This window comes from Lygodium microphyllum, chromosome 27 (assembly GCF_053477565.2).
Source record: "Lygodium microphyllum isolate KBCC chromosome 27, Lygodium_microphyllum_v1.1.10, whole genome shotgun sequence".
Lineage (NCBI taxonomy): Eukaryota > Viridiplantae > Streptophyta > Polypodiopsida > Schizaeales > Lygodiaceae > Lygodium > Lygodium microphyllum.
This window is the reverse complement of record NC_141161.1, coordinates 5,244,088-5,316,176: the sequence shown is the minus strand read 5'-3', so window position 1 is coordinate 5,316,176 and position 72,089 is coordinate 5,244,088. Positions and strand designations below refer to the sequence as shown.

General features: G+C 40.7%; 1 pseudogene; it reads left to right on the top strand.

Annotated features, from left to right (window-relative positions):
- Positions 1 to 34,773: 34,773 nt before the first annotated feature.
- On the top strand, positions 34,774 to 52,438 carry LOC148012029 (glutamate receptor 2.5-like; annotated as a pseudogene).
- The last annotated feature ends 19,651 nt before the right edge of the window (positions 52,439 to 72,089 follow it).

Genomic DNA, 72,089 nt, shown 5'->3' with positions numbered 1-72,089 from the left:
AGATGACAAGATCCAGCATGTGAAGAGAGAGAAGAGAGAGACAAACAGACAGAGAAAGCAAAGAAGATTGAGAGAGAGAAGAAGAACTCACTTTCTTTGCTTGTTCCAACGGGTGGCGGCTAGGTTGCAAGCTCCTTGTCCCCCTTCTCCCTTCCCTTGGTAAGTTGCTTCAATCTTCTTCTCTTCCTTGCTGTTTGGCTCTTGTTCTTTACTCTTTGGCTCTTCTTTCCTCCTATCCTCTTTTTACTCTTATTTCCCTTGCCTCATTATCTTCATGAAGTGATAGATAGACACGAGTAGTGATGTCGAGCTCGAACTGTAGAAAACGCGCAAAAAACGCAGGAAAGCACAAGTTTGAAAAGAAAGCCACAACTTTTTTTAAATTTTTCTATACTTGTGTGGCACGTCTGTAAGCGCGTGTAATTGCGCGTGTATATGCACAGATAATGCCTATTACACGCGCTTACGGATGCGCTGTCGTGTTGCTGCGCATCCGAGTCGTATACACCTCCATTTCTTTTGTTGTGCATTTGTGTTAGCATTTTAATAATTCGCATCCAATGTATATATTCCCTTAATGCATGCGCCTAATCTAGACGTTCATTCTGGTGATGACTTTTATGACTATGTTGAAGCCACTAACCAGGCTGCCCATATTTAAAATCTTCTTGGAGATTTTTGTGAACATGATGAATATTTTGCTGCTTGGGGCGATGCTGATCTCATTGAGAATATTCTTCAAATTCCTGATCATGTTGCTACTTCTGCTGATGCAATTATTACCCACCCACCTGATTCTGCTGGAAACAGAGATCATAATACTCAACAGAATGAGGTAACGTTCAGTCATGTAATTCCTGCCATCAACACTAATATTTCAAGCATGCCTCAAAAGGCTGCAGAAGCAGTCATTCCTGCAGCAATAAAAGAGGTTGGTCCTCTTACACAAGAAAATTCAAAAGGGTCAATCCCCTCTTCCTCTTTGGAAACTTTAAAGGGTCCATTTCCCTCTCAAAGATAGCAAAATCACAAAGTGCTAGCCTATTCTGGGGAGATAGGGGGATATTTTTGAAAAAGGAAGAATGGCGGGCTGTGTGGCGGACGAGAGGACCAAAGGGCCAGACTAATGCGGGAGCTTGAGATGGCGAAAGGAGAGGGGGCAATGCTAAAGGGGGGAAGAGAGCTCTAAATCTGGTATCGGATGTTGAAGCCTTGGGCAGGAGGGAGGCGGGAGGAACAGAGTGCTGGAGTATTATGGGAAAAACGATGAAAAAGGACGATGAAAAAGGAGAGAATTGGGAGCTTTTGAGGACATCGAAGGTGGAGAAGAAGCTCAAGACTGTCATCGATTTACTGCCAGAGTGCGCTTGCCTTAGCCTCTTCACCGACATCATCGCTCTCTTGTCCCTGAAACAACAAATCGGAGTTGCCTGGTCTCCCTCGGCATCGAGAAGCCCGGCCTCTTCATCATGGACTACGACCTTCCCAGGAAGGCAGCCAGGTTCCAATTCATGAATTCAGCTAAGATTTATGTTCAGGTGCTACTTTCGAGCCTTCTTACGATTTTCAATCAGAAGCTTGGAGCTTTGCTGCATCACAGAAGATTGCAAGAGAGAATACAGTGAAAACAACGTATGAGACATCGAAGAGTACGCTGGGGTTGGAGTGGACACGAGAATCTAAAGAGTCTGGTTCTTTCAAGATTCACTGGCTCTGGTTCATCAATTGCTTCTACTTCTGGCTTGTTCTTCGCCATCGCCAGTCAGCTGATCCTGTCCTCAGAACATATAATGCGATCAGGAATTGGTTTCTTAATCTACACATCAGTGCTCCTTGTCTGGGCTTTGACCTTTGCTATTGGGGGGGGGGGGGCAACAAATGTTTGGCTCTGTTTGGAAGAATCTCGCAGTCTATGAACTTGCAAACAGTTTTGATCTCCTGGGTTCTTAATGAATTTTTTTTCGGTGGTAATGATTGGTCCTGATGCATGTTTAGCTGAACAATTATACCTTCGTCACCCTCTTCAAAGGCTGAACTGCCCACTGTCAATTGTGGAATAACTTAAAGAAGTGGCTGCCTCTTAGATGCTTAGTGCATTTTCTGAAGTCTGCAGGACCCTGGATGGCAAACCATAGAATGAAACATATATAAGTGAATGCTCATCAGATGGATCAACCTAGCATCATTAGCTTGCGATATTAAAAGGCTGGGCAGAAGAAGCCTTTCTTTCACGTAGGACTGCAACTCTTTGGCCATTGTAGGCTGTTATGTTCTTGCACATTTACAGCAAGAAAGATGAGATATGGTAGCTGCTCGTGATAAACAAGAGTAGGAGAATATAAAAGATAGAGAGGGGTTCACTCGTGAAGGTCCTGTGGGAGATAGAATGCTTCAGAAGAATCATTATAGAGATGTTCTTTTGGAGTTTCTGAAATTCTCTGCTGATCTAGCAACTGCCAAGTTACGAAATGAACATGCTGATGTGAAGAGTGTTTCCCTTCCTACTGCAACTGTCAACATACACCTGAATGTAAACAGTTTATGAGATACTTCAGATTATTCTGAACATGAACTTCTTGTAACTCATTTGACAAGCTATATAGTGAACTTTGACATCAAACATTTGAGTTCTTCTTGTTAGTCTCTTCCATTGCTGTATCTTGAACCCCGTGTTCTGCAGCCCATGCGTGAACTCTACGACATTTCTGGTGAACCCGACGTGAAAGTGCTGCGTCATCAGCAAGATGGGAGACTCGCAAGAAGAGATGACAGATGATAATGTTATGAAGAACCTGTTTCAGTCATTTACCATGTATATGCAGCAGCAAGCTCATGCAAAACGTGACAGTGATGCTATGGATGCTTTGAAAGCTGTCCAACAGGAGATGAAGCAGTTTAATGGCCAGCAAGTGTCAACTTACCTGCATTTGTATGAAGAAAAGATGAAGTTTTTTGGGGTTTCTCAAGATGTTTGGAGCCGCTACTTCTTGCGGATCGTGGTTCGAGCTCTTGAAGGTCGAATTGCAGAAATTCAAGAAGCACATACAGGTTGGGCTAAATTTAAAAAGGCATTAAAAGATGAATATTTCCTGGAGGATACAGGTCTTATGAATCGCAGGAATTTTTTAGCATGGGTTTCTATGCCTAATAAGGGACTTTCTGTTACCGCTCTTCTGCGAGAGTTTGAAAGTCGTTATGATCAGTTGGATGGGACTGAACAGCAAGCTTTGGAGATGCAGAAAGTGGAGTTATTTTTGCAAGCTGCAGATGCTGATTTACAGGAAAAGTTGGATGATCTTTTGGAAGATCAAGCTACTGATTCAGGTTTAAAGACTGAGTGGAGACATGTCATTGATGCTGTGAATGCTCTTATCAAGAAGCAGCGCAGGAGAGTCAGATTGCATCGAAACACAGGATCAGTTCCTGAAAAATCCTTGGAGACTTCTTCTTCTACCCCTGCTACTTCTTTGCCTAAGCCTACTCCTCCTGTTATGAATCCACCAGTTCCTGCTGCTCCAGTGCCCTTATCTGTAGATGATGTTATTAAAGGCTTGGCGGATTTGACAATTGAAGCAGTCAAAGATGAAGTTGGTAAGTTAAAGGAGCAACTTATGTCAGTACCTGCTGTAGCACCTGCCCCAGTGACTGCTTTTCTAGCTGGTCAAAGGAAAGGGCGACGATGTATTTGGTGTGATAGTACAGAGCACCAACACTACAGAGATTGTGAAGCTTTTCAGGAAGCACGAAAGAAGAATGTAGTGTTCTGGGGACAAGATGGGAAGATATGGCTGACAGAGACTGGCACTCCTCTTGACACGAACTTTGGTAAGGGAGGTATGAAGAAGCTTGTTGATGATATGGCTGCGCGATCAGCTTATGTGAGTGTTAGAGGAGATGCTTCAGCTTTTGGAGTCCAGCTTGAGCAGAAATCTGATGGAGACTCTGCTTTATGGTCTTCTGCCTTGGAGATAGCGAGAAGAGGGAAAGTTCAAACTTCTACTATGACTTGTGTGGGCTCTAGCATCCGAGGAGAAACAGGATGGGATTCTCCTGTTGACAGGTATTCTATTTTTGCTTATATGGCTAAAACGCAGGGTTTAGATGCCATGGTTGAGGAAAAGAGAAGAAGAGATGAGGAGGGTCCTAGCTCCTCCAAAAAGTCTAGAGGGGGTGACTTTGTTTCACCACCTGTTACAGCTCCACCTATGCCAAATTCTCCAGTTCAAACAGGTTCTGATCAACCAATGGGAGACAAGCAGAAAGAAAAGAGGCAACCAAGAAAAGAGCCAGGATTCAAGCTCTTGTCAGACCTTGATATGCAAAACGGATATGAGTAAGATTTTTCATGAAAGAATTTTGAATAGTGAAGTCACTTTTACTGTTGGAGAGGCTCTTGGGATTGCTAGAAGAGAAATACAGGATCAGATGCAGGATCTTTTGCGGAGGAAACGGCATGCGATGGAAGGACCTGCTTTACAGGGATTGTGGCATGGAACTCTTGGGGAAGAGCATGATGATGCAGTGATGGTGGAGAATGCTTCTGTTAATCCGCAATTGGAGAAAATAGTGCAGCCTATGCAGTATGAAGATGATGAGACCCCTATTCTTATTCCTCGCAGCCATTTTTCACGAAGTCATTGGACTAGAGCAACCACTGAGACAGTGGTAAGGATTGAAGAGAAACAAATTCCCTTGATTGCTTTAGTTGATCATGGTTCTGAGATTAATCTTATTGCTCGAGGTGTTTATGAGAGTGGCAAGTGGCCTATGGATGCAGAGCATGGCTGGCGCATGAGAGCCGCCAATAATACTTCTGGTGATATGTATGCTGCTTGTCCGAGTATCAGAATTTCTATTGGTAATGTTGAAGAGGATTATCATTGCTTTGTTCAGGATTCATGCTCTTATCCGATTATTCTTGGACAGCCTTTTATTACAGAAGCAAGAATGGAAACAAAAGTGATGGATGATGGGTCAGCTTATGCGCGGATACGCAGTAAAGATGGTATGCGAGCTGTTCAGTTTATGACTGTTGGGGTAAATCATCCGAGGAACAGGGACTCCTTGCGTGAGGCACCACTACCTGCGAAGGAGTTGGATTTTCATTAGGTACCGCTGTCTTGCGAGACGCCAGTGGTACGGAGCGGAGAAAAGAGGAGATCTCGCCTCCTGGCAGCCAGTCTTTCTCCAATAACTTTGTTGGGTTTACTTCAGATAGTTCAATAAGTTATCAGAAAATTTCAGATTTGCCTAAAGCTGCCAGGCAGTACATTGGTTGTAAGGAGAAAGAGTTGAAGAATGCAGGTATCTTGCAAGCAGAAGAGCATGTGGATGGATTGTATGAAGGGATGTCTTATGCAGATACATTGTTTGAGATGAGAGCAATGCTGAAAACTGATGTATGCAAGGGTTCAAAGATCATACCTGTGCAAACCTTGGATATGTTTCAGGAAATTTCTGGTTTTATGCTGCAAACAGAGTTAGAGGCTGAGAAAACTCAGCAAACTGAATTTATGGTTGATCTTGATCAGCTAATAGAATTGCAGAGGGCTGAATTCATTCAGCCAACAGAGTTGAATGCAGAAAAATTTCTGCATACAGAGTTTCAGGACGCATCTATGCAGTCCATAGAGCCGAGGGCTGAATTCATTCAGCCAACAGAGTTGAATGCAGAAAAATTTCTGCATAAAGAGTTTCAGGCTGCACCCATGCAGTCCATAGAGCTAAAGGCTGAAATTTTTCAGCCAACAAAGTTGAAAGATGCTGAAAATTTGCAGAAATTGCAGCAAAGGAAAGAGTGCTTGAATGATGCCAAGGTTGACACAAAATATAAAACAGTTGATAAGAAGGTTAAGCCGGTTGCAGGCCCGCTTCCTTCTGATAGTGATGAACAGATTGAAAAAGCTATGAAGCAGCCTATGTTGAGGGAACCTGCAAATATTGGACATAAGTTTACAGCTGAAACTCTTGCAGAATTGAAGATTGGAAATGAGGATTTTTTGCTTCCAGTGGAAAAAGAATGTTTTAGAGAGATGCTTGGACGTCATGGTAAGGCATTTGCTTTCTTTCCACATGAAATTGGCTGCATTAGTCCTGAATTGGTTGCACCTATGGTCATCTTCACTGTTCCTCATGTACCATGGAATATACGTCCTATACCTGTGCCTAAAGCACACTTGCCAAAGCTGATAGAGTTGCTAAATGAAAAGATTAAAATGGGGATTTTGGAACCCTCTTTTGCACCTTATTCTAACAGGTGGTTTACTGTACCAAAGAAGAATGGTACTTTGAGATTTATTCAGGATATGCAGCCCGTGAACAAAGTGACAATCAGGAATGTGGGTACAGGTCCAGTTGTGGATGAATTTGCTGAGGCTTTTGCAGGACGAGCCATCTATTCTCTAGGAGACTTGTATTCAGGTTATGATCAGTTTCAGCTTGCCTTGGAAAGCAGGGATATTACTACTATGCGGACACCTATTGGTCTTGTGAGGATGTGTACCTTGCCTCAAGGTGCTACAAACTCAGTTGCTCATATGATGAATGCTATGCATAGAGTTCTTCGAGACTATATTCCGCAGTATACCATGCCTTTTCTAGATGATGTGCCTATTAAGGGTTGTGCAGAAGAAGAAAAGAATGAAAGTCTTGATTTGCGTGGATGTAGACAGTTTGTGGCTGATCACTTGAATGCTTGTGAACAAATATTGACACGATTAGAGGAGGTAAATTTCACACTTTCAGGGCTGAAATCTGTCTTTGCTGTTAATGAAGTCATCATAGTTGGGCATATGGTTGAATATTATGGCAGAAAGCCTTCTCCTGCAAAGGTGGATGCCATAAATAGGATTGCAGAGTATTGCTCGACTACTTCAGAGGTGCGGAGATTTGTGGGAGCTTGTGTATTTTACATGATTTGGATTTCTCATTTTGCTCATATTGCAGATGTTCTCTATCAGCTGCTTCGAAAGGGGCAGAAATTTCATTGGGATGAGAAGCATTCAAAAGCCATGCGTAAGCTCAAGAAGCTGTTGCAATCAGCTCCTACTCTACGCAAGGCAGATTATCAATGTGGACGGCCGATCATGTTGACAGTTGATACTAGCCCTATTGGCATAGGTTGGGCTGTGGAACAGGATGATGCTGATGGAAATAGGTATGCAATCCGCTTTGGAGCTAAAGTTCTTAATGAGCGACAAAGGAGATATCCGCAGATTAAAAGAGAATTGTGGGGAGTAGTCACTGCACTGAAGTGTGACAAAGGATATTTTATTGGAGCTTCAGTTATTGTGGAAACAGATTGTTTGCCTTTGCTTGGCATGATTACTAGTTGCTCGACTCCAAATATAGCGATGCTTCGGTGGATTGCCTATATTAAATCATTGAATCCAGAATTTCGACACATAGCAGGGAAAGATAATCCAGTTGCTGACATGCTTTCTAGAGCGAGATATGAGGATGAGGAGTCAATGCTTGCAGAAGATGATGAGACAGAGTTTGCTGCTTCTGTCCTTATTCATGATTGTCATGTATCTACTGTTGAAGCCTTTATTGAAGAACTTTATGTTGATGAATGGCTGCAAATTGGACAATATCTAAGTTCATTGACTCGAAGAGCTGATTGGACAGATGATGAATTCAAGAAAATCAGAAGGAAGGCTTATGGGTATTTCTTGAAAGATGTTTTTCTTTGGAAGCATCCAAGAAAGAGAGGAGGCTTGCCCTTGAGAGTAGTTTGTGATGTAGCGATGCAAATACAGATTATGCGAGAGTTTCATGAGAGCTCATGGGCTGGACATAGAGGTGTGTGGGCTACCTATGAGAAAATCAAAGAAAGATACTGGTGGAAAGGGATGTATAAAGATGTTTCTCATTTTGTGGAAACTTGCAGGGACTGCCAGCTTTACTCTTTAGTGCGACATCGTGATGAGCTGCATCCGACTTATCCACTATGTATGCATTACAAGTGGGTGGTAGACTTGGTTACTTTGCCAGTGGGACTTTGGCAGATGAGATATCTTGTCTTGGCTAGGGAGGATCTTACAAACTATGTTGAAGGGAGACCGTTGCGGACGAAGACCACCACTACGGTATGTAAATTCTTGTTGGAAGAAATATTTTGCAGGTATGGATGTATAGGCAAGATTACAGCTGATCGTGGAGAGCTAGATGCTGATGAAGCTAGAGAATTCTTCTCACGGCTTGGGATTAAATTGGCTCTTACTACTGCCTATAATCCAGAGGGAAATGGCAAAAGTGAAAGAGGACATCCGCCAATAGTTAAAGCATTGGCAAAAGCTTGTAGAGGTCGGATTGGAGATTGGCCGAGATTACTACCTTTTGCATTGTGGGCTGATCGCTCTACACATAGTGTGACTACTGGATACATGCCTGCGGAGTTGATGTATGGGCAAAAACCTGTCATGCCTACTGAAATTTGTGCTCTCACTTGGAGTGTTCTTCCGTGGCATGAGAATTTATCAAGGGAAGAGCTGTTAGCCCTTCGGATTCGTCAACTAGAGAGAAGGACAGAAGATGTGCAGCTAGCCGTTGACCGTTTGAAGGCAGCCCGTCTCAGAAATAAGGACAGGTTTGATTTAAGGCATCGCTTGAGGCCTAGAGCCATAAAAGAAGGAGATTGGGTTCTAGTCTATGACAGTAGTCTAGAAAATCAGCATAGTAGCATGAGAAAAATGGTTCAAAGATGGTTTGGACCGTATGAAGTGAAAAAGGTTTTTGACAATGGTACTTATGAGCTGGCTGAGTTAGATGGAACAACATTGAGGGTGCCTATTGCTGGAAAACGAGTCAAGATTTTCAAGAGAAGAGAAGATGAAGAATATGCACTTGAAGCATTGACAGAAGAAGAGCAGATAGGAGAAAGACAAGCTGATGAGACAGAAGACATAGATGATGAAGCCGATGGAGAAACAGGTCTACTAGAATCAGAAGATGGACTTGACCTGTTTGTGGACTTGAATGATCCTGGATAGTTGGCACATCCGGAGGATGCGCAGGTTTAGAGGGGGTGGATGTCGTGTTGCTGCGCATCCGAGTCGTATACACCTCCATTTCTTTTGTTGTGCATTTGTGTTAGCATTTTAATAATTCGCATCCAATGTATATATTCCCTTAATGCATGCGCCTAATCTAGACGTTCATTCTGGTGATGACTTTTATGACTATGTTGAAGCCACTGACCAGGCTGCCCATATTTAAAATCTTCTTGGAGATTTTTGTGAACATGATGAATATTTTGCTGCTTGGGGCGATGCTGATCTCATTGAGAATATTCTTCAAATTCCTGATCATGTTGCTACTTCTGCTGATGCAATTATTACCCACCCACCTGATTCTGCTGGAAATAGAGATCATAATACTCAACAGAATGAGGTAACGTTCAGTCATGTAATTCCTGCCATCAACACTAATATTTCAAGCATGCCTCAAAAGGCTGCAGAAGCAGTCATTCCTGCAGCAATAAAAGAGGTTGGTCCTCTTACACAAGAAAATTCAAAAGGGTCAATCCCCTCTTCCTCTTTGGAAACTTTAAAGGGTCCATTTCCCTCTCAAAGATAGCAAAATCACAAAGTGCTAGCCTATTCTGGGGAGATAGGGGGATATTTTTGAAAAAGGAAGAATGGCGGGCTGTGTGGCGGACGAGAGGACCAAAGGGCCAGACTAATGCGGGAGCTTGAGATGGCGAAAGGAGAGGGGGCAATGCTAAAGGGGGGAAGAGAGCTCTAAATCTGGTATCGGATGTTGAAGCCTTGGGCAGGAGGGAGGCGGGAGGAACAGAGTGCTGGAGTATTATGGGAAAAACGATGAAAAAGGACAATGAAAAAGGAGAGAATTGGGAGCTTTTGAGGACATCGAAGGTGGAGAAGAAGCTCAAGACTGTCATCGATTTACTGCCAGAGTGCGCTTGCCTTAGCCTCTTCACCGACATCATCGCTCTCTTGTCCCTGAAACAACAAATCGGAGTTGCCTGGTCTCCCTCGGCATCGAGAAGCCCGGCCTCTTCATCATGGACTACGACCTTCCCAGGAAGGCAGCCAGGTTCCAATTCATGAATTCAGCTAAGATTTATGTTCAGGTGCTACTTTCGAGCCTTCTTACGATTTTCAATCAGAAGCTTGGAGCTTTGCTGCATCACAGAAGATTGCAAGAGAGAATACAGTGAAAACAACGTATGAGACATCGAAGAGTACGCTGGGGTTGGAGTGGACACGAGAATCTAAAGAGTCTGGTTCTTTCAAGATTCACTGGCTCTGGTTCATCAATTGCTTCTACTTCTGGCTTGTTCTTCGCCATCGCCAGTCAGCTGATCCTGCCCTCAGAACATATAAAATGCGATCAGGAATTGGTTTCTTAATCTACACATCAGTGCTCCTTGTCTGGGCTTTGACCTTTGCTATTGGGGGGGGGGGCAACAAATGTTTGGCTCTGTTTGGAAGAATCTCGCAGTCTATGAACTTGCAGACAGTTTTGATCTCCTGGGTTCTTAATGAATTTTTTTTCGGTGGTAATGATTGGTCCTGATGCATGTTTAGCTGAACAATTATACCTTCGTCACCCTCTTCAAAGGCTGAACTGCCCACTGTCAATTGTGGAATAACTTAAAGAAGTGGCTGCCTCTTAGATGCTTAGTGCATTTTCTGAAGTCTGCAGGACCCTGGATGGCAAACCATAGAATGAAACATATATAAGTGAATGCTCATCAGATGGATCAACCTAGCATCATTAGCTTGCGATATTAAAAGGCTGGGCAGAAGAAGCCTTTCTTTCACGTAGGACTGCAACTCTTTGGCCATTGTAGGCTGTTATGTTCTTGCACATTTACAGCAAGAAAGATGAGATATGGTAGCTGCTCGTGATAAACAAGAGTAGGAGAATATAAAAGATAGAGAGGGGTTCACTCGTGAAGGTCCTGTGGGAGATAGAATGCTTCAGAAGAATCATTATAGAGATGTTCTTTTGGAGTTTCTGAAATTCTCTGCTGATCTAGCAACTGCCAAGTTACGAAATGAACATGCTGATGTGAAGAGTGTTTCCCTTCCTACTGCAACTGTCAACATACACCTGAATGTAAACAGTTTATGAGATACTTCAGATTATTCTGAACATGAACTTCTTGTAACTCATTTGACAAGCTATATAGTGAACTTTGACATCAAACATTTGAGTTCTTCTTGTTAGTCTCTTCCATTGCTGTATCTTGAACCCCGTGTTCTGCAGCCCATGCGTGAACTCTACGACAGCGCATAAAACAATTTAGGGAATCAATGCATGCATTTAGGGAATCAATTGACCTATGTGGTGACATATATAACAAAGCTTGAGGATAAGAGATAACACATTGGCAAGTCAATTGGCACATATGTAGTGACTTACTAGACCATCCCACTTACAATTGCATGCAAGTATCAATAGGTGGATAAAGCACGAATGGTTTTTAGCTAGAGAGAGATAATGCAATGAAGGTGTATACGAAAGAGATAGAGAAAGGCATATTATCCATCAATCCATCAAAGATATGTACATGAAGTGACTTGATATAGTAATTAGAGTATCGTCATTTTTAGGATGCTCCATTGACTTCTGTAAGTTCCTATAACCTTGAAGTAGAATATAGCCAACCACACTGTCCATGGAAGGAAAACTTGGCCTCATCAAATTAACCAATTTAATTTACTTATACATTTCATAGATAAGAGATTTGTAGTTGGCTTGTTGGTATTGCAAAGTATCCTTACAATGATCTATTTTAGTCACCAACAAGTGGACACACTGGCTAAAGATGATGAAAAGAGGACATGTGCACATTGGCTACATGTGGTCCACCTTATCTAAAATTATATGTGAGCTATAAGTGCACCTTGACATGATTGGAATAGCTTGCACATGCACAAGCCAACTGATTTACATCAATCTACTCAATATCACTACAAGATACAGACCTTATAGTGACGTTTAAAGCGACGAAAATACAAACAACAAAATTTGCCCCCGTCGTCGCAAAAAGTGTCGTTATTGACGACGCCATAGAATCGTCGCTATATGCGTCTGCGACGCATATAGCGACGCATATAGCGACAGTTACAGGAAATTTGCGACGCTCATAGCGACGCCAATAGCGACGCGTGCAGTAAAATTTGCGACGCAAATAGCGACGGTAACAGAGAAATTTTTTTTTTGGTGGCAGGGCAGCAAGCTGCCCTGCCACATATAGCACTGTGTGCTGTATGAGAGCCATACAAAATAGTTTCTGCACTGTTGCATACAAAGCGTTTGCAAACAAAAAGAATGTATACTGAAATCATAAAACTGATACATGAAATAAATACATGATATCGCATAAAATGCGATTGGTACAATCATGAAACGATATCACTAATACATAGAAAATGTCTACATAGATCAGGCGACTAAAAAATAAAGGTGTGTAAGCTCTAAGGATCCAAGGGCGAGCTACAAATCCTCGTCCCCCGAAAGCTCGTCCCGCTGCAAAGGAGCATCAAACGGATTCTGCAGAAAAAGAAACAACATATCAATCCACCATACAATAATGCATTCAAATATCTCATGGTAACTACGGACAAGAAAGATGAGTGACTTACAGGGCCGCCGCGTCTATACAATCGGTCGATCAATGCCCTGAAACCGTACCTCTCTGCATATCGAGTCTCAAGGCCTTGCGGATCGCGATTTGTAACGGAGTGCTACAAAGAAAACAAAATGCTAATTGTTAGAAACATGATTGTCAGTACAAAGAATATCTCAAAAAAACAAATAAGCAAAACAAAAGAGAAACTTACAAAGTCCTCCAAATATGTCCTGTGGCCGCCACTCCCAAGATGATGTACTGATCCGGCCTCGATTCGTGCCCTCGTCGCCTCCCGCTGCTAACTCCAACGTCCTGGCGAATTTGTAGCCTCCTCCCTCAGTCGGCGCCAGTCGTTTGCATCTAACCACTCGGGCTTTGGAGCCCCACTCTTGATTGCCTTGCGTGCGTCGGATCGTCTATGTGACATGTATGCACGCATGCAATCCATCATCCAGCCCGTAGAGAATCTATCCACTGCGGCTGGCACAGGGAACTCCTCGTGCAAGGATGCTACTATGTAGTCCTTGCTCCCCTCCGGTATGTTCCTCCAATGATCCAGGACGTTGTGCCGAAAAACTTGTTGGCACAACTCCCTCATACGAGCCATCACCCTCCTCCCCTCATCATTCATGATGATGGCTCCTGACCTGCCATCCACTAGGTATCCATAACCCCTAGGAGTATGCCTAAGATGGGCCCTCTCCCATCTCCGTCCATGCTCCTGGGCATATCCAGGAGACCCCTGCACATCCGGTGTACTGACGGGGGTACCCTCTCCCGGAGTGCCACTCAAAGGGGTGACACCAAAGGGGGTGCCACCAAAAGGAGTGCCACCAAAAGGTGTGCCATCTGCCGACGGCTGCGCAAAAGCCGGAGTAACTGGAGTGGACGTCCCCACAGGTGTGACAAATCCTGGAGGTGACGCAGCTCCAGCTGAACGACGAGACGGAGACACCACGTCCGTGTCTCCATAGCAGCACCCTCCCTGATCCTCCTGCAGTCGCAGTCCCTCCCTCTGGCCCAAGTCACGAGCGTCGAGATCGTCTGCTCAAAGCTGAAGCATCTGATCGCGCTGAAGCTGATCTAGCTGAAGCTGATCTAGCAGAGCGCCCTGAAGAAGAATGAGACAGCTCCTGATCTGCCATCTCTCTGAATCTCGCGAGCTGATCTGGAGACATGCGTGCCATCATGTCCTGAAACTCCTCGTCGCTCATCCCTCGACTCATCCTGAAAATGTCGATACCTGCACAGATAAAAAAAGATGTTAGAATAATCAATTTAAACTATACAAAGCACATTAATATAAATCATTTTTGAAAAATCCCTCTTAAAATACGTATCTTATCTACCTTTATGGAAGATCTAAATAACGAATTGAGTAATAAAATTCTCCAAGAATGAAGTATTCTATGGTCCCATGTTAATCTCCTGACACAACTCTGCATACACTGGAAGGTCGATAGACATGTCACCACAAAAGAACGAGTCTGCCTCGTTCTCAAAATATTCTACGACTTCTGTATTTCCATCATTGTTAGCCGATGCGTGCTCCAAGCTTGCGGTGGCCTCCACCCCTTGTAATATCGATCCCTCTATTTGCATATTTTCTTCATCTATGCCTGGAACATCGCTTTGATCATATACTCTCGCACCTCGAGGAGTTGAAGGTATAACATACCACCATCGAGGTTGTCGGGGGTTTGGATAGAAGATTACCTGTTCACAAACACTTACAAAGCGACTTCAAACCATTGTGACATAAACCATGTCATATTACAATTAGCAAGCAAATGACTATTTGTACCTGTTCACAATGGGCCGGCAACACAAAGGTGTCGCGCAAATCCATCCATTTTTTTTCGGAATCTATTTCGAGAAATCCAGATGGACCTCGTCGAACTGTTGCTCCAGCTCCTCCAAGTACCACTTTGAACCACTGCACATCGAATAGTATCATGGAGAAGCTACGGTAATCCACTGTAATAATACTTTGCAAGTTTCCAAAATACTCCATCTCATCCACAACTGTGTTCGGATCTGTTGCTCGTCGCCGGCTCTCTTGCTCAAACCTTGCCATGACACCACAGTCCATTGTGGAGCGCATTTGGTCAATACGCTCCACCCGAAAATGCCGTCCGCGTGACCACGCTGCACTATATATTTTGTACTGCACATTGAAACACTCAAATTAGATGTAGCAAGCAAATTTAGATACGACACATTCTAAACCCCTCATTACCTTTGGACTACATCTCCTCGAGAACTCCCACTCCTCCATTGAGACCTCTGTCCCTTTGCTGGATGCTGCGGTCAAGGCTCCATGCAACCATCGTGTTGACATAAACCGCGGCATCTCCTCCATGCCTTCGGGATATCGAATTGGTCGGTGACGCATACTGCGTCGGAATTCAGCTCGCGCTTCCTCTCGATCTTGCCTTACAATCTGGTACTTGGCGAGCCACGTCTCCATGGATGCATGGTGCAACATACAAAAGCAATTCACCTTCTCTTCCATTGAGGCATCCATTCTTTTTTCTACCCCATTTCCAACCACCACATCTCCAATCAGCCTATCATCGTCCTTCAGCATCCATAGCATTTCATTGTCTGGTTCCACCGTTGGTAGCCATTGTGAGATATGCACTAACGCCTCTGACACCAACCAACCTTCCGCCATGCTACCTTCCGGACGAGCTCGTTGTCGCACAAAGCCTTTCAGGGTTTTCATGAAGCGCTCCAAGAAGAACATCCATCGTGTATGGACAGGTCCAGCAATCTCCACTTCGTCCACAAGATGCACAAGAAGGTGAACTTGTATCGTGAGCATGCTAGTGGGCAGGTATTTCTCAAAGAGACAGACCGTCTCAACTGCTCCCCGCCTTGCGGATTCAATAGAGGACGTCTTAATATCTTTCTGTGAGATCCATTGCACCAAAGTCGACAACTTGTAAATGGCCCCGCGAATTTCTAGAGTTAGGCATCCCGCGATCGCGATCGGTAGGACAAACTGCCACAAATGAGAAAGCATTGAGAATCATGGTCACTTTTCAAATTTCAAAATATCCATGCTAATTAAAATCCATTCTGTTCACAAACCTGACATATCTTATGCCAATCATGGGATTTTAGCCCAGACATCTGGTCATCTTTAGAAAATGCGGACCTGAGAGAACGCATCATACCCGTCGGAGTGCGGATAGACTTGATTACTTGCTTCACAATGCGCTCTTCTTTGGTAGACAAAACCCAGGGAGCGCGAGGAAGCTGCACTCCCCCTTCAGCACTCGACTGCGGCCAAAGCGCCTCCATCTTACCTACCTCCTTTAAATCCATTCGTGACCCTATAGTGTCTCTCTTTCCCGTGATGTGGTCCCATAGCAAGCTGCCCACATTTTTGAAAATATGCATGGGATCCAATAAGTGGTTGACCTGTAAGTGGGTCCAATATGGCAACTCGTAGAAAACTGAGAACCATCGCATTCCATTTGGATGTGATTCCGGGTTTACCATTTTCAGCTTGTACCAGCTTGCAGCGTTCATACGTGCTGGAGCTCATCCAAGAAAACCTTCCCTGAGTTCATGATCCTCCGGCAAGAAAGCGGCGTGTCCTTGATATACCATCTTCTTCATGGTTCGTGACCTTCGGGAGTCACACAATGGACATGCATGATAACCTGAGATAACGAGACCTGCAAGGCGATCCACGACTTAGTGAATACTTGATTGAATGAAATAAAATATAGATATTACCAGCGAGAACAAAGGTCTGCTCACCTGAGCACTCTCCCAATCCCGGAAAGTCATGCATCGTCCACATGAGAATGGCTCGAATGTTGGCTGACCGCCGACCATCTCGCCTGCTCATATCTTGCCCCGTGACCCCCTCCTCCCACAAAATCTTAAGCTCATTGACTAATGGACGAAGATACACGTCCATATTTTTTACTTTGTAGCGGCCCGGGACGAGCAAGCTAAGGATGAGATGTCCTTTCTTCGTAGAAAGCCATGGAGGAATGTTGTAGTTGACAAGCACTATACGCCACGCACTGTAAGAAGTCGAGCGCAGACCGAATGGGTTCACACCATCCATGGCGTGACCGAGCCGAAGATTCCTTGGCTCTCGCGCAAAGCCTGGGAAGGTAGAGTCAATGTGGCTCCATGCGCGCGAATCTGCTGATATTCGTTGAACTCCATCCGTGGACCTATTCTGCACATGCCACGTTGTCAAGCTTGCCATGGCAGACGTGCGAAACATGTGGTTTATGCGGGGGATGAGCGGAAAGTGTCTGAGAACTTTTTGAGGGATGGTCTGCCCTTGCAAGTCCTGTCGATACCTGTGAGCACCACACTTTGGACATGTCTCCATAGTCTCGTATTCATCTCGAAACAATATGCAGTCGTTGATACATGCATGGATGTTATTGTAGTCCATGCCAAGCTTCCGTAAAACATGTCGTGCATCATCATGAGATTCAGGCATGGTGTTTGCAGGTGGCAATATATGATATTTCAATAACTTGAAAAAAAGCATAAAACACCTTGAAAAAACACAAAAGTTTGCAATAATACTGTTTTTAAAAAAAACAATGGTTTATGTGCAAGGTACTTGAATAACTCAGTCACACTCGTATCGCTCCAACCGTATTTTGCTTGCACACTTAAGAGTGCAAGCAATGTCTTCAACCGAGATACTCGGCACCCATCATATAATGGTATGGATGCTTCCTATCTAAGCGGGTCAGATGTCTCAACATCCATGGGAATCAATGCATCGATCATTGCCTCCATCTCAGGCTCCAAGATTGTAGGCAAGTCGGGAGGGTTGTCTATCTCCTCTGGCATTGATGGTATAGATGGGCCTTGTGAGTGGTCGATTGGCTCCTGCAATCCATCCATCGCACGTCCACGAACTCTTCTAATTGGCCGCAAAGGGTGCACTCCCCCTTGGGTCGAGACATTACGCCCCTGGATACAAAATTTGCCAACAAGACCCAATCTTTTTGTGTATGGTTTTCAATTAGCTTGAGAGTACAATGCATGAAAAATGCTAACTTCAAATTACCATTTCCTGAAAATCCGCAATCGCCTGATCAATGATCTCAGATTGAAACTCGCCAAATCGTCGTACGTGTTCTATAGACAATCGGCGTTTTCGTCTAATTGCCAACTTGCATTGAGAGCAAGGACATGGGACACGCTGATTAAGATACGTCTCGCGGTCTTGAACAATAAGACCTTCTTCGTTTGCCATCTTATCTACATTACAGCAAACGAGGCTTAAATGGATAGCTTTATGGAGATGTAGGAGATGTACGTCAAGTTGCAAGTTGACCATAAACCTTGCATTGTATATAGTAGTCGAGAGATTTTCCGATGTTATAACTCGGCCTTGTATCATGCTCAACGATTTGTTTGTCCCGGTAGATAATTATTTGTTATATCTCGGCTTTGAGTATAAGTAATCCATTTTAAAATCAATGCGCACCATCTATGAAATTTTATAACTATAGTAATAAAATTTATTTCAATCAATTCTACTCATAGTCATAAGACCTGAGAGAAATTATCCTATACTCAATTTAAGGGTTTCTTCTTCTATAACAATAATTTTGGGTTCATTTTGATGAAGTACGTGGCCCATGGCAAAGCACATTGCATACCATTATCAATAAGTCTATTATCTTAAATTTCCTTCCCCTCCCTCTCCCTCTCTTTCTCTCCCTCTCCCTCTCTTTCTCTCTTTCTCTCACCCTCTCCCTCTCCCTCTCGTTCTCTTTCTCTCCCTCTCTCATTTCCTTCCCCTCCCTCTCCCTCTCCCTCTCCCTCTCTTTCTCTTTTTCTCCCTCTCCCTCTCTATCTCTCTTTTCCTTCCCCTCCCTCTCCCTTACCCTCTCCCTCTCTTTCTCTCTTTCTCTCACCCTCTCCCTCTCCCTCTCGTTCTCTTTCTCTCCCTCTCTCATTTCCTTCCCCTCCCTCTCCCTCTCCCTCTCCCTCTCCCTCTCTTTCTCTTTTTCTCCCTCTCCCTCTCTATCTCTCTTTTCCTTCCCCTCCCTCTCCCTCTCGTTCTCTTTCTCTCCCTCTCTCATTTCCTTCCCCTCCCTCTCCCTCTCCCTCTCCCTCTCTTTCTCTTTCTCTTTTTCTCCCTCTCCCTCTCTATCTCTCTTTCTCTCTCATTTCCTAAACAAGCAAAAAATAAAGTGATTTAAACATCCTCCAAGCAAAAGGGAGAGGGAGAGATACAATGCACTCTCCCTCTCTTTCTCTTTCTATCCCTCTCTCATTTCCTTCCCCTTCCTCTCCCTCTCGCTCTCTTTCTCTCTCATTTCCTCTCCTAAACAAGTAAAAAATAAAGTGATTCAAACATTAAACAAGCAAAAGGGAGAGGGAGAGAGAGAATCCACTCTCCCCCTCCTCCCTCTCTTTCTCTTTCTCTCCCTCTCTTATTTCCTTCCCCTCCCTCTCCCTCTCCCTCTATTTCTCTTTCTCTTTCTCTTTCTCTTTCTTTCCCTCTCCCTCTCCCTCTCCCTCTCCCTCTCTTTCTCTCTTACTCTCTCGTTTCCTCTCTTCAACAAGCAAAAAAGAAAGTAATTTAAACATTAAACAAGCAAAAGGGAGAGAGAGAGAGAGAATGCACTCTCCCTCTCTTTCTCTCCCTCTCCCTCTCCCTCTCTTTCTCCCTCTCTTTCTCTCCCTCTCTCTCCCTCTCCCTCTCCTTCTCTTTCATTTCCTCTCCTAAACAAGCAAAAGAGAATGATTTAAACCTTCAACAAACAAAAGAAAGAGAGAGGGAGACTCACCAATGAGATATGGCGAGCGTGGGCGGCTTCTCTTTGCAACGAGGGCTCCTCCTCTCCTTCGCGAACAACGGCGGTGGCGGCGGCGGCGGCGGTGGCAGCGAGTCTCTTCCTCTTCTTCTCTCACAAAGCCTTCGCTCTCTCCCTCGCTCTCACTCTCAAAAGGCGAAGAAAAGAAAATGAAAACGGCGCTCTGGTTTCGGCCGCGCTTTTTTTCCCTGCGGCGTCGCTATTTGCGTCGCATTAGCGACGCCAGTTGCGACGCCAATAGCGACGCCGCTATCCGTCATCGCTAATCGGCGTCGCTACTAGCTCAAATCCTTGTAGTGTATGCTATGAATTGGCATGCATGGCTAGGTTAAGTGCACAACAAATGAGACATGTGAGTGTATTGATCAGTTCTCTCTCTCTCTCTCTCTATATATATATATATATATATATATATATATGTATATATATATATTGCAAATGTACAAGTCAACCTTTGATCTATATATACATCCAATCATCATGCCCTATCCAATCACATTTGTATAGGGCATGATTGGATGTATATAGGGCATGAAATCACATATATATAATTAGCTTTGAATGATTGGATGTATATTTGTAATACTCAGAAAGAAGTAAAGTTGGTAATGTATATCATGTCCTATGCATGTATATGCCCTATACATGTATATCATGTCCTAGCTTATGATCCAGGTGCAATTATGTCGTATATACATCCAATCATGCCCTATTCAAACAAATACTAACTGTTAAGAGGTTTGGTCATATTCAGGGACTTTATGAGAAATAAAAAATATGTGCATTTATTTTTGCGTCTATAAGCACGTTAAACAATGCAGATATATAGATGCGTTTTTAATACTAGTGTGAATAGACGCACTGATACACACGCTTATAAACGCGCCCGCTTTTTCGCGTGTACAGTGCGCGTCTATAGGGCTCCTGTACATCATTTTTCTTCCCATTAGATGCATATTCTTTGTCTTTACCTTTAGGAAGCAGCCTATATATCAGGTCCTGTCTATGTATATAGCCATCCTTATCAATTATTTCCAAGTATCCTTTTTTAGAACACTCCAAGAACTTAGATAGGTACGTGGTATCTTTTGCAAAATACATGGGTCTAAAAAAGCAATACTTGAACTTTGATATAACCACATCAATAGCACTTCCAATGGATGTTAGATCCACCATTTCTTCTTGAAATTTTAGACTCAAGAAATTCAATTCTTTTAAGATATCAGCCCCATCATATGAATGCAAAACTGCACAACAAAATGCCTTGCTTTATTATACCGATCCATCAACTTTTCATTTTTCCAAGTTGTCAGGATGACAGGCATTAAGACATACTACAACAAAAAGGCTCCATAGACGTGTGTGTAGACGCAATATTTGAACTGTGATAAAAAATATCGGACGCGTTTATTACCGCGTCTAGTGTTGCATCTACAATTTCGCGTCTAAAAGCGCGCTTATAGTCAGAGTTACACGCCCATATAGACGCGCATATTGATGCACTTATACATAAATATATAATCATATTTACAAAAAAGTGGATATATTCATATTGTGCGTCTATAGGCACATGTATCTATGCGTCTAAAAAGGCGTTTACTCTGCAAGTTTTTGACGAGAATAGACACGCATTTATTCTGCAATTTAGACGCGCTGATAGATGCGCAAAACAGAGGTATGGAAAAAAAAACCAGAGAGCATGTGGCTTTGCAAGCCATATGCTCTCTGGTTTTTTTCCCTCGATCAACATCAAATTGTATGCTTAGGGAAAACAAAGAAAGATTATTTCGAAGATTTTTGTACTGAAAACAAAACAATGTATGTAGAACACGAAATATTATATATATAGATGAAACGTTTTTACATGATGAGTTCTAGTGCTTGTGACCTCAAGCATGGTCATAGTCGCAAGCACTAGCTAAAAGTAATACATATCAAAAATGAAAATTACAAGCCAAGGGGAGGCTTGCATGCATGGGGCTCCTCTACATCTCCGCAGAAAAGGCATCATCATTGCTACCACCACCGTTGCTTGTGCCACTTCCGTTGCCGCCACCGCTACTACTAGTCCCTCCTTCTCTATCCTCAACTGCATCAGGGTTCGCCTACACAAAGGATTAAGATATATAAATACCATTACAAACAATACATTAGAGTTACCTATACTTTTCATGTAAAAAACAAAACATACCTCTTCTGGTTGTGGAATCCTCATGGCACGATTATATTGCTCTTCCGTGATGAGTCCCTCCTCATAGAAATGTTGCCAAGTGGACGCTCGGTTATGACCTCGATGGTAGCCTACCTCTCTAGGAGTAGGTATCCTACCAACGATATGATACTACAAAACAATTTGAACATACAACGTATTAGAATACACTACATAATGAAGTGAAATAAATTATAAAATTTAATTTAAAAAAAGAAATCAAATAATACTTACAAACTCAGCCTCCCATGACTCCCTGCCACTCGATCCATAATGCGACGATCCCAGGGTTGCCATCTGGATGCGTTGCGCCTCTGCATGCTGGCGACTTGCCATTTTCTCTGCTGCTCTCTTCTTGGCCTCTTTTCACTCCCGGCGGTGGCAATTGGGTGGCTGGCCATATCGAGGGTGCCCCTGCTCTTGTCTCCGCAGTGACTCCTTGGCGTGCGCCATAAGGTGAGACCTCTTGTTATGAAGTGCCTCTCTCACCTTTGACCGTCCCCAATCATCTAAGAATCGTGAATTCTCGGGATTAGGGTACGTTCTATGTACTGTCCGTAGCACCTTTTGCCACAAACCTTTTTTTTGGTACTTGAAGGGAATCATGCAATCTTTGTATGTGGCATGCACGACACTCCTCAAGTAGGCTATCACTTCCCTCCCCTCAGAGTCATGCAAGATACCACCAACATCAGTGACAGAGTAGTACATTTGTGGAGGCTCACCTCTCTCATTTCCCGGTGAGGGTGGTCGAGAGCCACCTCCTAGGCAACCCCCACAAAGCCCTCGACCTTCTCGTCCTCCCGCACGACTCTCCCTCCTCCCTTGTGTTGAGATATCGAGCTCCACTCATGATACGCCAGGGTGACCATTGTGTATTTATGTCACCGACTTGTCAGTTGCAGACGCGGTTGGTACACCGCCCATGAATAATAGCTACATGATAGCTATCATTATCTACTCTAGTTCGTGGTTCAGTTAGTATGCCACCTTAGTTAGTTGAGTTTGGTTTGAGACCCATATATAGGGTTCTTCTATTTCTTTGTACTTGAGTTCTTTTGGCTTACACAACTAAGAAGAGGAAAACTGTTTTCAGCCTCCACCCTTGTGTGTCTTCCCCCATTGTGCAAGCAAGAAAGCTTCAAGCGAGACTCCTTCCTTCTCTCCCACAATCTTGACATGGTATCAGAGCCTTGTTCGTGGTAAGGAGCTCAAGAAAGCAAGCCAAGCTCGCGGTGTTCTGGTAAGAGGAGCAGTGTTGCTTTCATTTTCTGTTTTGGGAGCAGATCTCTGCAGGTAGCACAGTCGGAAAGTGCAGGAGTGCATTGTCTCAGGTTGAGACGCCCTTCGCGGTGAAGCAAGAGGGCAGTATATGCTGCGGGAAAGGGCTTTAGCCCTCGGCGACCTTGTTTTTTTTATTTGAGGCCATTTCGGGGCCTGTTTTGGAGGCAGAAGTTTTCTGCACGCACTCAGAAAAAGGCCCAGTTTTATGCTGTGCAGCCACTGTTCTACAAGTCGGTGAAAAGTTACTGTAGAAATTGCATCGTATGCTTGTGCGCAGAGACATTGGGAGTTACAGAATCATCCCTGTTGCCTGTTTATGCAAAATCGTCACTAGGAAGTGACTGTGTGGTCAAATACCACTTTCGCCAGTTTTGCAGATTTTCCCTTGTGAGGGTGAAGCTGTGTTTTTTGCAGTGACAGAAGTTTTTGCAGTGTTCTGTAATGGCATCTGATTCTCTTTCACAGATTGTCACTGAAAAGCTTGACAAGAACAACTTCCAAGCATGGAAGTTTAGAATGACGAATTTCCTTATGGGAAAAGGATATTGGGAATTTGTTGCAGGAAATGAAGAAGAACCAGTTCTTCCTGATGTTCCCAATCAACAGCAAATGCAGGCATTTAAAACATGGCATGAGAGAGCCAGGAAAGTTATGTACTGGCTGTCTATCAGCATTTCAGACTCTATGATTGTGCATATTCAGGATGCAAGTACGCCAAAGGAGGCATGGGATACTTTGTCAAAAATGTATAGCACAAATACCCAAGCCAGGAAAATGCAGCTCAAGCAAGAGTTGCATAATGTGCAAAGAGAAAGTATGAGCATCAACGACTACCACATGAAGGTGAAGAAGATTGCAGATGCACTTGCTTCCATCGGGTCGCCAGTGGAAGATGATGATTTAGTTTCTGTGACCTTGAATGGTCTAGGAAAGGATTATGCACAGTTTCGGACATCCATTTCAGTTCGTGAAAGATTTCCTGATTTTGAGGAGCTGATTGCTCTTCTAATTTCTGAGGAGCAAAGAAATGGTGGTGCATCTTCTTCAGGAGGAACTTCAAAAGAAGCTGTCTTCTACTCAAATGCTGGAAGAGGTAGAGGCAGAGGTAGAGGAGGCCGATTTGGAGGCCGTGGTAGAAATCAGAATATGCAGCAAACTCAAGAAAACCAATCCTATGGAGGAGGACGTGGTAACTCTAGAGGCAGGGGGAGCCAAAGAGGTCGTGGTGGATGGCAAAGAGGTCAAAATGCAAACAGTAATGTTGAATGCTACTACTGTGGTAAAATGGGTCATATGGCTAAAGACTGCTATAAAAAGCAGAATGACATCATGAATGGAAAACTGCAACAAGGGAATTATGCATCTTCTAGCAGACAGGGTGATGACAGAAATGAGCATTTGTTCATGGTGCAGCACATGAACAATTCTGTGACAAGTGTAGAAGAAAGCAATGATGTATGGTATGTTGACTCAGGTGCATCAAACCACATGACAGGTCATGCAGAATGGATGGAGGATGCAAGGAAAATGGAAAAACCAGGATTTGTGGAGACTGGTGATGATACTGCACATCCTATTGTGCAGATTGGAAAAATTCCCTTGTCTATGCAGGATGGGAAAAAGAAATACCTGTCCGATGTATTTCATGTCCCGAATATCACCAAGAATCTGGTTTCTGTCGGTCAAATGGTTGAGCAGGGCTTGCAGGTCAGATTTAATCCTCATGGATGCTTTGTTGAGGATATGAAAAATAAAGGTCGCTTGATAGCAAAAGGAAAGAAGAAGGGCAGAATGTTTACGTTGGATGCAGACATGTCTGAATTGAGTGCAGCAATGTTTGCACATGGGACCGGTGTAGTTGCAGATATTGATATCTGGCATAAACGCATTGGTCATGTTAATGTACAGCGACTAAAATCAATGCAGGCCCAAAATATTGTTGCAGGATTGCCAAAATTCAAGGTTGCAGAAATGCATAAGGTATGTGAAGCCTGTCAGTTTGGAAAACATGCAAGGAAACCATTTCCTAGACATGTTCAAGAGAGTGAGAAGCCATTGGAATTAATCCACTCTGATGTGTGGACTACTAAAGCTGCATCTCTTGGAGGCTGTCATTATTTTGTCACTTTTATTGATGACTATAGCAGAAAAGTTTGGGTGTATTTTATGAAAAAGAAAAGTGAAGTTTTTGGGCATTTCAAAACCCTTAAAGCTATGGCTGAAAAAGAAACAGGTCTGCAAATAAAATGCCTAAGGTCAGATGGAGGGGGAGAGTACCTCTCAAATGAGTTTGCAAAGTTCTTGCAGGAGCATGGCATAAAGCAGCAATATTCATGCAGTTATACCCCACAACAAAATGGAATTGCAGAAAGGAAAAACAGGCATATTGGAGAGGTATCTCGTGCCATTATCAATGAAAAAAACTTGCCAGATTTTTATTGGGCTGAAGCAGTTGCTACAGCAGTCTACCTAATGAACAGGACTCCCACTGCAGCAATACATGGAATGACTCCAGAGGAGAGGTATACTGGTAGGAAACCAGATATTTCTCATTTGAAAATTTTTGGTTGCATTGCCTATGTACATGTGCCAGATGAGCTGAGATCCAAATTGGATCCAAAAGCTGAGAAGTCCATCTTTATTGGTTACTCTCTGCAGCAAAAAGGGTATAGATGCTATAACCCTTCTACTCGTAAGTTTACAGTGAGCAGAGATGTTGTTTTTGATGAGATGAGTAGCTCGTATAAACCAGTAAATGTGATTGATGATGTAGATGCACAAAATGGTAATGCTGCACAGAATTCACAGCAGCAGTCACAAAATATTAGTGGACCTGGAGCGTCCTCTAGCAGTGGTTCACATTCTTCGCCATGGACAGGCAGATTGAGATCAGGAGAATCTTCTCAAAGCAATGCAGATAGTGGTATGCAGGTATCACGAAAAGGAAAAGAGAAGGTTGATCAGCCCATGTTTGATGTGAATGCAGGTCACTCTTATGTGGATGGTGAATCCAGTGGCTCAGAGCAGAGCATTGATGATGAGTTGGGTATTCCTTCTATTGTTACACCTGGAGTAAGGAAGACCAGGGATGTTTTGAGAGCACCTGGGAGTGAACCTACTTTGCGCAGGTCTATGAGAGCTAGGTATCCTGTGGATAGGCTGAAATATGATGGATTTACAGCCATTCACTATGCATATATGGTCAAAGTGATACAGGAACCAGAACCCACTTCTTTTGAGCAAGCCTTTGGAAAAGAAAAATGGGAGAAAGCCATGGATGAAGAAATGGATGCCTTGGAAGCAAATGCTACATGGGAATTGGTACCTTTGCCTAAAGGTAAAAATGCAATTGGCTGTAAGTGGGTTTATAAGGTGAAGCACAATGCAGATGGTTCTATGAATAGATACAAGGCAAGATTAGTAGTCAAGGGGTATGCACAAACATATGGCATTGACTATGAAGAAACATTCAGTCCGATTGCAAGGATGGCAACCGTAAGAGCAGTCATTGCTATGGCTGCATCAAAGGGATGGTCTTTACATCAGATGGATGTAAAGAATGCATTCTTGCATGGTGATTTGCAAGAAGAGGTCTATATGGAGCAACCACCAGGTTATGTGCATGCTGTTCATCCTGAGTTTGTTTGCAGGTTGAAGAAAGCCTTGTATGGCTTGAAGCAAGCACCTAGAGCATGGTCTGACAAGATAGGACAGTATCTTGTCACTATTGGCTTTCAGATTTCCAAGGCAGATTTCTCACTTTATGTGAGAAAAACAGAGAAAGGTATTATGCTACTTGTCATTTATGTTGATGATTTGATTATGACAGGTGACAGTGATGAAGATATCCTTCATGTGAAAATGCTATTGAAGCAGAAGTTTGAGATGAAGGATTTGGGAGAGCTGCGTTATTTCTTGGGCATTGAGGTGATTAGATCACCAAGTGGAATACAGCTCTTGCAGAGGCAGTATGGATTGGACATGCTGTCCAAATATGGGATGACAGGCTGTAAGCCTATTTCAGTTCCTTTGGAGCAGAATGTGAAGCTGAGCACAGATGCAGGTGAGCTTCTAGAAGACCCTACTATGTACAGACGCATAGTAGGAAGTTTGATTTATATGACTATTACCAGGCCAGATTTGAGCTATGCTGTTGGATTGGTAAGTCAGTTTATGCAGGCTCCAAGGAAACCACATTTGGATGCGGCTAGACGCATACTCAGGTATGTGAAGTCCACATTGCAGTATGGACTATTTTATGAGACTGGGGTTCAGATACAGTTGCATGGATACACTGATGCTGATTGGGCTGGTAGTATTTCTGATAGACGATCTACCAATGGATATGTGTTCTCTTTTGGGAGTGCTGCAGTCACTTGGAGCAGCAAGAAACAGCCTACAGTTGCCTTGTCGAGCACAGAGGCTGAGTACAGGGGTGCAGCAATGGCTGCATGTGAGGTAGCTTGGTTGCATAAGCTACTTTATGATATGCATCAGTCTACAGATGGACCAGTTGTCATTTATTGTGACAACATGAGTAGTATACACTTGGCAAATAACCCAGTCTATCATGCTAGAACAAAGCACATTGAGGTGCATTATCACTATGTGCGAGAGAGGGTTTTACTAGGTCTTATTGATCTAGTTTATGTCAGCACAGAGGATCAGGTAGCTGACATATTCACAAAGGCATTGGGCGCAGAGAAGCTGCGCAAGTTCAGAGACCTGCTTGGTGTGCAAGAATTGGGATTGAGCTCGAGGGGGAGTGTTGAGATATCGAGCTCCACTCATGATACACCAGGGTGACCGTTGTGTATTTATGTCACCGACTTGTCAGTTGCAGACGCGGTTGGTACACCGCCCATGAATAATAGCTACATGATAGCTATCCTTATCTACTCTAGTTCGTGGTTCAGTTAGTATGCCACCTTAGTTAGTTGAGTTTGGTTTGAGACCCATATATAGGGTTCTTCTATTTCTTTGTACTTGAGTTCTTTTGGCTTACACAACTAAGAAGAGGAAAACTGTTTTCAGCCTCCACCCTTGTGTGTCTTCCCCCATTGTGCAAGCAAGAAAGCTTCAAGCGAGACTCCTTCCTTCTCTCCCACAATCTTGACACCTTGACGGGCACTACCTCTACCTCACTCAATGCACGTGCTTCTGCAGATGCACGTGCTTCGGCCGATCCATGTACTTCAGTTGATTCGTGTGCATCAGCTGATCTGTGTGTATACATAGTGCGTGGAGTACCTGTTAGTAGAGGTGTGCCAAGGTTTGGTGTTTATGCGGCAGTGCTAGGCAAAGATGTGATAGGTGTCCCAGACATCACACTGAAAACCTCCTCTGCAGTGGGAGGGCAATCAAGATAATTGGTCATCTCCCCCATGAATTGCTCCTTATTTGAAAAACCTCCAAAAAAGCTACTAACACCTCTAGAAAACTCCGCTAAGGTGTTGTTCATGCGTTCCAACTCAGGATCAGTGTTGGAAGATCTAGGATTCCACATCTACACAAGAAAAATCATATTACCCTGTGCAGATAAAATATATTACATGCTGCATCTATATCTACGTCTCTGTGTGCGTCTGTTAGTGCGTCTATTTCCGTGTCTACACCTAAATCTACACTGTCATCTGGACGCGAACTTGGTTAAAAAACACGCAAAAAAACCTCCATAGATGACAATCTATAGCATGTAAAGAGAGAGAGAGAGAGAGACAAACAGACAGAGAAAGCAAACAAGATTGAGAGAGAGAAGAATAACTCACCTTCTTTGCTTGTTCCGATGGGTGGCGGCTAGGTTGCAAGCTCCTTGTCCTCCTTCTCCCTTCCCTTGGTAAGTTGCTTGAATCTTCTTCTCTTCCTTGTTGTTTGGCTCTTGTTCTTTACTCTTTGGCTCTTCTTTCCTTCAGTCCTCTTTTTACTCTTATTTCCTTTCCCTCATTGTCTTCATTAAGTGATAGATAGATATGAGTAGTGATGTCGAGCTCGAACTGCAGAAAACGCGCAAAAAATGCAGGAAAGCACTGGTTTGAAAAGAAAGCCACAACTTTTTTTAAATTTTTTTATATTTGTGTAGAGCGTGTAATTGCGCGTGTATATGCGCAGATAATACCTATTACACGCGCTGACAGACGCGCAGTAACAATTAAACTGATTAGATGCTAGCTTTTGGTTGTTTTTGGATCAACATGACATGACTTTCCTAGTCTTTCAATATCAAAATGTTTGCCTCCATGTTGTAAGTATCAATGCATGCATTTAGGGAATATAACATATATAGATTGTATGTGCATAGTGGTCCAACAAATCAAGCCTCTTTCTTATTTGCAGGCATTATATATTGTAGTTAAACTCTAACATTTTATATTGTGCAAAAATGTGTCATTGATTTAAGCTAATATCTTGATCTACATTGCTATTCATACAATTTCATTTATGTTGGGTTGGCCAATCTGCTTGATTAATGCAAGATATGCTTGATATGATGTTTTTGATTGAGAATACAAATGAAATATATAGAAAATCTTGAGATAAGAGATGGTACACTAGCAAATCAATTGACCTATGTGGTGACATATATAACAAAGCTTGAGGATAAGAGATAACACATTGGCAAGTCAATTGGTACATATGTGGTGACTTACTAGGCCATCCCACTTGCAATTGCATGCAAGTATCAATAGGTGGATAAAGCACGAATGGTTTTTAGCTAGAGAGAGATAATGCAATGAAGGTGTATACGAAAGAGATAGAGAAAGGCATATTATCCATCAATCCATCAAAGATATGTACATGAAGTGACTTGATATAGTAATTAGAGTATCGCCATTTTTAGGATGCTCCATTGACTTCTGCAAATTCCCATAACCTTGAAGTAGATAGCCAACCACACTGTCCATGGAAGGAAAACTTGACCTCATCAAATTAACCAAGTTAATTTACTTATACATTTCATAGATAAGAGATTTGTAGTTGGCTTGTTGGTATTGCAAAGTATCCTTACAGTGATCTATTTTAGTCACTAACAAGTGGACACACTGGCTAAAGATGATAAAAAGAGGACATGTGCACATTGGCTACATGTGGTGCACCTTATCTAAAATTATATCTGAGCTATAAGTGTACCTTGACATGATTGGAATAGCTTGCACATGCACAAGCCAACTAATTTACATCAATCTACTCATGCTATGAATTGGTATGCATGTCTTGCTTTTGCTTTGATTGTATTGATTGTGATGTATATTCCTCGAGAATAATGAGAATCAAGGGACTACCCTAAAAAGTGAGGGTACTTCCTTGAATCACTGATTCAACTTTGATCTATAAGTTTATGCATGGCTAGGTTAAGTGCACAACAAATGAGACATGTGAGTGTATTGATCAGTTCTCTATCTCTCTCTCTCTCTCTCTCTCTCTATATATATATATATATATATATTGCACATGCACAAGTCAACTTTTGATCTATAAGTTTTAGCCATGGCTAGGTTAACTGCACAATAGATGCAACATGTGCATATATCAATCACTTCTCTGATACTTATGTCGTATATACATCCAATCATCATGCCCTATCCAATCACATTTGTATAGGGCATGATTGGATGTATATAGGGCATGAAATCACATATATATAATTAGCTTTGAATGATTGGATGTATATTTGTAATACTCAGAAAGAAGTAAAGTTGGTAATGTATATCATATCCTTATGATCCTATGCATGTATATCATGTCCTTATAATCCAAGTGTAATTATGTCGTATATACATCCAATCATGCCCTATCCAATCACATTTGTATAAGGCATGATTGGATGTATATAAGGCATGAAATCACACATATATAATTAGCTTTGAATGATTGGATGTATATTTTTAATACTCAGAAATAAGTAAAGTTGGTAATGTATTCAAACAAATACTGGCTGTTAAGAGGTTTGGTCATATTTAGGGACTTTATGAGAAATGAAAAATCTATGTGTTTATTTTCGCATCTATAGGCGCGTTTATAAACGCGGATATATAGATGTGTTCTGTATACTAGCTAAATAGACGCGCTGATACACACGCTTATAAATGCGCCCACTTTTTCGCGTGTACAGTGCGCGTCTATAGGGCCTTTCTCTTGTAGTGACAACAAGTCTTTCCATGACTTGTCCACATGAAAGCCATTTGACTGCATGAATTTGTAACGGTCGATGTGCATCTAATTGCATAATCTCTAAAAGTGACATCAATTCATTGTTTCTTTTGGATGAGTTATTGATCCATGAGGACACTTTTGCTAGCTTCTCTATGAATAGAAGCTCTGGAAATATTTTGCAAGCATCTCCAGTAGCCAAAGCTTCTCGATGTGCAATACAGTGCACTCCTATTAAATTTGGCAAGTCTTTTTTAAGAAGCCCAACAACCCCTATCTCATGACCAACCATACATGATGTCCCATCAGTTGCCAAGCTAATCATTCCTTGCTTGGATAGACATCTTGCATCAAGAAACCACATCAAAGCATCATAGATGGTCTTTCCTTTTCCATCTGTCAGTGTCATAATACCCATAAAACTTGACTGCTTACATCTCACAACTTTGCATGCAAGATAAGTACCATATACTATCAAATGCATCTCAAGTCCTCTATCCGTACTCTCATCCAACATCACTGAGAAATATGGAGATTCTAGCATAGATACAATCTGCATTTCCAACAACTGACTTGACATTGCCAAAAGGAACTCAATGCCTACATATCGACTTGTATAAGAAGAGTACTCTGTAGTCCTTGGCATATTTGGAACATTTAGAGACATAGCCAAGTCACAAAGATCTTCAAATGAGGCTATTGAGTTGTCCTTCTTCGCAACATAATACATTAGTTTCATGGTAGTGATGATCCTTGCCTTATTTGCATCATCTATTGATGCAATGTGCACTGGAATTGGCTTTGCTTTCTTTTCCACTGCACAAGTGTACTTGGCCATTGCCATCTTATGGCCTCTAGAAAAAGCATGTACCTTGATCGCATTATGTTGCATAGTAATACATCCATCTCCTATACCCCATGGACCGAATGCTTTGTACATTTCGCACCATTCACATTTCATAACTCCTTTTTCGCCATCCCGCAAAACATATTTGAGCCAAGGAAAACTTTTCTTTCCATTGGGCTCTAAATTTTCCTATTGAACCTTGTTTTTTCTCTCCTTCAGCATTTGAAGCAATACTTGCATTTCCTAAAGAAGGTTCCCCTTCCAAGCCATGCATATTACTTGCATTTTGTGTGGAAGATGACCCTTCCAAGCATCCATGCATATCTAAATCCTCTTGCAAATCATCATTAAGATCAAAATCAAGAGGAGAAGTAGTAGCTTCCTCAAGAGCCGGAGAGGGAGCTACCCAACCAAACATTGCTTTCAAAGACTTTTGCCTCTTCATTGTTTTGGGTGCCATTGAGAATCTATACTAAAACACATACATTATAAAGCATTAATTTGCAGAATTATTATTATAACGCTTAAAAAATAAAGTGATAAAGATCAGATCTCGTACCTTGATCTCAAAAGCAAGAATATCGTATAGTCAAAGCCCTTTGAGATTATGGATTACCTCCTCCCCACAAAGTCACTATCCTCAAAAGCTCACCCTCAATATCCAATGGAAACTCCTATAAGATGAAGACCACATCAAATTTAGATACACTTGTGTTTACAACCTATAATCATTTAGAGCCCACATACATCTATGAATTACTTATGCAAATCAACAATCACCAATAATCACCTTATGAGTCTCTTAATAAACAATAAACAATAAACTCATATTATAAATAATAAACTGTCACTTATTGAATGATAGCGGCAAGGATCACATAATATATTTCTTCCTGTAGGCATTTTTTTCTCTTTCTTAAGATTAGTGTGAAGCGTGGGCAATTGTTTCTTTCTTTCTTTCTCTCTCTCTCAATCAATCAATTCATTACAATTTACAATTGTTTCAATAAATAAATGTAAATTGTAATAGGCTCATTAAAAATTAAAACCATGGATCATGGAAGGCTAGGGATGGCCGCGGCCCACTAGTCTCTAGGGGCTCCCTTGGCCCTTGGGAAATATGCAGCTGTGGGCAGTGGCAAGTGCCACAGTGGGCACTGGGCATTAGGCACATCATGCTCTCTCTCTCTCTCTCTCTCTCTCTCTCTCTCTCTCTCTCTCTCTCTCTCTCTCTCTCTCTCTCTCTCTCTCATGGACGATTGGAATTTGGACCATTGCAATCAAAGTAATAGGTCAAATCATCCTAATTCCTGCCTCGTAGAGTTGCAGTGCCTCCCGACTCCCGAGTCCCTCCTACGCAGTGTGGCTTGTTGCCCCCCAACCTCACGGAGTCACGATTCCCTCCTACGGCCTGTTGCTGCTTGCCCCCTAACCTCAGGCAGCAAGCTTCGCCTCCTTGGTCTGCTATTGCAAGCTACATAGTACAGCACATCCAAATCTGCAGTTCCCCATGGGCCATGTCGTCTTGTCCTCTCAGCCTTCGGTGGTTGGGCCTCGGCCTTTCTTCAAGCACGGCATGGCAACCTGCTCTTGCCTGCTCTCTCATTATCATGGGATCTTGGAAGATTCCCCCTACCTCGGCCTCTAGGCTCCCCCTTCTCCCCCTCCACAAACCCTGCCAAGCTGCCGCAGCAATGCACTATGGTGCTACCTCCCCTTCTTCCCCATCCTCGAATGATGGATCTATTGGCAGTACATTTCCCCTTCTCTCGAGTCTCCCATCCTCGTCTCTATTGGCAATACACTATCCCATTGTAGCTACTAGCAACCCACGGGCCACAAGATAGCGGTTGGAACTTGGGAGTAGGTGGTAGGCAGTAGGCGGCCGGACCAGTAAGCAGGGCCCAAGGGTTGTCCCTCCTCTTCGGCTTCAACAAAGACTATAGTTCTCTCGAGTCTCCAGAGTCCAGATCCCCCCCTTTACATTCGACATTAGAAGCACCATTAATCGAGGTGCAAGTGCCAAGAGATAATCTAGTTTGAACTTGGCAATCTGGGTAACAGTGGACACTGGACAGTGGCATAATGCATCCACTTGCATCATGTAACAGAAGTGAACTTAGGAGTCAGTTCAAGACTGAACGTACCTTATATGAGGTAGAACATAGTCTAGGCCCCAGGGGCCAAGAGGCTCTCGAGTCTCAACTCTCGAGTCTCAAACTTCAGTCCTGACTCCTCATTGCTCCAAACTTCAAATGCTCAATCTGCAAGTTATCAGCTGGCATACCATGCGGCATGTATCTCAATGGGGAAGTTGGAACTTGGAACCCTAAGAATCACGATTCAGAATGATAGTACATACTATAGACTACAATGTATTGTTGCAAAAACCAAGAAAACAAAATCCAAGAAAATAACAAACATTTCAAAAAGAGGTCCCTCTAGCTTGAGCCTTCTGCCCCGTAGGCTGTAGTTTGGGAATTGGGCAGTGGGCAGTGGGCAGTGGGCACTAGTTCAAACTTTGGGCCCCGGGCAATGGGCAGTGGGCACCCCAAGTTAATTAGTACCTTGTATCAAATTCAACTTGTATTTTTTAACTCTACCCGTCAAAATGATGCCCATGTGAAATATATACACTTCAATGGTGACGGGCATATTAAAATAATGAAAGTAAAATACATGCTATGGACCTAAAAATGTGCATGATGCCCTTCAAAAAGCAGGCTTGGTCATAGGCTGTAACTTTCAAAATTGAAGGTGTTTGGATCATCTGTTTAAATGTCTTAATGTTTAAATATATTGCTCTGATGATTTCGTTCTAACATCTTGCTGTGCTATCGAATTGATCCCAATCATCAGGATGCAGACATCATTGTGGCGGACCTTACGATCAACAGAGATCGAATGGACAAGGTGGACTTCACTCTGCCTTACATTCAGTCCTCACTTGTGATGGTGGTACCTCTCACACATGGGAAGCCCACCACCATGTGGGACTTCCTGCATCCCTTCTCATTGCAGCTATATTGGCTGGTAATAGGATGTGCCTTCCTTTCCACTGGGATGCTGCTTTACATCCTGGAAAACAAGAACCCAGAATTCATGAAGGATTCCAGGCATGGCAAGCACAGATCTCGTCCCAACCCTGAACCTGTTGATTCTAGGACCATGAGAGGTTCACCAACATCAAACACGAGCTGCAGCAGAACAGATAGTATGCAACCGCGCCGCATTTGTGAGAGAAGCCCTCATGAGGTGCCTTCTCATCCCAATGAGGACAATAGCAACAACAATGACCACACTGGCGTCGATGAGAATACCACCATGGAACCGCCTTTCAATGGCAGCCTAGGAATTGAAGCTCAGCGTTCAGTTCATTCTCCTCTAAACTCCCCGGTTTCCCACAAGCAACGGCTCCTCAATGCCTATTGGTGTGTTATAAATCCTTATTTTCAAACTGATTTTTAATCGGACTATTAATTACTGTACACAGGCATTAAACTTCTTAATAGTATAAGCTGAATCAAGCCACAGTATACTTTCAGCAATTCAACTTACAAAGACAGATCTTGAACTGTATCTGTTAGGGTAAAATTAAATATGTATTCGGATTGAAGCAACCTGCACAACATATTTCACACGATTTGCATGCTCCTTCTCATACTGTTTCTAAAGAAATTTTTGGATCAGGTTTACATCACTGTGCGTGTTTTTTTCTCAGCGTAAGTACTCGTTTCAAGCCTTCAATGTCTCACCCATTTTGCCTTTTACTCTTACAACCAGGACCTGATCACAAGAGACTAATGCTGAGATATGTTTGATGCAGAGGAGTATGTAAGAACACGTACAGGACGCATCGTTACTGTCGCTTGGCTGTTTACTGCACTAATTTTCTACTCTAGCTACACAGCAAGCTTGGCATCCCAGCTTTCTGCTCAGCAGCTCTTTCCTACCATTCAAAGCTATTAAACCCTGCTAAAGAGTGACACTAAGCTTGTTGGTTATCAAAGCGGGTCATTTGTGGGAGACTATCTAAGGCACTTGGGTTTCCCACACCGGAGATTAAAGACATATGCTTCTCAAGAAGACTATGTGAAAGCTTTACAATCAGGTCACAGTAATGTGGCGGCTGTTCTGGATGAAACCCCTTACGTGCAAATTTTACTGCAGAAGCACTGCAATGATTTAACTAAAGCAGGCGATCAGATTGCCTACTTTGGTGGATTTGGCTTTGTAAGTTGCCGAACTCCCTTTATAACTTGCTATATAGGAACTTTAGACACCTATCCATATAGAAAAAAAAGAGAAATTTTCTAGATACTTACCAAAGTATCTAGAAAAAGTCTCATGTAGTAAAAGTGGAACACTTTACAAGTTAGTGATATAGTAAAAAATTCCTATATAGGAATTTCAAGATTCTCTAGTTATCTATGTAGTGAAATTTTACTATATAAACAGACTAGTTAGAACTAACCATATAGTATTTTTTATATATAAAAAACTAGTTGCAATCATGTAGATAGTTTTAAGAATTACTAATATGGTAAAAAATATAAATCAAAAGAATAAAAAGAATAAAAAGATATTATCTTCATTAGTAAAGAGGTCAATTCAAGATACATATATCATCAATACTCAAAGGTTTATTGTGATTTTTTGTAACATGAATTTTCTCTCTATAGAGTAACCAATCTACGAGAGCTTTTCTCATGGCTGGCAATGTTTGCTCATTGCGTCCTCCTAAAAAAGTAGGATCTCTCTTAATAACACCATATGTAGATTTTAACGATGCATATACCTCATCAATGGATTGGATGTCTAAATATTTGAGGAGAATGGTTTCTTGGTCTTCCTCTTCAAATGCATTAACAACCTGCATTTTAGAAATACAACATAGATTAGAGTGCTACCACATCATAATTTAATTAGCTACTCTATTGTCTTAATATTTAATAACATTGAGTTACCGATGAAGTTCTTGATGGCAATTCTATATTAGAAGGATCCACACTTTTTGATGGCTCAACATGGTCGAGAGTCTATAGTATAGACAAGAAAATAAAGTTAACAAAATTAAATTATGCCACATTTAGTAAAAAAAAATGCAAAGAAGTACCTTAGATAATTTCTTATTTTTGCCCTTACTCTCCTTTTGTTGTTGCTTGCTTTGCTGCATTTTCTCGCTCAACTTATCACAATAAGTTTGTAATTAGATATAATTTATTAAATGCATATATTAAAATAAAATATCAAGAGATAGCTAAGCATACCTTACGTACACGAAGACTTTTCCGTGCTACTTCAACCTCCTCAAGATCTTGGATCATATCTTCTGGAAGAGAGTGTTCACTACCGCATACAGATGGATTTCCTTGTAGTAGCTCCATAAAACTATGATCTGAGTTTAAATAGTCCTGAAACATAAGTTAAGTGTTAGAGACAATCAAATGAAAAAAGACTACAAACCAAGATATACTAACCATTTCATTATTTTTTTGACATTTTTCGGAAGCAGAAATTGAAACAAGAGGTGGATCATCATTGTGAGATTCCAACTAGTACAAGCAAGAAAATTGAAGTCAATATCAAAAACTAAAAACTCTAAATATTAGAATATTTAAATGAGTGAACGATGTACATACATGTGTTGCACTATTCTCAGAAAAGATGCATTGTTCTTCCACCATAAGTTGTGGATAATACACCTCATCACTTGTATCCTAAAATTTTAGAGAAAATATAATGAAAGGTAAATATATCTAAGAAACCTAAAGTGAAATGATTATAATAATGATCAAGATAATAAAAATTATACAATAGAAAAAATAAAACTTGAGATGAAAATTGCAAATCTTACCGGTTTTTGTTGCATATCTACTTGCTCGAAGCTACGATTCTTCTATTAAAAAAACATAGTTGTGCCAATCAGTACCAATTTCTTGTGTATATAATCTATGGGGTGAGAAAATTTTGATAAATAAGTATGCTTACCAAAGATATATCCACCAAAGATGATCTTTTCCTCTTGAGTTTCTTTCTGAGATTTTGAGCAACAGAAAGATAGTACAGATATACATCCTCCTTTTTCCAAAGGTAAGTAGCACCAGGAAACTCAAGGGGTAAAATTTGATCATAGTTTTGATCTATGATCTCTAAAATTCTATGTTTGTCATCTTTATTATTATGAAACCGCAAATCATTGCCAATCTCATAGCTCTTGACCCAATTATACACTTTTCTGTGATTAGCACAATACCTAACATTTTGCGTATCTCGATAGTATTTTAGTAAAAATGGTTTTCCAAACTCATCTTGGTCATCTCGACTAATCCTTTTAGGTGGTTTGAAAATCTGGTCATATGTAGGAGTCTTCATCAGAGATACATCCCCTATTTGTATACTCTTGATTTGCTTTTGAGGTGGCAACTGGACTCTTTTACTTTGTATTGAAACCGGTTTGCTTATGCTCATTATTTGTTCGTGGTGCGCAGATCGGACGCAGGTAGCTCACGTAGTGAATTCCCAAAGGTCCCCAAGAACAAAGTACTCTACTTTTTAGCACAAACACCAATGTAAAAGCAAGCACGACATGAGACAAGAGACAAATTGGGTTGAATCTCCCCCATGCCTTGTGTGAGCGCTTCACAAAGCATGTATTTAATGTATATTTCCAATCTTTTTGCTCAAAAATAGCCCAATTACAAAAATATGACAAGCTTTTAGCTTTTGAGTTTGCTTTCTACCAAAAATAGGAAAATAAAGCTAATGGACGGTGCCCAAAGAGTCTGGCACGCCCAATCTCAATGTCCAAATAAAAATAACATATCCAGGCGCATAAGCGCATACAAAATAATAATAAATAATCGATGTCTCTATAGACATAATCAAAATATAGGCGTGGCGCCTATCAAAATATAGTCCAAAGATCGAAAACCCGCTAGACTCCAATGCTTTCCTCCGCCACTGCTGCTATCTCTACACATCAACTGAAGCATTCACAATCGTTAGTAAAATAACACAATTAAACCGACAAAAGTGAATACCTAGCAGTCTTCAGCTACATAAATAAATCAACTGGTTAGAAATAAATCCTAACCTTAATTTATTACGAGTGCGCACTCTAAACTCATAAACGTTTATTAATTTAATATGCATTTTGCGGAATCACCCGCTATGGAATCACCCATGTACACACTAAATTAATGAAACGCCCGAAAAGGACAGGCGTCCCCATCAACTTCTCGCACAAAGAATCCTCTTTGTGTATGAGCCCCGGTCATCTAAGTTTACGGAATCCACCGTAAAACCTCACGGAATCCACCGTGGAATATGCCTCCTGGCATCATACCCCCGGGGTGGGATAGCAATTGACCTCAATTGCTATTAGCTCAATGTGGAGCTAACAGAGTGGGGAAAGCATTTAGGTCTCTAGCGTGCATCCATTGTGCTTCTTCTATAGGATGGTTCTTAAATTTCACGAGATATCTAGAGTACCTTCGGCCAGTTCTAGTGGTCATGTAATCAGTGTCTATGATGGCTTCTGGTTCAAGGATTTCAGTCTCTTCTTCTAGTAAAGGTGGGTTTTCATAGACAGGGTGGATAGGTAATTGTCCTCTAAATGGTCTCAATAAACTAATATGAAATGTATTATGAATTTTCCAATGAGATGGCAATTCTAACTTGAATGCATTGTCATTAATCTTATGAATGATTCTAAATGGTCCGTAGAATCTAGGGGCTAATTTAACAACTGGATGTCTATCTACACTTTGCAGTCTACGCTTTTCTATTCTAAGCCAAACATAATCATCAACTTTGAAATTCATGGCTTGTCTTTTCTTGTTGGCTTGTTTGGTATATGATTGTTGGGCTTTAGCAATCATATCCTTGACCTCATCAAAAATAGTGTTATGCATAACAGCAATATCATCGGCACTTTGTATTCTATTAGACAAAGATGCAACAGGTGTAGATAATCTATGTCCATAAATAACTTCAAAAGGTGCTTTCTTTGTAGATGTGTGCGGTGTATTGTTATATGCAAACTGTAATAAATGTAAATGAGTATCCCATGTCTGAGGTTTAGAGATAGTGTATGCACGTAAAAGATCTAAAATAGTGCTATTTGTGGCTTCTGTTTGTCCATTTGTTTCTGGATGAAATGCAGATGAAAAATCAATCTTTGTGCCTAGATTTGCAAACAGTGTAATCCAGAAATTATTACAAAATCTAGAATCTCTATCTGAAATAATCACTTTCGGCAATCCATGGTTAGTAAAAATAGTTTTCAAAAATAACTGTGCTGCTTGTGATGCTGTTAAAGTTTTCTTACATGCAATGAAATATGCTTGCTTACTAAATCTATCTACAATTGTCCAAATCATGTCATGGTTAGATTTAGTATTTGGTAAGCCAGTAATGAAATCCATAGATATATGTTCCCAAGGTTTAGATGGAATAGATAAAGGCATTAATAACCCATACTGTTTACCATGATGTCTTTTTATTCTTTGACAAATCAGACATTCAGAAACAAAATTAGACACATCTGCATCCATATGCGGCCAATAAAAATCTTCAGTTAACATGCGTAATGTAGAAATGATACCTCTATGACCTTGATATGGGGGACAATGAATTTCATTCAAAACAAAAGATCGGAATGGAATAGTAACACACAGTCTCTTTTCAAAGAACATAAATCCATCATTATATGACAATGAATCAACAGGAATGAAATTATTTTGAACTAATTTTTGCCAATCAGAATGAAAAGTAATATCCTGGTGATATGTGTCTTTCATAGCAATCAAAGAATCAAAAGATATGATAGAAATGTTATGAATTGCAGGTCTTCTACTTAATGCATCGGCAACTACATTTTCTTTTCCAGGTTGGTATTGAATGATAGGATGGAAACTTTGAATGAATGAAGCCCATTTGATATGACGGTCAGAAATTTGGGGTTGGCTAAGTAGATGTCTAATGCTTTGCTGGTCAGTCTTTATCATGAATTCTGAACCCATTAAATAATGCTTCCATTGTTTCAATGCTTGTACAACTGCTAAGAGTTCCTTGTCATAAGTGGAATATTTAGCTCAGAGGGTTTCAGCTTAGAACTAGAATATGCTATTGGATGGTTGTCTTGCATTAGCACGGCTCCTATTCCTGATCCGCTAGCATCGGTCACAACTAAAAAGAATGGTCTATTAAAGTCAGGCAATTGTAGGACAGGGGCATTGGTCAATGCACGTTTAAGTAAATCAAAGGATTTCTGCTGGTTTTCAGTCCATTGATAAACAATACCTTTCTTAAGAAGTTTGGTCAGTGGTAAAGCAAGTAATGAGAAATTACGTACAAACTTCCTATAGAAACTAGCAAGACCAAGGAATGAGCGTAATTCATGTACATTTTTAGGAATAGGCCAATGCAATATTGCATCAATTTTCTTAGGATCAACTTTTATTCCTTCTTCTGATACAATATGACCTAGATATTCTATTTCTGTCTTAAAGAATTCACTCTTGTCAGGATTTGCAAACAATTGATTTTCTTTCAGTAATTGAAAAACTAATGATAAATGCTCATAATGCTCTTTTTCACTTTGACTGAATACTAAAATATCATCAAAGAAAACAATCACACAATACTGATATTTTAGAAAAATACGGTTCATCATTCTACTGAAAGTGGCAGGTGCATTAGTTAATCCGAATGGCATAACTAAGAATTCGTAATGGCCAAACTGTGTCCTGAATGCAGTCTTAAATATGTCGGATCTATCTAACCTCACCTGATGATATCCAGATTTAAGGTCAATTTTACTAAATATAGAAGATCCTTGCAGTTTATCCATAAGGTCGTCAACTCTAGGTATAGGATACCTATTCTTTACAGTGATCTTGTTTAATGCTCTGTAGTCAATACACATCCGATAAGTATTATTCTTTTTCTTGACTAGGAGCACAGGTGCACCGAATGGAGAACTGCTAGGTCGAATTAAACCTCTATTGAGTAATTCTTCTACTTGAGTCTGGATTTCTTTTTGCTCTATTTGATTGTGCCTATATGGGGCTTTGCAAGGTGGTTGTGTGCCAGGTATTAGGTCAATCTTATGGTCTTCTGGACGTGATGGAGGTAAACCTGGTGGTAGGTCTTCTGCAAAACAATCCTTAAAATATGCAAGAAATTCCTTATGTCTAGGGTGCATATGAGTTTCTTTTGCGTGCAATTCATTCACCCAAATGAGATATGATTTAGTGTTCTTGCGTAGTGCACGTTTTGCTTGAGTATGCGAAAGCAGTGGAAACATATGAGATGCATGCATACCAAATAATGTAATAGATTTTCCTTGAAAATTTATATTCATTGTGTGTGTAGAATAATCTATATTGGGATTATGTTGGTGTCTCCATGGCATTCCTAGAATAATGTCGCTAGACTGTAATGGGACAACTAAGAAATTTCTTCTTTCAATATATGGACCAATTTGAATTTCTAAATTTTGAACTTCTTGTGTGCCATTGTACCTAGTACCTAAAAATGCAGCTTTTATGCGATAGTGCGTAGGTACTGTATGCAATTTCAATTCCTTTACCAATTTTGCTGAAATAAAGTCATGCGTACTACCGTCATCATGCAATATAATTCTTTCTTTTCCATGTACCATACATTTCATAGTCAACAATGAATGTAAAGTAGGCATACCTGGTAAAGTGTCGGAAGTAGTAGTAGGATCATCTTCTTCTTTAGTGAAGTCCGGCATATCCTCATGCTCGTCTTCATCCATAGCTCCAAGGTAGTTGATATGTGCTGATGGCTTCTTTGAATGACAATTTGCTGCGAGATGACCTGGCTGGTGACACTTGTAGCATACGATGGGCTTGGCTTTGGTCACATTATTTGCAATGGCTGGAAGTCTGGGTATATTTGGATTTGCTTGTTGGATAGGCTTAGGATTTGGATTGATAGTGGATGGTAATGCAGGTGGTTTAGGCCAATTCTTGCGGAAAGATGGTGATGAAAAACGACCTGGATTAAACCTTCTGAAATTTGAATTAAATTATTTAGATCCATAATTACCGTTTGCTTGGAATGGCTGTGGTCGTCGATCTCTTCCGCGTAACTTATCTTCAGTGTCGTGAGCTAAGGAGATGGCATCTTCAAGGGTAGCAGGCTTGAACATATTCACCTCAGCGTAGTAATGTCCAAGAAGTCCAGACATGTACTTCCGCTTATGGGTCGTCTCTGGTACGTCTTCAAGCATGCGTAGCTGTAAGAGTGCATTCCAAAAACGCTCTGTATACTGTGGTATAGGCTCACGGTCGCGTTGTTGAAGTAAATCCCATTGCTTGATAGCCTTCTCATGAAATTGCGGTGGAAGGAAATTTTGCATGAACTTCTTCTTGAAATCTTCCCATGTAGCAGGACATTCTATGCTCTTGCGGACGACAGTCCACCAAAGTGATGCTCTATCTATCAGATGATTAGTAACACACTTGATTTTATCTTTCTCAGGATAAGTTTCCTCATGGAAATAGTCATCAAACTGGCTAATGAATGATAAAACAGTCTTTCCTTCTCTTATGCCATTGAAAGTGCGAAACTTGAAACTTCGTTTACTTATCTTGGATTCCTTGCGAATGGTTTGTGCTTCAAGAGTGGCGTCGATGGTACGGCGAATCAGATCTTCAGCTTGGGGTTCTTCTTTATCAGTGGACGCTCCTTGTAGCTTTGTCAATTGCGCTTGCAAGGCTTGCCTAGCTCTTCGCTCTTCATCCAATTGTAACATGATAAGATCCATCTTTTGTTCCATGGTAGGCTCGGGTAGGTCGTCTTCAGCCATAGGATCATCCATATGTGGGGTAGTCATCCTGTAAAACTCAACAAACCTTTCTCACTCAAAATCAGTTAGCGGGATGAGCGTAGCTCAAATTTGGGGTTACAAGGCTATGTATTTTTGGGTATTTTCTTCTTCAATTTTCAGAAATTCTGAAATATTTCTGTCTCGGTTTGCTGAAAGTACTTCAACGAACTTGTAGATAGGTAAAACAGCTTGCTGCGAACAACTTTCCAGTTCTGAGTTTTTGCAAACGAACAAGTCTTCTAGGAGTTTCGAGCGTTAGTCAGTTCTGATTTAGTCTGACTTGCAGAGTTGCAGACTTAACAGACTTGCAGGGTTGTTGACTTGCTGGACTTAGCCGATTTGCAGGACTAGCAGGACTTGTTTAGAGTCGACTTGCGAAACTTGACTTCTGGTGCGCAGGACCCGGAGTTTGCAGACTTCTCTGCCTTCACTGACTTGCAGAGTATAGAAGGACTTAAGCTTAATAAATTAAGCTTAAGCTTCATAAGCTTAAGAAGAAAAAGAAGGCGCCGTTTTCTGATCGTGAGGGGGGGGGCCATTTTTTTTTAAACGCGGAATTTTCGGACTAATCTTCTTACACCACGACTTGACGATTTGAAGCTTAGGCTTCTCTTAAGCTCTTAAGCTTTGTAATTAAGCTTTTTAATGAAGAAGATTAGAGCTTTCTCACTGTTTTATCACGACTTGATGAAGAGAATTGATGAGTGGTCCTCTGCCGACAGAGAGTGGTCCTTCGCGATCTGACAGTGGAAACAGGGGTTCTTGATCGCCAGAAGTCTGCATGTATCGACGGTTCGCGACGAGATTGACTGTAGAGGCCGTTTGTTCCTGGAGCTCCGCCTTCGCCCGAGATTGGTAGCGATTGGAAGCCCTTGATCTCTGCTCCGCTCTGATACCACTGGTGCGCAGATCGGACGCAGGTAGCTCACGTAGTGAATTCCCAAAGGTCCCCAAGAACAAAGTACTCTACTTTTTAGCACAAACACCAATGTAAAAGCAAGCACGACATGAGACAAGAGACAAATTGGGTTGAATCTCCCCCATGCCTTGTGTGAGCGCTTCACAAAGCATGTATTTAATGTATATTTCCAATCTTTTTGCTCAAAAATAGCCCAATTACAAAAATATGACAAGCTTTTAGCTTTTGAGTTTGCTTTCTACCAAAAATAGGAAAATAAAGCTAATGGACGGTGCCCAAAGAGTCTGGCACGCCCAATCTCAATGTCCAAATAAAAATAACATATCCAGGCGCATAAGCGCATACAAAATAATAATAAATAATCGATGTCTCTATAGACATAATCAAAATATAGGCGTGGCGCCTATCAAAATATAGTCCAAAGATCGAAAACCCGCTAGACTCCAATGCTTTCCTCCGCCACTGCTGTTATCTCTACACATCAACTGAAGCATTCACAATCGTTAGTAAAATAACACAATTAAACCGACAAAAGTGAATACCTAGCAGTCTTCAGCTACATAAATAAATCAACTGGTTAGAAATAAATCCTAACCTTAATTTATTACGAGTGCGCACTCTAAACTCATAAACGTTTATTAATTTAATATGCATTTTGCGGAATCACCCGCTATGGAATCACCCATGTACACACTAAATTAATGAAACGCCCGAAAAGGACAGGCGTCCCCATCAACTTCTCGCACAAAGAATCCTCTTTGTGTATGAGCCCCGGTCATCTAAGTTTACGGAATCCACCGTAAAACCTCACGGAATCCACCGTGGAATATGCCTCCTGGCATCAGTTCGGAACTATCATTCTTTGATTTTAGTTCCTCAATTGTTTTTTGCAAAGTGATGATAGTTTGCATCATTGAATCTAGAGTTTGTTGACTTGGGGAGGCCATGAGACAAGCTAAAATTAAATCAAGAAACTATGTTAGTATTCAACCAATAAAGAATCAATCAATCATATAAAAAGAATACAATATACAACTATACAAACCATGAGACAAGCTAAAATCAAACAAGATAAAAGCTAAAATCAAATTTATAACTTTATATGCTAGTATTCCTCAAAGAAGAGATTATATCCATACATTAATCTTCTTCAAGCAAGAAATTTTCTCATTTTTTAATAATCACACATGCACACATACACACATACACACAAAGGTCCAACTACCTATACATGAGACACAACATGAGCTATATCCACGAGATACCGTCCTAATATACAAATACCCATAGATAAAGCATTATGATATACACAATGGGATGGCGATCAGATAATGATATCCATTATGACCAATGCTACTAGCACCCATTTCAATCTCCAAGAATGCAACACACACACACACTCTCTCTAAAGCAGTCAAGTTACATCACGTGATCTCCACACTATTGGAACATTTATAGACTCTCCACTTGATAATGTTACTCTCCTTCTCTTTGTAACTTCAAAGTTTGACATTACCATGCAACACAAATTCCAATCCCTCCAAATATCTTCATCAATATCAATTCTCCATGTACTTGTATTATGATCACACTTCAACCATGACAATTTGCACATTTTTTCTTCATAATTTACCTCTCTTATCATTGCATGAATGTACTCCCCATCCATATCATCATGTTTTCTTGCCAACACAATATCATATTTTTCCAACCAAGGAGGTATACAACCAACTGCCCCTATTTGTAATAATCTTGTTCTTTGAATTAGATCTTTTACCTCATATGCAATAAGTCTATTATGTAAAGGTAAAGGAACAAACTTATGCAATAAAGAACTCAATGGTCTTATGCAATCCCATGTAAATGGAAGTCGTTGAGTTTGTAGTACACTCATTCCCATGATTGGATCTATAAGTAAGCATTCTTCATTTTCTTTTACAGTTATGCATTGCTTGTAATATTCTCCACTAAAAAAGGTGTAATACTCCCCATCCCATTGAATGGAAAAAAAATTAGTGAGTCTTGCTTTCCAATGACCTATACTTTCTAACGTACTACAAAAAGTGTCAGTTTTTACCACGACGTCATCTGCGATCTTGTATATTTCTCCATTATAAAGAATTCTTCTATATGTGGTAACTAGATGTCCTACTAGTGTATTCTCTTGAAGACCAAGAAATTGTGCAATATATTTTTGTTCGTCGGATGAAAGGGGCCTACGTTCTCTTCTCTTTTTTGTGATTAAAATGCATTTTTCACGCATCATTATGTTATAGGGATATTGGGAATCATCTCTTTCAAAAAATTTCCACATCTCCTTTGCCTTCTCAATTGAAGAAACCTCCACAATGCCATTCTCATGAAATGAATAACAACACGGTGTCTGGTAATCAGTGAAAGCATAACCATCAGGTAAAACAAGACATGCATGTACTTGGATAAGCATTCTTTCATGTGGAAAAAGCCCATCTACTTCCATTTCTAATAACTTAAATATTGAAGTGAAGAATGTCCTCTTATAATAATTTACATAAGATATTTCGTTAAAGCGATTATTAGTCTTTACCGCTATATACAATGCTACCATTCGCTCAAAGTCACAACACCAATACACATCATGCGATCCATGTCTCAATATGTCATCTAGTAGTTCTCCATTTTCCGCAACGTATTCTAAGGGAGAAGAATTTGCACCAAAGGCTTCTTCCTTTCGAACTCTCCAAGCAGAAAACAAAGTACGTACAATACCTAAACATTCTTTTGACCAACCAATACATCGACTATAACTATAGAAGGCATGTGCAATATCTATGAGCAACAAACCTAGGTCAAAAATTGACTTTGGTATCTCATCAACTATACCTAAAATATATGGTAAGCACCATTGGATGAACTTTTGGTTCTCTTCGGCCTTAAAGCTTTCATAGTACTTACTTGGATTACGAGGCCACCGTCCATGACAAATAGAGGGTGGAGAGAGCTTATAAGCCTTTTCACAACAAAAATCTATCATCTTTTTCTTTTCATTGGACATGGCTCTCATGAGTACTCGTATGTATTTTTGAAATATATTTAGAGATAACACATGCATAGCATCATATACCAAGTCTATTGACAAGTTAAAACCATACAAATCATACAGTTTCCATAGAATAGACTCTCCAGCTAATCCTGCAAGCTTTAGTTTTCCATCCTTTTCAGCTTGTGTGGATGCCCTCTTTGAACTTGATAAGGCATCAATCATTTCACCTATGGACCGTTGGGTTGGAGGATATCTTGCTTGATATCGACTACCATCGTAAAGGTAACGTCCTTGGAATGAGGGATTACTAGTATCAAGAGTAGCTTGGGCTTTGTCTCTACGACAAAAGAATTGCCCACCATCTTTGAAGGATCCTATTTTGCATTGTGCAGGATGATTCCCTGTAACCATCATTAGCATTGATCTAACAACACAAAAGTTTGATTGCCCCATTGGATTTTCAAAAATCTTTTCTACAGGATAGTTGTATGACACTTGCATACCATTTATGTAAAGGTCTTGTAGCTCACTAATAAGTGGTCTTAAAAAAGTTTGAAATACATCAGGAGTATTACGAATAAATTTAGAGCAACTAAAAGGTATGAATAAAACAGGAATAATGCCTAATATGGAACCCTTCCCACCATTAAGGACCTTAATTTCAACCACACCACAGTCTTTTTGAGTGGTACGAGAGGCTTGGAAGCCATCCCAATGTAAAAGAAGTGCCAAGTTTTGAGGATCACCTCTACACTTTTTCTTTTTACATTTGTTGAGATGTCGGCATTTTTTACAAACAAAATTATACTCTTGCATCTCTTGGTCAAAACCTTGTTCTAGAACTATTGAAAAACAAGACCTTGGAAAAGTTGTATATACTTTCCCACATGTAGGGTTGTTACACACAACAGCCATCTCATACTCAGCATCAGGATTCCAAAAATCTTGATACTCACGACACTTTGTTCCATCCCAAAACTCGTTTATGAATTCTGGTTGCATATGGATATCTTTCCCTAACCATCTTGTTTTATGACGCCACATGCTTAGGAAATCATGACAAAGTGTCCTGGATTGCACTAAAAGCTCTAATTGTTTCTTTAGAGGCAAATAATCAATAGCTAACATTTCTCTCCTTGGTTTATTGCATTTTTTACACTTTTCACAACATTCAATACAATCACGCTTTAGTATTCTTTTTCGCATATTTTGTTTGCAAAAACACAATACTACATCTTTGGTATAAGAATCTTCTTTACTAGGTGTAAGAAGTTCAATTTCATGATCATTGTTTTTACTTCCCATGCAAAACCTATAGCGCTCAGGTTGGACCATGCCAAGACCATGATACATAGAGTCAATTTGCTCCCAAGATGTCGAGACTCTTACTCCATCAAGATTTCCATCCCATGTATCAGGTAGTTGCACTAATAGCTTACTTAAACTTGGCTTGCACTCTTCAACTCTTTGAGCCCTAGCCCTTGGATTGCCCATGTCTTAATAATAATTGGAGCATCTTCTCTTGTGCACTAATTGATATTCGGTTCTCATCCCAAAGAGCTTGAAGCTCAATTATTTTTTGTATAGTTTGTTGATATAATGTTGGCCCAACAATAGATATGTGATTGTCTATAGAAGGATCTATTTGAGGAGACTCAGCATGGTTAATTGAGTTGTTGTCATGACTGAAGGGGGGACTTATAGAAGTATTGATAGTTTGATCATTGCCTTGTTCATGTTGCCTTTCATTAGAAGGAGTAATACCAATTTGCATACTTAGTGCATCATATTTGGCCTTCAACTCTTGGTGCCTAAGAAAAGTTTGTGGACCAACACTCCTCCCACCATTACAATATGCAAGGAAATCACACCACCTACGTCTTCCATTTAAATCATCTATGTTAGTTTCACAATGCATTGGAGATGATTCTTCGTGCCTTTGGTTCTCAAGATGATCTCCTTGCACATTTGAGTCCCTTGGTTCACTAGGATGTGATCTTTCTAGAGAAGAATGTGTAATCCCAAGCATGTCATTTTTAGCGTGTCTAAAATAAGTACTACGGTTCACTAATTGCCAACCTTCAGTACTATGTGCACACTTATAGTTACATGTACATTTTCTTAATGTTCTTGTAGAAGAAGACATCCCTTACTTGAGTATCTTCAATCTTCAATCCAAGGTTGATGAAATTATGAGCTCCACAATTAAAACTCCAAGACTGCAAAAAAAACCGACCCATAACATAGTTTACATTAATAACATATTTTAGTTGCGCAATTAATATCATAGTCTATACTACTTTAGCATTAGAGCTACATTTAAAAGCATACTTTGAAGTGTCTATTAGTGTCTTGGAAATAAACACACGATTTCACAAGTAGGATGAGGAATCCTAAGTCGTGAAAGAAAGGTGTTGGGAGAACTCTTAGAATCCTAAGTCGTGAAAGAAAGCTATCTCAATTATTGGAAGCTTAGCTGATAGGAAACCTTGCAAGTCATGTTAGCCCTATAGATCTTTACCTTTTGAGTGCTTTGCACTCCCAAGGACTTTTCATAGTCTTTACGATTTTAAAAAGGGAGTCCACATTTACATAGAAAGAATAGTCCACATTTACACAACTTAAATAACCCAAGCATCTACTAAATCAAACCACACCAAAAAAAGGTCACAATTAGAAGTCACATACTCTGTCCATGGGTGGCAGTCATTTCTTTGTTCCATTCCATACATTAGTCGTCTATTGCTAGGAGAGGGTAGCTCAAAGAAGGCAATGTAACCATCATATTGGTTTGGAAGCCTTCAATAGACCAAGCATCAATATCTTATTTTATCTCCACCCCTTCTTGCAAGGCACTTCCAACCATGCCACGTTCTCTTGAGCACTTAATAAGCACTTAAAACCATCTCTCTCCCTAGTACTGCATGCAGAGTACTCTACTGCATGCAGAGTACTCTGCTGCATGCAGTTCCGACAGAATATTCGGCCTCTACTGCATGCTGGCCACGGATCTATATCTCTCTCTCTCTCTCTCTCTCTCTCTCTCAGAGGCCGCATGCTGGCCACGGATCTATCTCTCTCTCTCTCTCTCTCTCTCTCTCTCTCTCTCTCTCTCTCTCTCTCTGTGTCTGCGTATCTGTCTATCTAATACCGCACGAATCCCCCACACCCTCACCATTACCAGCACGCTAGCTTTATCAAAAACATTCTTCCTTCATTCATTCATCAAAGCTATACATGCTTTCATAAGCTCTGAAACCTCTCTCTCTCTGATCTCTCTCTCTCTCTCTCTCTCTCTCTCTCTCTCTCTCTCTCTCTCTCTCTCTGTGGCCTGAAACAACCCATGGATCAGATGTTTGAAACGCATGTACTTCATCGGGATAGATCTTCTTCGAACATTTTTGCCGTCAAGCGCCGACAGTGGTGGAAAAAAAGGTAGCGACTCTTTCTTCAGCTCCTGTGCTGCCACAAGCTATCAATGTGCAAATATAGGTGATTGAATCTGGACAGAAGCCCTCTCCTCGCATCCTTTCGAAACAATTGATTGCTTGTTCACCATGCCCATGCTGGATATATCCTGCAACTAGCGCATCCCATGAGATTGCATTCAGAATCAGAAGCTTTCCAAGTACTTCCTGTGCGGCCTGTACCAACAGACCACATTGATCTCTCGCCACTGGCTGGCCTCTGCAGCCTTATCAGTTGACACTGCACTAATCCATCCATCCACCAGTAAGTTGCCTTACCTTACCTTCTAATTAGTTCTGATATAGTCGTTTGATTCAGTCCATTCAGCTCTGTGCCTTCCATGCTCATCTAATTAGTTCTGACACAGTCGTTTTCTTCAGTCCATTCAGATCAGACAATGGTTTGACAAGGAGAGCTGGACCCAATAGTCTTGAATACACAAATCAGACACACGCCTGATCAGCTAATTATTGACTTCAACCTTGTTTTGTCATGCAATTTCAACAGTTATTTGCATTGGAATTCTGACCATTTGCGTGTTGATTTGTTAAGAAGTGCCATAGACTAAAAATTTAGGGGTTAACTGAAGCTATACACACACACACACACACACACAGATTTACCTCATAGACAGGCAGTTTCTCGAGGCGCCCTCTTTTGTAGCCTTTTAGAGCATTGTCATAATTAGGAAGAGAGGGACTTGTCACTTGAATTTTGTGGTCGTCTTGTTTGCGCAAGCAGCACAGAAAATTACAACTCTCTTTGTTAGGAGAAGAATAGAGATTTGATAAAAGAGCGAGAGACACAGGTCTGTGCAATTGTGTGTATTATACTCATGATGTCTACTGAGCGGCCTGTGTTGAGACCAGCAGGCAATGTGGCTCCTCGATCAGCAAGGTGGAGATGACAGAGTAGGCGCTAGGAAGGCCACAAAACCCCCTCCTTCCCCTGTCAACAAGCCATTAATTTCTCCCCCTCTTGTACCTCCTCTACTACCCAAGATCTCCCCACCCAATTCACAGCCTTCCACCCCAAGAATTGCCCCCAGCCCCCAAGTAAGAAGCCCTGTCCTGAAGCCCAATACTTCATTCAAGCTCCCGGCCCCTCGCAAGCCCACTGGCATCTCTCCCGCCACCCTTGCCCTATGTCTGCAATCAACAGGTTTCAAGGCCCCAACAGGTTTCAAGGAGGAGCTTCTCGAGCCTGCTAAGATCACCAGGAGATGCATGTATGTCCCCATTTAGAAGCTATACATGTATGTCCCCAATTAGATGCATGTATGTCCCCAATTAGATGCAATCAACAGGTTTCAAGGAGGAGCTTCTCGAGCCTGCTAAGATCACTAGGAGATGCATGTATGTCCCCAATTAGAAGCTATACACACACACACACACAGAGATAGAAGTATCCTAGGGTCCAAGATTGACCTCATAGACAGGCAGTTTCTCGAGGCGCCCTCTTTTGTAGCCTTTTAGACCTCATAGATATTGAGTTGAATCTGCCCATTATCTGCCTATAAGCATGATAGTTAAGCTTATAATTATATGGATTGCGCCATAAGGTGATTATATGTAGGTTAGCGTCTTAATATGGCTGGAGCAATCAGCTGCAGGGCTTATAGAAGGGCAAAGTTATCATGTTCTGATTATTATTGAGGGTGTGCAAAAACTCCTGGATATCATCGACCAGCATTGCTCCAAGGTTAACGAAGATCAGGTGAGGGCATAAGCAATGTCCGTAGTGGCAGGTGCAGAGGCTCTGGGGAAATATCCGCAGTGGCAGGTGCAGAGGCTCTGGGGAAATATCCGCAGTGGCAGTATAGTGCAGGCTCCTTTCTGTGCAACGAAAACAGTGAAAGGTGAGACACTTCAACAGAATGCATTAAGCATGTGACGGAGGTCAATTGGCTCTCTGGGCAGCATTCTTCACCATTTCCTCGAACTCCTCCACATTCTTCATGCCCTGCACCTTCTGAAGGACAGCCTTGCCTTGCACCTTCTCTATCAAGCTGATCGGGGTCTCAACAAGGAGCAGCCCTCCAAGCATCAGTATTAATGAAGGGACACATGCACTAGCAAGGGCGATGCGCCAGCCGGCCACACCTGGTCTACTGATATAGTTTCTTTGGCTGGACTCAGTAATGCTAGACCTTGTCAGTAATGCTATGGGAAGAGCTGGCTATGTTCTCCAAAAGTTCAAAGCTACAACTAATCTTGCATATGGTCACAATTGCTTTCTGGTTCATCTATAGAGTGTTCTATGTGTAATTAACAGTTCCCTCAGTTTCTGCTTATTTAATACTGACAGGTGAATGGTGGAATGCTAATGTGGAGGATGTTATCACTCAGGCTTTAGCCCAGGGTGGGGCTTACAATATCTCAGATGACATCACAATCAATGGCCAACTTGGTGATCTGTACAATTGTCCATCCTCTGGTTAGCCCTAAAGATCCATGTCTTATTAGGCTTCATGAACAATAATTCCTGAGCTTAGATAAGAATGTGTAGTCCAAAATGGTCGCTACAGCATGATGTGGAATTCTGGTCTAGATGCTTGACAGGCAATTCTCCTACTTCAGAAAACGCTCGTTCGAGTTTGTAACAGAATTCGTGCAAATCTATTAGAGATGTAGACTCAATTTAGCAGGCCTTTCTTTTTAGCTATTTAACAGAAGACACTAGCCTGGTAGTTCTGGATATACGCCTTGAAAAGTGTATACTAAGCTATGGGAAGAGCTGGCTATGTTCTCCAAAAGTTAATCTCTGAATGTTCAGCTATGGGAAGAGCAGGCTATGTTCCCATAGCTGAACATTCAGTTAATCTCTGAATGTTCCCATAGTTGAACATTCAGTTAATCTCTGAATGTTCAGCTATGGGAATCAGACTCAGGGAACTTTACCAGATTCCTGGGCTCAATTTGAGAATCTCAGAGTGCTCAGTTTAGGTTATAATAGACTCATTGGATCTTTACCTTCTTGGATACTGAAGCTTGACAAAATTCAGCTTTTGGACTTATCAAAAAACAAATTTTCAGGCACAAAGCAGATCTACCACATGGAAGGTCTTAAGATTTGTGTGGATGTAATTGGTAACAGTGCTCTGTCGCAAGACAATGTACTTCGCAAGCCTGAAGGGGAGAAACTACTCAGAGGGCTACTATTACTATGACATCCCAAAAAGTGTCTGTAAGCCAGTGTCTGTACAAACACAAGAAAGAAGTACTAGTGCAGGAGACCCTCGTAGCAGAACTAATTACTGAGACTTAACAGGCCTGATAAGCCATAGCAAAAACGTATTGATGCATGAAAGAAGCTTATAAGACATTGCAAAAATATAATTGTACCTGGACTGGAGCTTAGTGATGGTGACCAATGCTGCAATATTCTGTGACCGTCTTTTCTTTCTCTATCATGAAATCTGTGCGCCTCCACTCAGCTCACAGAGTACGGCCTGCTATGTTACTGAATGAAAAAAGGGGAAAAGAAGAGAAGGCGGGAGTTCCAAAACGTTAGAGGGAAAATATATTAAGGTTAGTGTTTCAACGGTAGGATGAGAACTTTTTATTTTTTTGAGTTTATCAATATTTATTTCTCTATTTCGTTTTTGAAGAATTCTAGAAAAAGATAAGTCACATGATCATATTGATAGCATCACCAATTTGTTATAAAATCTCCCCCCCCCCTCCCCCCACCTTCGATGACTCAACTCTTGGTGATTTTTGGTGCGTGCACCGCATCAATTATCTTTGTGAGTACAATGAGTAGACTTTGTCGATCATCATCATTCCAAATGCAAGTCTTGTAGAGATTTTCGATGTCTCATCAAAATTGGAAGACTTAAAGGGATCCTGGTAACACTCAAGATTCTTTAAATTAAAATTTTTTTGTCTCATCAGTGATAATATTAGCTACCAAGACTCGTGGATTTATTTACATATCTAATAGAGTCTACATCTCTAATAGACCCGTTTTCAACATCTAGTGTCTAATTGGATCTTATATATCCTTTAATATTCGTATCTACCCAATGCTTCAAATCAATTTGCATATGTTGTTGGCATTGGCACCTTAAAATCTCAACAAATACCCCAATGACTCGTTGTTGGTATATTATTATAAAATAAATATTTTCAAAAAATAAAACACAAATATGCACGAGGGAGGGAGGGAGGGAGGGAGGGAGGGAGGGAGGGAGTGAGTGAGAGAGCGGCATGATTGCCTCTAAGGCAATCATGCCTTAGAGGCAATCATGTCTCTCTCTATACAAATATTCTTTTTAAATTTTGCAGGTAGACTCCTCGGTAGACGCAATTTGTGTTTGGGGTTCGACTCCCCTTGAGTTTATCTTTATTTATTTAATTTACTCTCACATTGATATTGATTATTACTTGTCTACATGACAGGTGAACAATGTCTAAACATAATTTGAAAAACAACACTTTGATGAAGGTTATGATTGAAATCAACTATGAGGGTATAATCTTGATTTTTTTCAGGTATAATCCTGATTTGTACAAAGGCCCCTCTCACTAAAGTGTAGTAGTACCTGATTTCCATTGCGAGTGATGGCATAAGCATGGCTTAGATATCTCTAAAAATAATAGTAACAATTATGTTGATTTTCATTCAGTCTCACATTCATGACGCTTATCACTTGTCTACATGACGAGTTCACTATAAGACAGTAACCATTATTTTTAGTTTTAGCCTTATGTTGATTATTACTTTTGAACTATAGGACAATAACCATAGTTTGTTTCAGTTTTAGTTTCAATTTCAACCTCATGTTGAACTATAGGACAATAGCCATTATTACTTTTGAACTACATAAACCATTATTACTTCTGAACTACATCTACTCTGAAAACAGTAGGGAGGTTGTCTGCTACACCTACTCTGAAAACAAATGATTTGATATGAATGATTGATTACTTGTTGATAATTGGAGTATTGCCTTGAAAAGTGTCCTTCAATGCTTGATAACAATACTTATACTAAGCAGTTGATGACTACAACACAGTCATGCATCCGAGGCAATCGGCGAACAAGGATGAGATTGTGTGCATTTGAGAAGATGGACCTAGTTGTGTGAGGGAGAATGGACAATGAGATTGTGTGAATATAAGAAGTTGGGACCTAATCGTGCACGCGAGAATGGACATTTCTTGAATCATGGAGGAACATTGAGCTCCCATTTAAGAAAACAACTAATTTTATTTGCATATTTTTTTTTTCTCTTACATTGCCCAAGGTTTAATGACCTTTTACATGTGTCTTATTACCTATGCCCAATGGGCATCCTAAGTACCCAATCCCTTGCTCCAATTCTGCTACTTGGAAGTCTAGCTCCCTTAGCAACTTTGCTAACTCATTCAATCCTAGGAAGATAAGCTTGCTCATCAATTTATAAAATTAATTGGTCGAAGCACCAGCCCCATAAGATACCATTTCCCTTGAACTAAAATTTGGCAACTTCACCTTTATGTTTTTGCAAATCTTCTATTCACTAATATGAGACCAGTTTTATGCCTTGTAACATATGCAAATTCACTGAGTCCAAATTAGTAATATAGGGAGAATTTTTCATTATTCCTCTATTCTCATTGCATTTCTTTTAAGCCTAAAATTATCATGCAATAACAAACATTATAACATATCTACCAGTAGAATCTATTGCTACCTCTGCATAGTATGCCCCCAATACGATTTTTCCAAAGATGAACCTCAATTAGATGACTTTAGACTTGACTACTTAAAGTACTACTCGCCCCTACCAATGCCCATTGACCTTTGAGTTCATGCTTCTATACTACACATCAATAGCATTTTCTAACATTTCTATATTGCACATCATAAAATGTAGGTCTGCTTGGTGAGAACTAATAGATACTTGGGTTGCACATATAGCCTATCTTGTAATCATCAACAGTGCACCATCTCTTCTTCTTGCTTTCATTACACCTATAAGGCCATGGGAGAAAGAGAGTCTTGTGATTGGGATGCACACTTGTAGATGGATACATTTAAATTGGAAATTTTGCAAATTCATCTCAAGATTTTGAATTTGCAAACCTCAAAGAATCCATCAAGATATATTTTGGACATGCTCTGCAATATTCAAGAAGAATAAAACGTTAAATCAAATCGAGTCAAATTGATATAATCCCTTGATCAGTTAAAATGGGATGATTTCAAAAGAGGTTTAATACCCCTTACTGAAGATTAAGATACAGTACCTAAAATCTGCCTTCTCCTTGTAAAATTGGAACTTGAACAGAACATAGAGGAGAATCTATTGGTAGAATGCATGTCAAGAGATAGAGACCATTTGTTCTTGCCATACAAAGGATACCTATATTCCCTATATGCTCTTTTATACTTGGTATCAGCACATGTTTCTCATATTTTAGACATTCCAAGCTCCATTTGCATGGAGCTTATAAATATTTGTTGACTATGAAGCATGAAGTATAAGAGCCAGTGTGCTAGCATGCCACCCACTTGGCCTATGCTCAAGGAGAACACCTAGGCTATCTGAAACCTAATTGCCCTTCCACATGCACCAAGGGGTCGCATGACAATCAAGATCACAATGCAATTGGCCATACCATCAAGCACCCATATGATTGTCACTTCCCTCAAAACTATAAGAGGTAATTACACTCTTCCACTTTAACTAAGAGTAGCTGCACATAAATGACATTTGGCCCCCCTCCAATAAATTAACTAACCTACTTCCTAACTCACACGAAGGAACACCTACTCACTATGACCTTCCAAACTAAATTGGCAATAGTTAAGTGAGTTAGCAACAATGTAATATTATAAGATGAGACCCAAACTCCTTGCACTATGGTTCAATACATTTTTAATATTTGCATGGTGCAAAGAGATGAGAAAGAAATCCAACAAAGGACCAATATCAATGATTGCTATATAGAGACATTATTGATGTACATGTCATATGAGAAATATGACATTGAATAAGATAGTTCTACTCCCATTTCCTAGTCATCAAACTCAAGTGGCTCTTACACTATCCGGCATGGCTTGATATAAGGTAGTTGCAATAGTTATTGGGTCCTATCTCCATGGCTCGATATTATAAGGTAGGTGCAAGAATTGTTGGCTCCCATCTCTTAGGTCATACAATTGTCATCTCAAGGCTCCTTTTCACATGCACATCATTGCTATGATTTAACATTAGATTAACAATGCATGTATTAATAAATGTTGAGGTGATCCTTGCTTGATAGGATCATGCCTTCTTCCTCAAACAACTTGCTTCCTACTAAAAAGTCTACAACAATAGGCATAATTACTAAGAGACATTGTTTGTATGCATGATCAATTTTGGCAAAGAGAAATTGTTTAAAGTTACTAATAGTGTACTTACTAATACAAATGATGTACCACACATCCATGATAGTTGTGTGATCTCCTAGTGCTTAAACAATTTTGGAGCTTGGTCGAGCTAAATGGGTTCTCATCTCATCTTGTGAGCTCTACTACCTCTAGGTATAAATAAATGAGTTCTTATCTCATCTTATAATATTTTCCTAAATTAGAAGGTTCATCTTTATTGTTAGAATATTAAGTAATCAAATGATTTTTTCAACCTCTTGTGATAGACCTTGCAAGGATGTTATTCGAACCTCCTATCTTGTAAAGCTAAAATTGTTGGTCAATCTAAGTGCCATTGTGATAGTTTTGTGCCATTTCTCTAAATGATATAGTAGTTGAAGAAATATGCAAGACATGAACCTTTTATAGGAACTCAAAATAGACAAAAAAAAGGGGCAATGTTGCATGTGCACCCTCGTTCCTTTAGATTAGTAAGTTTTCTTGGTGCGCAGATCGGTCGCAGATAGCTCACGTAGTGAACCCCTGAAGGTCCCCAAGAACAATGAACTCTACCTTTTTGCACAAAAAACAATGTAAAAGCATGCACGACAAGAGGCAAGAGACAAATTGGGTTCAATCTCCCCCATGCCTTGTGTGAGCGCTTCACAAAGCATGTATTTAATGTATATTTCCAATCTTCATGCTCAATAATAGCCCAATTACAAAAATATGACAAGCTTTTTAGCTTTTGAGTTTGCTTTCTACAAAAATAGAAAAATAAAGCTAATGGACGGTGCCCATAGAGTCTGGCACGCCCAATCTCAATGTCCAAATAGAAATAACATATACGGGCGCATAAGCGCATACAAAATAATAATCAATAATCGATGTCTCAATAGACATAACAAAATATAGGCATGGCGCCTATCAAAATATAGTCCAAAGGTCGAATACCCGCTAAACTCCAATGCTTTCCTCCGCCACTGCTGCTATCTCTACACATCAACTGAAGCATTCACAATCGTTAGTAAAATAATACAATTAAACCGACAAAAGTGAATACCTAGCAGTCTTCAGCTACATAAATAAATCAACTGGTTAGAAATAAATCCTAACCTTAATTTATTACGAGTGCGCACTCTAAACTCATAAACGTTTATTAATTTAATATGCATTTTGCGAAATCACCCGCTATGGAATCACCCATGTACACACTAAATTAATGAAACGCCCGAAAAGGACAGGCGTCCCCATCAACTTCTCGCACAAAGAATCCTCTTTGTGTATGAGCCCCGGTTATCTAAGTTTACGGAATCCACCGTAAAACCTCACGGAATCCACCGTGGCACGGAATCCACCGTGGAATATGCCTCCTGGCATCATACCCCCGGGGTGGGATAGCAATTGACCTCAATTGCTATTAGCTCAATGTGGAGCTAACAGAGTGGGGAAAGCATTTAAGTCTCTAGCATGCATCCATTGTGCTTCCTCTACAGGATGGTTCTTAAATTTTACTAGATATCTAGAATACCTTCGGCCAGTTCTAGTGGTCATGTAGTCAGTGTCTATGATGGCTTCTGGTTCAAGTATTTCAGTTTCTTCCTCTAATAAAGGTGGATTTTCATAGACAGGGTGGATAGGTAATTGGCCTCTAAATGGTCTCAATAAACTAATGTGAAATGTATTATGAATTTTCCAATGAGATGGCAATTCTAACTTGAATGCATTATCATTAATCTTATGAATAATTCTAAATGGTCCATAGAATCTAGGAGCTAATTTGACAACTGGATGTCTATCTACACTTTGCAGTCTACGTTTTTCTATTCTAAGCCAAACATAATCATCAATATGTTCCAAGGTTTAGATGGAATAGATAAAGGCATTAATAATCCATACTGTTTACCATGATGTCTCTTTATTCTTTGACAAATCAAACATTCAGAAACTAAATTAGATACATCTGCATCCATATGCGGCCAATAAAAATCTTCAGTTAACATGCGTAATGTAGAAATGATACCTCTATGACCTTGATATGGGGGACAATGAATTTCATTCAAAACAAAAGATCGGAATGGAATAGTAACACACAGTCTCTTTTCAAAGAACAGAAATCCATCGTTATATGACAATGAATCAACAGGAATGAAATTATTTTGAACTAATTTTTGCCAATCAAAATGAAAAGTAATATCCTGGTGATATGTGTCTTTCATAGCAATCAAAGAATCAAAAGATATGATGGAAATGTTATGAATTGCAGGTCTTCTACTCAATGCATCAGCAACTACATTTTCTTTTCCAGGTTGGTATTGAATGATAGGATGAAAACTTTGAATGAAGGAAGCCCATTTGATATGACGGTCAGAAATTTGAGGTTGGCTAAGTAGATGTCTAATGCTTTGCTGGTCAGTCTTTATCATGAATTCTGAACCCATTAAATAATGCTTCCATTGTTTTAATGCTTGTACAACTGCTAATAGTTCCTTTTCATAAGTGGAATATTTGAGCTTAGAGGGTTTCAACTTAGAACTAGAATATGCTATTGGATGGTTGTCTTGCATTAATACGGCTCCTATTCCTGATCCGCTAGCATCAGTCACAACTAGAAAGAATGGTCTATTAAAGTCAGGCAATTGTAGAACAGGGGCATTAGTTAATGCACGTTTCAGTAAGTCAAAGGATTTCTGCTGAGTTTCAGTCCATTGATAAACAATTCCTTTCTTAAGAAGTTTGGTTAATGGTAAAGCAAGTAATGAGAAATTATGTACAAACTTCCTATAGAAACTAGCAAGACCAAGGAATGAGCGTAATTCATGTACATTTTTAGGAATAGGCCAATGCAATATTGCATCAATTTTCTTAGGATCAACTTTAATTCCTTGTTTTGATACAATATGACCTAAATATTCTATTTCTGTCTTAAAGAATTCACTCTTTTCAGGATTTGCAAACAATTGATTTTCTTTCAGTAATTGAAAAACTAATGATAAATGCTCATAATGCTCTTTTTCACTTTGACTAAACACCAAAATATCATCAAAGAAAACAATCACACAATATTGATATTTCAGAAAGATACGGTTCATCATTCTACTGAAAGTAGCAGGTGCATTAGTTAGTCCGAATGGCATGACTAAGAATTCGTAGTGGCCAAACTGTGTTCTGAATGCAATCTTAAATATGTCGGATCTATCTAGTCTCACCTGATGATATCCAGACTTAAGGTCAATTTTACTAAATATAGAATATCCTTACAGTTTGTCCATAAGGTCATCGACTCTAGGTATAGGATACCTATTCTTTACAGTGATCTTATTTAATGCTCGGTAGTCAATACACATACGATAGGTATTATTCTTTTTCTTGACAAAAAGTACAGGTGCACCGAATGGAGAACTGCTAGGTCGAATTAAGCCTCTATTTAGTAATTCTTCAACTTGGCTCTGGATTTCTTTTTGCTCTATTTGATTGTGCCTATATGGTACTTTGCAAGGTGGTTGTGTGCCAGGTATTAGATCAATCTTATGGTCTTCTGGACGTGATGGTGGTAAACCTGGTGGTAGGTCTTCTGCAAAACAGTCCTTAAAATATGCAAGAAATTCCTTATGCCTAGGGTGCATATGATTTTCCTTTGCGTGCAATTCATTCACCCAAATGAGATATGATTTAGTATTCTTGCGTAGTGCACGTTTTGCTTGAGTATACGAAAGCAGTGGAAAAATATGAGATGCATGCATACCAAATAATGTAATAGATTTTCCTTGAAAATTAATATTCATTGTGTGCGTAGAATAATCTATATTTGGATTATGCTCGTGTCTCCATGGCATTCCTAGAATAATGTCGCTTGACTGTAATGGGACAACTAAGAAATTTCTTCTTTCAATATATGAACCAATTTGAATTTCTAAATCTTGAACTTCTTGTGTGCCATTGTACCTAGTGCCTAAAAATGCAGCTTTTATGCGATAATGCGTAGGTACAGTATGCAATTTCAATTCCTTTACCAATTTTGCTGAAATAAAGTCATGGGTACTACCGTCATCATGCAATATAGTTCTTTCTTTTCCATGCACCATACATTTCATAGTCAACAATGAATGTGGAGTAGGCATACCTGGTAGAGTGTCGGAAGTAGTAGTAGGATCATCCTCTTCTTCAGTGAAATCCGGCATATCCTCATGCTCGTCTTCATCCATGGCTCCAAGGTAGTTGATATGTGCTGGTGGCTTCTTTGAATGACAATTTGCTGCGAGATGCTCTGGTTGGTGACACTTGTAGCATACTATTGGCTTGGCTTTGGTCACATTATTTGCAATGGCTGGGAGTCTGGGTACATTTGGATTTGCTTGTGGAATAGGCTTTGGATTTGGATTGACAGTGGATGGTAATGCAGGTGGTTTAGGCCAATTCTTGCGGAAAGATGGTGATGAGAAACGACCTGGATTAAACCTTCTAAAATTGGAATTGAATTGTTTAGATCCATAATTACCGTTAGCTTGGAATTGCTGTGGTCGTCGATCTCTTCTGCGTAACTTATCTTCAGTGTCGTGAGCTAAGGAGATGGCGTCTTCAAGGGTAGCAGGCTTGAACATGTTTACTTCAGCGTAGTAATGTCCAAGAAGTCCAGACATATACTTCCGCTTATGTGTCGTCTTTGGTACGTCTTCAAGCATGTGTAGCTGTAGGAGTGCATTCCAAAAATGCTCTGTATACTGTGGAATAGGCTCACGATCTCGCTGTTGAAGTAAATCCCATTGCTTGATAGCCTTCTCATGAAATTGCGGTGGAAGGAAATTTTGCATGAACTTCTTCTTGAAATCTTCCCAAGTAGCAGGACATTCTATGCTCTTGCGGACTACAGTCCACCAAAGTGATGCTCTGTCTATCAGATGATTAGTAACACAGCCTTCTTAAAATCTTACCAATGTGTATTTTGAATAAAAAGATCAGTCACTTTTGTCCTCAAAGCAGGCGTGACAAGACGAAGGAAGTACTTACTCATAAGTCCAGCAGGAACTCCAAAAAATCCCATCTTGATCTCATATGTCTTCAAATATGCTGAAACATTACGCCCATCAAATAGCTTCTTCTCATTCTCAACTGCTTCAATAGCCTTAGTCGCGTTGTTTGCATTCTCCTGCTCCGAATAGAGTTGCCTTTGCTGAGACAACTGTTGTTGATGCAATTGTTGTTGCTGCTGCATATACAATTGTGTTTGCTGATTTTGGAGCTGCATATACATGGACATATTCTGCAAAATATGTTTTAGATCCTCCGTTGAAGTACTTGACGCAGCAGTCATTGATGGAGCTGAAGTAGACGCAGCTGGAGTTGTAGAAGAAGCTGAAATAGAGGCTGAAGTATCTCCCATCCTGAAATTTCTGCGACGCTTTCACGTCGGGTTCACCAAAGATGTCGAAGGGTTTGTGAAAGCAATGTCACAACCACAGAAGTCCTTGTTAAATTCCAGAATAGAAGATATCACTCGAGCGTCGTCATCTTTTGCCTATCCACATTTGGTCAAAAGCAGTTTTACCAATCATATCAGCTTGCCAACAGAAACTCTGAAATCCTGAAGATGTGCTTCCAGCATTCTGTTTATCCACTTCAGTTTGCCACTTAAGCCATAGTGCAAGCAACTAAAGCAATTCAAGCTTCTTCCTTCAATAACACTTTTCGTTCAAAATCACATATCTTTCCAAGAGTTAAATAAACCTCCTTCCACTGATGAATATTGTCAAGTGTTTTCTGAAGTTGATGCATGCAATCAACCAAAGATGAAAGCTCTTGTGAGACTCTCTTTTCTGCATTAAAAATTCAGTTTCTTCCTCTTCTTTGACAACAGCAACATTCTGAATTTTCTGAAAAAGGAACTCAAGCTCTTTCATTCCAAAAGAGCTCAAAACAGAGCTTATGCAACATCTACTTTCAAGAACATTACATGGGAATACATTTCGGACAATTCGGCAAAAATAGGAGCCATGAATTTGCAAGGTCCACACCAACTTGCAGTAAAATCAACTACTACTGCTTTTCCATTTGTATTGGCTTCGAAAAGCTTATTATCCCAATCAGAGCGACTCTTGACAACATAGACATTTCCATGAGGAGCCTTAGCAACTACTTAACCTTCGAATCGATGCAGAAGACGAAGACGAAGTCGGACGGAGAGAGACAAAGGACCTCCAGGTAGGAGCAGATCTCGATTTTGAGAATAGAAAACTTCTGAGAGCTCTGTTCTTCAATCCGCTTCAAGTTTTGTTCTCTGAAGTTGTACTCAGAGCTTTAATTGATCTTTTACCCTCTTCATAGCCGCAGGAGTGTCTATAGAGAGGTTTCAAGAGGAATCGATGGTGGAGACGGCATCGACTTGCTGTTTCAGGGACATAAGAACCATTTTAACGGTGCGGAGACTCTGGCAAATGTCCTCTTCCTCCTTTTCCGTTATCGACGTCTCGCTTCTGACAACGTAACTCTAGGTCATCATTCTCGTTATTCTTTTTGATGATGATGATCATTCCGTTGTTCCTCGAGATTTTTGAGAAAAATTCCCGGCTAACCGGGACCACCCAACCGTAGGACGGACCCATGACCCATCCTCCGCACTTTCCTCGGTTTGTTTTAGTTATGTAATTATCTAACACATTAATTTGACATATAACAATCAGCTTCTTTAATTAATCTTGTTAAGCACTGGTTCCTTCACGTAATCTTATCATGTGACATATAAAAACAATATCAAGCAAGCTCTTTTAACACCTCATCATTTTATTTTTAAATTACAAGAAGTTCCGCCCGTAGGCTTATCCATAATCTGCCCGGAGGCTAACAAGTAATATCCAGGGATCACTATTCCAAGCTTCTGCCCGTCAACTAGTATGCGGGCCTCGGGATCCAGTCCCGAGTCACGTTAGCCTCTTGTGCAGGACCCGGAAGGCGAGGAATTTACGGCCAGAGCCCCCCCTGGCACCCAAGCGTCCTCCTGCTCCAAGTAGAACTCAACGGAGAGACCTCTCGCGGCGGTTTCGGTCCACGTTCCCGGCGCGGTCAACAACCCCCTTGGTTAGGGTCAGGCAAGCAGTCGGGGGTAACTGAAGCTGCCTCTCCCTTCAGGCCTTTAACCTGAAGTATAGGTACTTGTTTAATTTATAATTCATAATTCAAACAGAGCCCTAAAATCTCTAGCAAGCACAAACATTTCCATTAATCAACCCAGTTGTATGGCAAACTGCTAAGGAAGTGTTCTTTCCTTTTTGAGTGTATCAGCAGTCGTTCTCAAGATGTCTTGTAAACTTGGCAAGATCCCTTATATTCGGGTGTAGGGTATACCCAACTTGGTTAACCCTAAGGTACCTTAGATATGCTAGTTCCTATTTTACAACTTTCCTTATTTAGAAGGATATCCAAAACTACGTCTTTTTGCAAGATAACTTGCGTAAGGATCTGTCGTCCTTGTAGAGGGTTTTTCCCTTTTCTCCTTGTGAATCAATCATAAAAATGATTTCATACATGTTGCGCAAGTCAGACGATGGAATAATCTGTTTAGACTCCTTAATCTGACGTATGTCAGGCCTAGGGTTTCTTCATTTAAGAACCTTAGGGACGAACCCTGATTTCTTATCTTTATGAATTTATTGTCCTTGCGGTAAGGTAAGTAGTCCAGTGTTTTAGGGTATGAATGTTTCTATGTTTAGATTGGTCCGGTTATCTTTTGGAAAGATTGGTTTGGTCAGCTTTTGGAAGGTAATCTTACTCGTCTTGTCACGGTTTTACTATCTTTGATTACTTTCTCAATCAATATAGTTTAATTTGGCATATAGCATAATGCCATGATGATTCAAAGAGTGACGATACTCCTTGGGACAAAGGCCTAGCTAAGGAATTGGTGAGTACACACTTTATTTGTTCCAAGTCCTCAATTTGCAGGGGAAAAGTGTTAATAGAGTGTCATCCAGCAATTCCCCATTACATTTTCTTTCCAAATGATTTCGTATGTCTAATTTTTATACTTGTTAATTTCTAACATTTAACTTCCGTTTTCTTTAAAGATGAACTCATGCCAAATAACAACAGTTGCCTTGCTAAGATGTGCAACTAGCAAAGATAACTCTCTAGTAATTTGAGCATCGAAAGAAACCTTTCATGAATTTAGCCATTTTGCCATGATTCGTTGCGAAAAGAATAAGACTAATGGAGCAAGATATAATTTCTTCATTTTAGGACTATAATACTATAGTAAATGGATAGTATTGCCTATTATTTTATAATGCTTGATGCAATTTGAAGAAAGCTAATTTGAATACATTGTCATTCATAAGCTAACTCCTTCGTTAGAATTAATTTGAACAAATATATATATTTCCTTAACAATTTTTCTTTGCATGATTGACTAAAACCCGAATTAACATCAAGAAGACAACCTGGCTTTGAGGTGAGATATCCACATGGATACCGGGAGATGACCCTCCCGCGGCTATGCCTTGGACTTTCTTAGGAGGCATCGCAAATGTGGTCCGTCGAACGTGGAAGCAGCTTTACAACTTCTCCTTAGAACTCCACCGTCACTCCTTGCACCGTTCGTCAAAGTAGTTTTTGGAAGGTTCCCTCCTTGAATTCAGGAATTGAAAAGGGTATTTTTAGAAACTTTTACAACTAAGACCCATTGAAGCCATGGGGAAGGCTTAATGGCCTTTGTAAGCTCGCACGAACGGAAATAACAAGGTGTGGAGAAGACACAAGGTGTAGGAGAGCTTTAAAGAAAAAATAATAGCCGTAAAGATTATAAGTAAGGGTCTAAGGACCCTTAGGTCAAACTTGGAGAAAAGGGCTTATGGGGGCTTACACATGGGGGAGGGTGAAAGGTTTTTGATGCCAAGGTAAAGGCTTAAGGGGTAATCACGGGAGAAGTGGTTTTAAGAGGCCACAGGAAGGGGGTGATTCCAAAGCCAAGGGGATAGGTCTTTTAGGGATTATACACAGGTAAAGAAGTAATAAGACCCTTAAGGCCTTTGTGCTCATGGGGGGAAGTGACTCCAAGTGAAAGGAAAGGGGCTTTAGTACGAGGGTGAAAGAGGACTTAAGGGATTTTTAAAACCCGGCAGAGGGGGTTCTAATACGCATGGAAAGGGGTTTTAGATATGGGGGTTAAAAGGGCTTCATACCGTACAAGGAGGGGGTGAAAGTTTTTGAAATCCAGAGGAAAGGGTTTTAGCACGGGGGAGGGGAAAATGAAAGGGGGCTTAAGGGATTTTAACCCGGGGAAAAAAAAACAAAGGGGGTAGTAGGGTATAGGAAGGGGGTTTAAAGAGGCCCCCCCCTTTGGAAGCTTCCAAGCTTCCAGAAGATTTGGGGGGGGTGGTTATGGCCGTCCGTCCTGACGGCGAATTGGAGGCGGCTCCTCCCTCCCTCGACGGCGACTCCTATCTGCTGCCCTGGCGGCCAATCAACAGCGTCCCTTCCCCTCTCTCTCACAGCGTTATGATCTTCGGCAGCGGCGTTCGATTCTTCTCACGGTCCCCCCCCGAGCATTCTCTGTCTTGCGGCCCCTCCCCTCCCCTCGTTTAAATAGTGGAGGGAGGGGGATCTTCTCCTCCTGCATGTCGACACGCATGCCCTCCCTCCCTCCACAAGCTCCACCAAGGAGCTTCGTAACTCCTTCTATTCCCCTCCCCCCTCCAGCTCGTCAGTTGGCTGGAGGGATAAGGGGGGGAAATAAATAATAAAAATTTTTCAAAAGCCCAATCAATTATTTTCCCACGTGGACTTTTACACTTTTTAATTGCCATGGATGGAGGAATATTATAGTTTCATGTACGTTGATATATATTGAGTAACATAGACTAGCAATCTTAGTATTTAAAAAAAAAATGAATGCCGGTGATTTTTCTCGATCCCATTCTCTATACATACTGAGGTGTGACATTGCAACTCAACGTACTCGAAAAATACACCCTCGACAACGATCACACATGCATTTAATTTTTCGTCGTAGCCATGTATCTCGATTATGAAGACGTAATGTTTCATCCTCACTTGAGGATGTGCTCGTTGACTCATCAGCATGCACCGCACTAGGTGATGATGACGACATGATTAAACCTAATTTATTACAACATAAAAATATTTATCATTCATATGTTTACATAAAAACTTCAAGCTGGCGTATTAATTATAATTTTAAATACACAAAACTTATCACAAACACATAAAAACTTATGATAAGAACTTACTATCAAAACTTATCTTAAAAACAAAAATTCATGATTAAAGCTAAATGCACGTCTATATCTATGTTTACCTATGCATCTAAATCTGCGTCTATTTGCGCGTCTAACTTCGCGTCTATATGCGCGTTTACATAAACGTAGACGCGTATATACACGCAAAAATAGACGCAAACGTCAAAATTCAAAAGATGCTTAAATCATTTCTTTTCAAACTGCGCCTTTCCTTTCTTGCATTTTTTGTGCGCTCTGAAGCTCGAGTTTAGCTGACATGCAGTCTCTTCATGCCTCACCTTCTCATGACTCACCTCTTCTTTCACTTCAAAGAGACAAGAGGGAAAAAAGGAAAGCCAAGGAGAGGAGAAAAGAGAGAACAAGAGAGAGGAGAACAAGAGGAAGAAGAAGTAAAGGGAGGAGACAATAAGCAACAAGCAAGCATCAAGGGAGAGTGACTCACCAAGGAGAGGAAGAAGGAGAAGGAAGAAGTGCCACCACCTGCCACACCAAACACCCAAGGTGAGTCCTCTCTCTCTCTCTCTCTCTCTCTCTCTCTCTCTCTCTCTCTCTCTCTCTCTCTCTCTATGTATTAGGATCTACAATTGCATTTTGTATAGCACAAATAAATCATGAATGGCGGTCGTCGGACTCAAAACAGCCAACTGAGCGCGTTTGCTAGCGTGTCTACATTTCAGTACAGATGCAGGGATAGACGCGAAGCTATGTTTAATATCATTGCGTCTAAGGCCGCGTCTCAAAGCATGTGTATTCTGCGTCGGAGACGCAAGAATACACGTGCTCTGCACATAAGAAGCTTTGACTTCAGAGTCGCGTCTCCAAGCGTGTGTATCCTACATGTGAGACATGGGAATACACGTGCCCTGCCCGCCCTGCCCAGAAGCTTTGACTTCAGAGTCGCATCTGCAGGCGCATGTATTCTGCAGTCCACATGCAAGGATACACGCACGCCAGAAGTATTGACTCAGAAATCGCATCTGATAGCGCGTCTATACTGCATCTCAGATACGGATATACACGTGCTTTGACCAAAGAGTTGACTTTAGGGATGCGTCTGAGAGCGCGGCTATCCTGCATTTTAGACACGGTTATACATGCGCCAGCCAGCTCTGATTAAAAATAATTTTCATTGCCTAAACGTTATTGTGCTTATCATGTTTCTTTATATTGATAACTAAAGCAAACTAAGAACAAAAACACAATGGGCATGGGGTGTAGATCTAGTTTTTTAATCAATGATATATTTTTGCAATGATGAATGTGACTAATCCCATGTTTTTGTATAGTAAAAGTCACAAAATTATAAATTTTCTTGATTCATGATCAAATTTTTGGAAGCTTTAGCCTTCCAACGTAGTGAATTAGGTTCATTTATGAAGCTTTAGCCTTCCAACGTAGTGAATTAGGTTCATTTATGAAGCTTTAGCCTTCCAACATAGTGAATTCCCAGACCACCAAGTTATTTGTATTAGTTCATTTGTAACCTACTCAAAAATATTCATGCTTACATACTTTGGGACCACTTTGTTAAGTAAAAGTGACTTGATAGTATGAATCAAATATGTCAAGCTACATGGCTTAATTTAGGGAATGAACAATAAGTTAGTATTGTTATTAATTTCCATGTTTAATGTTCAAAGGCCAATGAATGAGAAGCATTAGCACTTAAGTTTTATGCTCAATGTCTAAAGAAAGATAGATTATTAACACTTTCAAGTGCCATGAGCATACATGTATTTTTTCTATGGGATTTCCACACCTTTGTTTCACTTAAATGGACCTTAGTAAGTGCTTGCAAAATACACTTGAAGAAAATGAGAATGTGTGAGCATCAAAAGCCTTCTCTTACATAATGATTCTAGGCTCACTGAATGTTTTTTCATAATTAATGTTGGATTGGATCAAGGATTATGGCTCTTTGAAAATGTTTATGTGTGGATGAAGGTAATATATGATTTTTTGTATGCAAACAAATGTGATATAATGAAAAATGAGAAATCAAGGAATTATTGGACTACAAAACACAATAGAAAGTGAGCCATATTGGAATTTTTTATTTCTGAAATTGTACGAATTTGTCTTTTTTTTGTGTTTTTTTTGCAGATGTCGCATCCTGGTTCATCTAGCAATGACCCGGATTTGGATCGCATGAATGATACATTGGGCTTGTTCGGCAGAGGGGTCAATGCATTTTTTGGAGGTTTTCCTAGTAGGGAAGACTTCATGGGAGAGATGACCAGACCCCTTGGCCGCTCTCCCATAGCAGACGAGGTGTTTAGCATCATGTCTGGAACGCCTCTGACGTCTTTTCCTGGCACTACTTCCCAAACTCCAATTGCAGGTACTCCACGTGCAGCACTTGTACATGCATCGGCTGAAGCATAAGTGTCAACCGACGCACGTGCATCCAGCAAGGCAGAGGGTAGTTGATAGAAAGGGAGGAGGGAGAGTCGAGGGGGAGGACGAGGCTTGTGTGGGGGTTTCCTAGGAGGTGGTGAGCGATCACCCTCACCAGAAGATCACGTAGAGGAGCCTGTACGTCAGTACTATAGAGTTACAGATACTAGTGGCATCTTCCATGATGATGAAGGAAGGGATGTAATGGCGTACATGAGGAGCGTCGTGCATGCGATGTATAAAGTTTGTTTCGTTTACTTCAAAAATCAGAAAAGCGGCTTGTGGCATGAGGTGTTGAGGGCAATCCATAGGAGGTACCCAAATCCTGAGGTTCAGCGATCCTCGAATGATTGGGGATGCACAAAAGTGAGGGATTTTCTTCACAACAAAAGATCCCACCTTATGACACGCGCCAGGGACTCACTGCGGAGATAGGAGGAGGGGCATGGAGCCTATAGCCAACCACCTATGTGCCACTGCATAGAGTGGAAGAAAGCCAAGAAGAAAGCAGTAGAGAAAGTGAAGAGTCGCCAGCACGCAGAGGCGCGACACATCCAAATGGAAACCATGGGATCGTCGCATTACGGATCGGGCGGTAGAGAGTCGTGGAAGGCAGAGTTTATAAGTATATTTTGATTTCTAGTTTTTTAAAGTTTATATTTCTTTCAATTCTTTATATAATTTATTCTAATACATTATGTCTCATAATTGTTTGTATATATCATAATTGTTTTGTAGACTACTATCGTTGGTAGGATACCTGCTCCTAGAGAGATAGGTTACCATCGAGGCCATAACCGTGCAGCCACATGGCTTCACTTCTATGAGGAGGGTCTCATCACTGAGGACCAATATAACCATGCTATGAGGATTCAACAGCCAGAGGAGGTATGTTTTTCTTACTTTC